The sequence below is a fragment of the Perca flavescens genome, chromosome 19 (assembly GCF_004354835.1).
Source record: "Perca flavescens isolate YP-PL-M2 chromosome 19, PFLA_1.0, whole genome shotgun sequence".
NCBI classification, from domain to species: Eukaryota; Metazoa; Chordata; class Actinopteri; order Perciformes; family Percidae; genus Perca; species Perca flavescens.
The window spans coordinates 10,156,523-10,228,611 of NC_041349.1; the positions used below are offsets into that span (position 1 = coordinate 10,156,523).

The window sequence follows — 72,089 nt, forward strand, 5'->3', positions numbered from 1 at the left end:
TACTTTAGTTACTCTGCTACATTCATCTGTTACAGCTTTAGTTACTTTAGTTACTCCGCTACATTCATCTGTTACAGCTTTAGTTACTAGTTACTTTAGTTACTCTGCTACATTCATCTGTTACAGCTTTAGTTACTTTAGTTACTCCGCTACATTCATCTGTTACAGCTTTAGTTACTAGTTACTTTAGTTACTCCGCTACATTCATCTGTTACAGCTTTAGTTACAAGTTACTTTAGTTACTCTGCTACATTCATCTGTTACAGCTTTAGTTACTTTAGTTACTCCGCTACATTCATCTCTTACAGCTTTAGTTACTAGTTACTTTAGTTACTCCGCTACAGTCGTCTGTTACAGCTTTAGTTGCTAGTTACTTTAGTTACTCCGCTACATTCATCTGTTACAGCTTTAGTTGCTAGTTACTTTAGTTACTCCGCTACATTCATCTGTTCCAGCTTTAGTTACTAGTTACTTTAGTTACTCCGCTACATTCATCTGTTACAGCTTTAGTTACTTTAGTTACTCCGCTACATTCATCTGTTACAGCTTTAGTTACTAGTTACTTTAGTTACTCCGCTACATTCATCTGTTACAGCTTTAGTTACAAGTTACTTTAGTTACTCCGCTACATTCATCTGTTACAGCTTTAGTTACTTTAGTTACTCCGCTACATTCATCTGTTACAGCTTTAGTTACTAGTTACTTTAGTTACTCCGCTACAGTCGTCTGTTACAGCTTTAGTTGCTAGTTACTTTAGTTACTCCGCTACATTCATCTGTTACAGCTTTAGTTACTAGTTACTTTAGTTACTCCGCTACATTCATCTGTTACAGCTTTAGTTACTAGTTACTTTAGTTACTCCGCTACATTCATCTGTTACAGCTTTAGTTGCTAGTTACTTTAGTTACTCCGCTACATTCATCTGTTACAGCTTTAGTTGCTAGTTACTTTAGTTACTCCGCTACATTCATCTGTTACAGCTTTAGTTACTAGTTACTTTAGTTACTCTGCTACATTCATCTGTTACAGCTTTAGTTACTTTAGTTACTCCGCTACATTCATCTGTTACAGCTTTAGTTACTAGTTACTTTAGTTACTCCACTACATTCATCTGTTACAGCTTTAGTTACAAGTTACTTTAGTTACTCCCCTACATTCATCTGTTACAGCTTTAGTTACTAGTTACTTTAGTTACTCCGCTACATTCATCTGTTACAGCTTTAGTTACTAGTTACTTTAGTTACTCTGCTACATTCATCTGTTACAGCTTTAGTTACTTTAGTTACTCCACTACATTCATCTGTTACAGCTTTAGTTACTAGTTACTTTAGTTACTCTGCTACATTCATCTGTTACAGCTTTAGTTACTTTAGTTACTCCGCTACATTCATCTGTTACAGCTTTAGTTACTAGTTACTTTAGTTACTCCGCTACATTCATCTGTTACAGCTTTAGTTACTGGTTACTTTAGTTACTCCGCTACATTCATCTGTTACAGCTTTAGTTACTAGTTACTTTAGTTACTCCACTACATTCGTCTGTTACAGCTTTAGTTACAAGTTACTTTAGTTACTCCCCTACATTCATCTGTTACAGCTTTAGTTGCTAGTTACTTTAGTTACTCCGCTACATTCATCTGTTACAGCTTTAGTTACTAGTTACTTTAGTTACTCTGCTACATTCATCTATTACAGCTTTAGTTACTTTAGTTACTCCGCTACATTCATCTGTTCCAGCTTTAGTTACTAGTTACTTTAGTTACTCTACTACATTCATCTGTTACAGCTTTAGTTACTAGTTACTTTAGTTACTCCGCTACATTCGTCTGTTACAGCTTTAGTTACTAGTTACTTTAGTTACTCCGCTACATTCATCTTTTACAGCTTTCGAGTGTGTAATTTTGTGTTGTTCATACTATACAATGCTTTATTGTTTGTCTTTGTTGAATAATACAGAAGACAAAGAGCTTAAAAAAATAATCGAATATCGAATCACAATCGCAATATTTGGGGAAAAAATCGCAATTAGATTATTTTCAAAAATCGTTCAACCCTACCTTGGATGTCTTATTTCATGATACAAAGTTTCTAGCTATCGATGCTGGGCCTTGGTGTGGACATGGTGGGGCCGCAAAGCCAAATATGGCTAAAAATGCATGCACAGTAAGAAAGATCTCTGATGTCTAGGGGTGGGGAAAATAATTGATTCTTAGATGCATTGCGATTCTCTAGAGAATTCTTTTTTTTTTTTTTTTAATGTGTTGATTTTTATTTAAAAGTTACCGTTTCCAGACAAGTACAAATCCAAAAACCGAGTGACTGAAAGAGGATGGGATAATGGACAACAACGTAGACTTTAGGCAAGAGTGCAGAAAAAAACACATGACTGAGCCTCTGACATGGAAGATTACTGTGAGAGTAGGTGACTTTCACAAGCATCTAAGCTTTGTCTAGGAAGTGATTAGCAATCTCAGATTTATATGTATTATTTTTATATCGCGCATGTAAATGTACATAACAATGTACATAACAATGTACATAACAATGCTGATGTCACTGGTCCCCCCAAATCTTTTTGTCTTTTGATATATATATATATATATATATATATATATATATATATATATATATATATATGTGTGTGTGTGTGTGTGTATATACATACATACGTGTGTGTATATGTTTTTTCTTTTTTGTGTGGTAGATTTCTGTAATATAACTACTTTATGATCTCTTGCAGGATCAGCCACCATCGCCATACCCTACTGTACAACTCGACGCTGTCGCTGACTGGAGGACTGTGCTCACTCGAAGGGTCCCTGCAGTGGTCAAACTGGATGGACAGTCAGTCTGCATGGCGCTCGGTTTGGAGGAAGGTGTTATTGCTGCTTTTTGTGCTTACTTCATCTACAATGGGGTATATCCATCTCGCCTGAAGAACACCCTGATTTTCATTCAGCGATATGTTCTAAAAATGTCTGAGGTTGGTGACAAGCCTCTACCTGTTAGTGTGACCAGGGTAATCAACATTTTAGCTTGATCAACAACAGCAATGCGTACACATTCAGCTGTCCTAAATGCTCTCGAAGAGCCTTCACATTGGTGAAGTTAATCCAGCACATCGGACTTGTTCATGCACATGAGCCACATTTTACCATAACGTGTGGCCTTAACAACTGTCAATCAACATTTTCTAAATATGAGTCCTTCCGAAGACATATTTGATGGATTTTCATGCTTTGGATACATATTGTGTCGATGATAAACTGTTTGTTAGTATGCGGCATTTATGTTAAGCTGTGTTGGAAGGGTTGTAGAGCGTTGTGGATGAGCTCAAAGCTTGTTTTTTAATCCAGAACACCTCAAGTGTCATGTAGTTCATCCTTCAAGTTACTCATGATTTATTGTTTTTATAATGTATTTTACTTTGGTGTGGTGTGCTAAAGTGTTTTGCTTGGTCTTTGATAAAATACTATTATGTTTTTCTGCACTATAGTGTTGTTCTTATTACAGTCCCTCCAGAAAAACGCGATTATGCGATTGCATAATTCAATGCATAATCAGCCAAAGTCCTCATATTTATGCGGGGGGGGGCGCATTTTTTCAAATACGCTGCACTTTTGCCGCATAAATTGCCGACTTCGGCGCAAAGTATGCGTTGCATGCATGATTTCATAATCCCCGCATTTTCGTTGCAAAAAGTCACATATATCTTAACAGAAAGTTGAAAAAAATTTGCGTTTGCGTCACACAAGAGCAGCCATTTTCCCCTGTTGCCATGGGAACGTTATGAAGTGACGTAATTACGCGACGTGAACATCATCGAAAAGCCTATGGGAAAAGCAGGTGTTGGAGGTTGAATTTGACATGTACTTTGAGTCTCTTAAATTGGTATCAGAAAGCTATCTTAATATCTGATGTCTATTCAAATTTCTTTCTTTAAGTGCTCCTGATGTCTATATTATTAACAATTTTTGAAAGTGTCTCTTTTGTATCTTTTATTTCCCTCTGTTTAGACTATTACTTTTTTTTTTTACTTTAATATTATATTATTTGCATATATTTTTGTATCTTATTTGTTTACTTATTGCAATGACTGAATATCTGTAAACTATTTGTGGAAATTAAGAAAAAGCAGGGTGTTGGGGGAATCACTTTTTCTTCTCTTTTTCATCAAACCACAGTTTTTGCAAGTTCCCGCAATTTCATTGCATAAAATTGCATAAATATCATATAGCATATTCCATCGCATATTTTAAGAAAACGTGCCGCATAATCAAGGATTTTTTGCCCGCAACAATCACAAAAAAACTGTTTTTCTGGAAGGACTGGTAGTAGTGATGTTCATGAAATTGAAAGAAGGAAAAGATAAATGGTGCCATTGTATTTATTCCCTGCCATGCAGCTGTTCTCTAATATCGCCGACTGTTCCTCTGTTTTTGGAGTGGCAGTATGAAGTTGTCAGTTGGTTCTTAAAAAAATGTATTCCATTTTTTTTAAATGGTTTTTATATTGGACATGACATCCTAAAACATTGTGGCATTTTTTTTTTGTGATGTTACATTGTCTGCTTGTGAGATTCATTATTATTGAATCTGATTTAAACTGTTTTCCATTTTAAGGACTAAAATAAATGTCTAAAATTCAGTTAGTTGTTGTTTGCCTTTTATTTATTTCACTTCTTAAGGAATAAAAAGGAACTTTTTTGCCACCTAAAGGTAACAAATGGCTTTGTCACTGGGGCGGTACCTTAATGGGACAAAATTCTACCTTTTCCAGAGGTACTTTATTGTACCTTTTGTTTAAGGTACATTATTGATCCTCAAAGGTACAGTATTGTCCCTTAGAAGGTACAAACAGGTAAGTTACAAATTTGCTCCTCTTCCTCAAGGTACAATAATGTACCTAATGAGAGTGTAGTTAAACTGAATGAAACCGGTTCATCATGTTGAATTTTTGTTTGTAGGATTTAAATTGATTATTGAACTTAAAAGCTGAACTGCTCGACATACTGTCAGCATCTGATCTTTGTGGCCTTCAGACTTCTAACAAACACCTTCTGTCTCAAGAGATCTTCCATAATTCAGATTTTAATTCTTAAACACAAAGTCATCAATTAGAGATGAACTCAGTTCACTCAAAAACATCCTCTAGATAAACTGCCGAACAATCAACTCTGATGAACTCTTTTTGGTTGAAACCAAAGTCAAGAAAAACGACAACGTAGACCTTTATTTTTCTTTCATCATTGTGTTTTCAATAATTTGATCCATGAGTTGTTTTACTATATAAAACACTAAAGAGAGACATAGTTTGCAAAATATTGTAATCAGACTCTTTCTAAAAGCCATTGTTATGCTAACAGCTACATAAAGATGATATATAAATCTCTATTACATTCTCAATAAAGCCCTGAATCAACCAGCGTAGCAACTACCAGCTAGCATTAAAGTTAAATACATTTAAATAAAACTAAGTCCATGTTTCTGAAACATGTGAATGGCTTTATACACCCACAGCAGCAGCAACATGTTCTGATCACAACTGGATCAAGTTTAACAGATTATTAGTACAAAATATTTCATCAGAGTTAATCATTAATACATGGCCTACTGTAAGAAGGATAACCTTCTGTGTAAAGAATAACACAGAAATATAACCGCTGAATCGGACATGATTAAAAATGGTAATACAAAGTTTCAGTTTCAATTACACAACAGAATAAAAAGCTGTAGTTTGGTTGAGTCTGCAGCTTCAGATCACAGAGGATCAAGAAACATCAGGGTTAGAGAAGTCATTGTACTTCATATGGTCCTTATACCTTTGTTTTTGAAACTGAATTCTGATTGGCTGGAAGATGTGGATTAATTTTCAGTAATCATAACTTGACCTGTGTTACACATGTAATGCGGAAGTATTGAACTTTGAGTGAGAAGAGCATCGATGAGGCTTAAAGGTGTAATATGTAATATATTTACTGTATCACATCCATTACTGACAGCAATATGTCATCAGATATTAAGGAAACATGCTAAGTTTAAATACTATCCATGGAAGCAGCAAACAAATGAACGGGATCAACGGAGATAGATTCTACCTGACCTAAAAAACTTCAGTGGGCCTCATTCACCAACCGTTCTTACGAAGAAATGTGTTCTTAAACCCCTCTTACGCACTTTTTACGAAGATTCTGGCATTCACTAATTTTTTTCTTAACTTTTCTTAATTTGTTCTTAGCTAAGAACAAAATCTACAAACACTGAAAAGCACTCTTACGCACATTTGAGTGATGACAATTTGCTCCAAATAATTGGTTACTGCATTTTATTTAATTCTACAGTCGTTTACAATTATAGTATTGTACTGTAATGTATTTCTGATCATTTGTTGAAACAAAAATCATATGTAAAAAAACACTAACACTGCAATTTACATCAGCAATTAAACCGATTAAATCCTGCGTTATTTGGTGATTGATCGCTATTTATAGAGCCGAAATGCATACAATACTTTGTTACTGTACTTAAGTACATTTTTCACGTATCTGTACTTTTCTTAAGTAGACTCAATAGTGCATAGCCTACTTTTGACTTTTACTTTGTTATATTTTGCAGCAATTATCTATACTTTCTACCAGAGGTGTGGACTCGAGTCATGTGACTTGGACTCGAGTCAGACTCGAGTCATGAATTTGATGACTTCAGACTCGACTCGACAAAATGTACAAAGACTTGCAACTCGACTTGGACTTTAACATCAATGACTCGTGACTTCACTTGGACTTGCGCCTTTTGACTCGAGAAGACTTGCTACTTCCCATGAAAACTGGGGAAACAAATGTTCACACGGCCGCGCCGCTCTCAGTTTATCTGCATCTGTGAAAAAAATGTGAAATGTGCACCACCTGTATGCATGCAGAGAGCACACGCGCTGCCTGCACAACATCCAATCACTGTAGTCCCACGTTGTTTTGATTCGACAGCATCTAAGCAGGCACATTGCAAGACAACCAATGAAGCGCAACAACGCGCCAGTTGGCAAAATGATACCGAAGATAGTTTCGTTTGGCTATAAAAATTACGAGGTAGTCGACAAAAAACGAGTTGCAATTTGCAAAACATGCGGGTCGAAGATTACAGACGGAGCTGCCACAACGTCCAACTTTGTTCGACACCTGAAGTTGCACAAAGAAAGGTAAGTTTTGAACGAATGCTAAGCACCTTATCGGATGTACCGTAACTTACTAGCTGCTGCGTATTTACTGTATCAACGAGACAGTAAACGCACGTCTCCCTTGCTGGTTCATGCTTACAAAAATAGGGATTTTTGAACCCGGATTATATGAGGTACATGAGTGTAGCTGCTAGCTGCCGTCCGGAGAGTGTATTCAGCCAGGCATCTGTGATAATCATCCCAATAAAAATCCACGGAGCGCCCGGTGGGTTGGTGGATATCCTGCATAGGACAGATCATGCCTTTGCAGCGAAAGGTTTAGATTATTTCCCCCTCAAAATAGGTAATTGAGCACTGTAGTGGTTATGACCATATCAGTGACTATGTAACTACATGGAAACGGGATAAACGATGTCTGTGGCTTGCACAGTAATAGCGTTACTGAAGCCTAGCTGTTGCATCGCGCGGTCTCCTGGGAATTCAGTTGTAGCAGAAAAAGGTAAACAGTAATTTGCAGATTGGAGCGTAGTGTGTGTGTGTGAAGAGTGAAAAACTGAGTTGTTTATAAGGGAAGAAGCTTGGAGTATGAAGAATATAGCAGATATACAACACAATGAAGAGCCTTTTGCGTTTGATGGTCATCCTTATTTATTCGAACCAGAGTATACAGACGAAGAACTAGCCTCAAGAGTTGGAAAGAACGAGACTGACAGACAGAGGGGAAACAGGCAGATGAACTTGCTGCTCCAAGCACAAGCTAAAGGTAGCCTTCAGTAACTGGGGGACATAGCCACACCACCGGGCGCTCCGTGGATTTTTTTTGGGATGATTATCACAGATGCCTGGCTGAATACACTCACCGGACGGCAGCTAGCAGCTAACGGCTAACAGCTATCTGGCTGTACACACTCACCGGAGGGCAGCTAGCAGCTAACAGCTACTACAGCACTATTGTTTTTTTTAGGGGGGAATACACTTCAAGACATGACATGACCTGTCCTCTGGAGGACATAGCCACACCACCAGCGCTCCGTGGATTGTTATTGGGATGATTATCACAGAAGCCTGTCTGAATACACTCACCAAACGGCAGCTAACGGCTATTAGGGCAAGCTAGCTACTGGCAGGATCGAGACAGGGACCAGGGTAGGTGAATTTAAACAATGTCTGAGTTGAAAACGCATCTTGTTGACACTTAAGGGCCCTGTTCATGTGGCACAGACATATTAATTGCATTTTGTGTCTGTTAAGAGGCACAAAGGCACTCTAAAACTTGCCCCGAGCACTGCCGTTTTAGCTCAGGGGACGCTTGTAGTACGTAGCTGCAGCTTCTCTGTGTTACCTGCACTGATTTGGGTCGGGGTTTTTTCTATCGAAAGTACTCGCGTAGCTATAGCGATCAAGATTAACGTAAAAATTGGCCGGAATTCTCCTTTAACAAAAAAGTGTGAAATAACTGAAAACATGTCTTATATTTTAGATTCTTCAAAGTAGCCACCCTTTGCTTTTTTTGATAACTCTGCAAACCCTTGGTGTTCTCTCAATGAGCTTCATGAGGTAGTCACCTGAAATGGTTTTACCTTCACAGGTGTGCTTTGTCAGGGTTCATTAGTGGAAGTTTTTCCCTTATTAATAAAAAAAAGGAGAAACTCATTGAATGAGAAGGTGTGTCCAAACTTTTGGCCTGTACTGTACATGATTTGTATAAATTTTATTTCTGTGGTAAGAGGACTTGAAATGACTCAAAATTAAAATGGTAAGACTTTTGACTCGACTCGGGACTTGCCTCATCTTTGACTCGACTTGACTCGGGACTCGAGGGCAAAGACTTGAGACTTACTTGTGACTTGCATAACAATGACTTTGTCCCACCTCTGCTTTCTACTCCACTACATTTCTAACGTTCAGTTACATTTTCTGATCAGTTTCCCCCCCTGCCAAAACGTCTTCCTGACCATCACACGTTTGTCTCACCAGTGAAGTTTGGTTTCCATAGATACTGTATATATGCGGCACCGCCGATCCAAGGCGGCTCCGGTGCTCAGGAGCCCGCGCGCAGCGCCGCTGACCCTCGGTAATACAGCCTATGGTAAAAATGAAAATGAAAATGTTTGTTTTTTATTATTCCCATTATTTAAATTATAGTTGCCATCTATTTCTCTCCACAGCGTCATTTACTCCTCCGCCAGGCTTCGTAAGACGTGTTCATATCTTATTTATTTCGCTGGACCTGTTCACATCTCCCCATTTGCGCTGCTTCACACACTTTATATGCTTACTTGCATGGTTAAAGAAAATAAAACCGTCTTAAAAGACATCCATGAATAAAAGCAACCATATTCCGATTCTAACAACACATTTCCGTTTTATGCTGGTTAGGATAGGAACTTCTTTTAAAAGCCAAGCCTTGTTTGTGGTAGTGGACACCTTCTACTTTTACTAAAGTAAATATGTCTGTTATTATTTGTACTTTTATTTAAGTACTGAGATTCAGTACTTGCTCCACCGCGGCTCCGACAACCATCTCTAACGCAGTCTCCCAGGAGGTGCACAGGAAGTGTCAGGTCCTTATATGGGTATTTGCGGGGCGTTTTCTTATGCTAGGAACAACTGGCACGCGCTTTCAGTTACGAAGACGTGGGATTCATCAATCCTAAGAACACAGGTGCGAACAAATCTGCTGTTTAAGAACACGTCATGAATCCGATTTAGACTTTTCTTAGAAACTTTCTTAAGAACATATTTAAGAGAAAACTTAGTAAGATATTGGTGAATGAGGCCCAATGTTTCTAATACGTCTAGACCATAGGCGAAGCGTGCTGAAGCACCCCTAAAAATCATCTCAGCACCCCTGAAAATAAAGTCCTTATTGTGATAAGGTGAAATCGTTTAGTGCTCAAACTAGTGGTGTTTTTTGGCACGGGCGAACCGGGAAGCCACTTAACTTAAAATATATATATAAATAATCCTCTGCGCCGCGAAGCTTATATCTGTTTTCTATCATTTCACTGTGTGAGGAATTGGCAGATCAGCGCCCCCAGCAGCTGCAGGCGCCCTGCTTGCTGAGAGAGGTCAACACCCCCCACTTTCTCAATGAAATGGACTAGTCCGTAACAGTGCGTCGCGGCGTCAAAGATAAACACAAAGTGGAAGGAGAACTAGGAAGTACACAGAGACGGAGCAAGACCAAGACGAGTCTAAACCTTTCTTTATGTTAATGGTCTAAACACCAAAATGAAACAAAGTTACCCAAGCAGCTCAAATAAAAGAAAAAAGCGAAAAGAAATGTTTTTGGCAGTAGCAGGACCTTCATCAGCTCCCGTGGCCGATGCTAGTGGTAGAAAGAAAGAAAAAAAAGAAAAAAAAAGTAGTCAAAAAATGTTTGCATTTTAGAATCTTAGGAAATGGACAGCGGCCGGCACGAACACACACGCCATAATAAAGCCGTGAAGTAGTCTATCTTTCAACTCAGGACAGCGCCACTTCTCACAAATACAGATAGGACTGGAGATGAAAAGTTGAACTGACACGCAACCGCGATCAGCTTCGTGGGAAATTAAGAATCAATGCCACAGACATAACCAATCACACTATGACAGACGCTCCACTTAGCACCAACAACTGCAATGTTTAATTTTAAATGAATGTTAAAATGAACTGGCAGTCTGGCACAAGTGGGTGCTCCGTATTTTCCGTCGGTGCTCAAGCTCCGGAGCACCCACGGTATCGGCGCCTATGGTGTCCGCAGCAGTGGCAAGTACGCACAGTGGTGTCGGTGACTCAGGAGGAGAGGGACAGAGATGAGGGCGTGAGGCTACAACCTGCGGTAGGCTAAGCAAAACTCCCCTTAAAACACTTAACCAATTGATAAAACTGAGTGGTGGACAAATTGTTGATGATAGCACTACAACAATAAAAAAGTAGGAATGCTTTAGTGTATGATTGCATTAGTAGCCTATATAAACGTTGCACATCATGCAAACGTTCTTAACGAGAATTGTAGCTTTCCTATCTGCATTGGCAGACAAAACTCATGATAGACGTCTTCAAGTTATAGCACAGGACCTCTTGAAAAGATAATCATAAAACAAGCTATAATATATATATATATATATATATATATATATATATATATATATATATATATATATATATATATATATATATATATATATATATATATAGCTTGTTTTACTCATTCATATCAGAACTGAAACACTGGAACAACAAACCCTGACTCACAGTTTCCCCATAGATGGGTATACGTTTCTTTGTTTAAAGAAAACAGCCAGGTTCAGGTGAGAAAGTATAAGATTAGCCTTTAACATTATCCCACTGCACTGGACAGCAACCCCATATTCACATATGTTATAAATAGGTGAATGTATTACCTTTGGTAGCCTACACATACATTCTCTGTTGATTAGTTGATTACATTTGCCTTCTGGTTGACAGCACAAATGAGTGAGGAGAATAGAGAGGGAGAAGGGCAGAGAGAGCAAGATGAACAAGGTGAGAAAATGGCTAGGTAGCCTATAAGACATGTATATGGTAGGACTACTGTGTTTTATTTTCTCTTTTATTTGAAGATTATTTTCTAGTTGATTACAACATGTTTTGTATGTGATTGTCAGTGATATGACAGAGGGAGGGAGATAGAGAGAGAGAGAGAGAGAGAGAGAGAGAGAGAGAGAGAGGAGGATGGAGAGAGAGAGAGAAGGATGGAGAGAGAGTGGACAAAGAGAGGGACCTGGAAGAACCAGGTGAGAAAGTAGACATATATTATACGGGCAAAAACACTTAAAATATTCCATTCACATTATATTTACATATGCATTTCATGGAGGACTAGGCTCTTAAGAAAAAGAGATGTTGTGTTTTCTCCATCTGGTTTAGAGGCATTATTAGATTAGATGAAAAAGTTGAAAATTAACAGCAGAAAAAAACATGAATAATCTTGTCTAAAAATATGTTATGGCTTATTTTACCATTCAAGGTATGTGAAGGGGCGTAGCTCCAAATTCTGGGCCCCTCCCTGCAGCCAAAGCTATGAATACTAGCATATTTTTGGGCCCTCCTCACATGAGGGCACTCTCAATCTGTCTATTTCTTTCCGAAAACTCACCAGAAGTCATGATTTAAGGGTTTTAAAAAAAAAAAAATCTTATGGGGGCATGCCACTGAACCCCCCTAGCTTAACTGCTATAAACTTTTCATCAGGGGCTGAGCACCCCCAAAGGTCAGATCCTAGAATCGCCCCTGGTCTAGACTACTGCAACAACCCTCCTGATTGGCCTGCCTACATGGGCCATCCGACCTCTGCAGCTCATTCAGAACGCAGCAGCTCGACTTGTCTTCAACCTCCCCAAGTTCTCTCACACTACACCGCTCCTCCGCTCTCTTCACTGGCTACCAATTGCTGCCCGCATCCGCTTCAAGACACTAGTACTTACATACAGGGCCACGAACGGATCAGCCCCAGCTTACATCCAGGACATGGTCAAACCATACACCCCAACCCGCTCACTTCGCTCTGCATCAGCCAAACTGCTTGCTGCCCCTGAACGAGGACCCCTGAACCATGAACGAGGACGAGCAAGTTAGGACAAAGATTTCTGGAAACTTGCTGTTGAACAAGTTTCAGCCTGCATCTCAGTCAGCAACACATTCCCAACATACTGAGCTACAAATGAAACACTGTTGTTGATATGTATCTTTGTGAGGCAACAATGTTATAAAGTAAATGTTTAAATCATATCTCAGATATTTCAGCAGCAACATTATTTTTTTCTGACTCTTTTGGATTACAAATATTTTACAGTGAAGGTAACGATCAAACAAAAACTGAAATACTACCTAAAAGAAAAGAAGAAAACACAAGCTGTGGTCATTTTTATTTATTTTTTATTTAAGAAAAGGTCTCCATGTTTTATTCTTTGATTATTTAAAAGCTGCAAAACTCTTCACTCACGCATTATTTACACTGATATTAGTAATTTCTGCTTTAATAACAATTTAGACTGAAACATGTAGTTACATGAATATATGAATATTTAAAACATAATAATATACATTTTATATCACAAATAGTTTTTTGACACTAAGAACAGACAGAGGAGAGACTCTAGGAGTCTGATTTAGTTTTTATGACTGTGACTTTATGCTCTGATGACTCATTTAAAGAGGCTTCTCCAGACTGGGTGCTGTTAGTCCTGATGGCTCCTTTCTCTGATAAACTCGACATCTGTACGGCTGAATATATGTTTCTTTTCTTATTAATACATTTAAAACAAAGATTGAAGACAAAGAGGCATTTCAGGTAGAGAATCAGTAGAACTGCTGCTGCTGTCACTGCTGCCAGTCCAGCGTAGAGGATCCCGATGTTTCCCCGACTCTCTGGTTCTGGTCTCACTGTTGGTCTCTGAGGTTTGGGCTCATCAGAAGCTGCTGTAAAGAACAGAAAATATAATGTGGCTGATTGACAGGAAGGAAACCTGTTTTAGTGAAAATTACTATATAATCTGCATCTTTCATTTTGAAGTACAAACACAAAAACTCCAGTTCTTCTGAATCAACTTACCAGAAACATTGAGCCAACATTTACCAGAGTTACTCTCATAACTTGTGAGCACATCACACAGGTACAGTCCCGAGTCTTCAGTCCTGAGTCTGGACACATGAAGTCTGAGTCGTCCTTCTCTGAGGACGTCTTTGTCCCACTGGACTCGTCCTGCAAACTGTTCATCCTGAGACTCTGGGACCTCAACTCCGTCATGGAGATGAAACAGGACTGAGGGTCTGAGATCAGTTAACAGTTCACAGAAGATATTCAGAGAGTTGGAGGAAGTGTGAGGGTTGGTTGTGAAGGTCCACTCCAGTGTGATGTGGTGGTTCTCCTCTGCCTGATAGGAGGTCTGGGTCACATTCACTACTAATGTTCCTGTTGAGGAGACAGAGAGGGAAAGTGAGGAGCAGACACACTGACAACTTTAAACTCCATCTCCACATGTTTCTGTGGACACTTTAGTGATTCTTTGTTTAGTGTTAGTGGAGAATAAAGTGAAGCTGTAAACTAACCAGAGACACAGGAGGTCAGGATGATGAGCAGCAGGATGCTGCAGATCATCTTCTCCCTGTGAGAGGAGACAGAGGTGAAGAGTTCACTTATTAGAGAGAAGACATGTAGCCTACAGTTTGTTTACTCAGTTTGTTTACTCAGTGTGTTTACTCAGTGTGTTTACTCAGTGAGTTTACTCAGCTGATCCTGTTCCTCATCCTGCTTTTTACACATGAATAACATCAGTTTATTGCAGATAAATCAATATCAGTGAATCTGATGGCTGATAAGCAGAGCTGTATAGTAATGAAGTAGAACTACTTCACTACTTAAGTACTAAAAGGCTGTATCTGTACTCTACTGGAGTATTATTTTTTTCTCCTATCTGTTGTGGTTTTGGACATTTCTGTTGCCTGTTATTATTTCTGTATGTTTCCTGTTGTGTTTATTGTATTCTGTGTTCTGTGTATATCTTGTTGTGTTCCCTGTTCTGGTTCCTGTTTTATTTTGATCATGTCTCTTTTTACTTCCTGTGTTTTCCCGCCTGTGTGATTGTCTGTTCCCCAGCCCTTGTGTCACCTGTCTTGTGTTTTCTCCTTACCTAGTTTATTTAGCCCCTGTGTTTCCTTTGTCTGTTGTCAGATTGTTTTGTGTCAGTTTGTGTGCATGCCTGTGCCTATCGTGTCTTCCCCATCCGTTCTTGTCAGTCTCTGTGCTCCCTGCATTTCCCTTGTTTTTTGGATAACTTTTGTCTTCTTTTGGAATAGTTTTTTTTACCTGCTCCCCCCAGGATTCCCTTGGTTCCTTTTTGTGTTTTGATTAATAAATTCTCGTACCCTAACCTTCCTGCCTGCCTCTCCCTGCATTTGGGTCCTTTATTTCCCCCCATCGCAACAACTTCCACTTTTACTTGAGTACATATTTTCGATGAATGAAATACTTTTACTCTGATAGATTTTTTTTTTATGTGTTGCATCATTACTCGTTACTGTTGTGAATTCCTCACGCTACGGAGACTGTGTAGGTTAGTGTGTGTACGTTAGTTACGTACACTAATTACATAATTTACGTAAGAAATCCCAGAGATCGCGTCATCTTTCTTTTCATTACGGTTGCCCGTTCAGAAGTCAGAGACGATGTAAGTTTGTACTCTTTCTATTTAGCTATTGTTGCAGCAGATGAAGCTATTCCTGAGTGGTTTCAGTCTACAGTGAGTACTGAATGTTAACCGTTTGACCCTGTAATGTGAAGCTGCTAGTTTACAGTATTTGTATTTTGCTAGCTTGCTAACTTTCCTGTACATCACACACGTTACTAGCTAGTGTGTGATACCTTTTTTGGAGCTTTAATCGTTACTGTTCTGGAGAGGATGTTCATTTTACTTGCACAGTGTGATAATTGTACGTTTTATTTCAGTATTTTATCATATTTGTTAATTCCTTTGGCTACAGCCTTAGGCTAAACATTTGACATAATGTAAAAAATATGATATTCAAACTTTTGACTTCTTTTTTGAATAATACAATTATTGTACTTTTACTTTCAGTACTTGAGTAGTACATTTTTAAATAAACTACTTGCAATACTTAAGTACAAAAAATGTTGACTACTTTAGTACTTCTACTTAAGTGTGGTGCTTAAAGAGCACTTCTAATTCTACTCAAGTCCCTTTTTTGATAGAGCACTTGTACTTTTACTCACGTCTGTGTCTCTAGTACGTTATACACCTCTGCTGATAAGTAGTAAGCGCTGACAGGTTGATTTTTTTAACTGTCAAATATGCTGCTCGGTTATCATCATGGCCACACAAAAAAGAAAGAATTCTAGGAAGGCATGTCAGTGTACACTTTCACAGTTTCAAGATTTCACATAACCCATAATAACCCTTCTACTTGATTTCTCTGGTGAAACTAAAAATTTTCTGAAATGCAGGTTGAATTTGACCCAGAACAACAGAATGTGCAGTAAATGGTTTCCAACTGTAGCCTAAAAAAAAATAATCTAAATCTAGAAAATATTTTACATGTTTAAATATTTTGTGCCACTTTAGGAAAAGGCATCACATTTCATACTAAAATAAAGTCTATCAACTAGACAGAAAACCACTTGCCGAACTAGAAACACGTAGACTGAGTAAACATTCCACCCTGTTCAGTTTCTCTTTCAGTTATGTCAACTAAACATGTTGAATACAATACATAATAACATCAAATTAACATAAGGGTTAGAGAATAATCACTTCTAATTAACCAACTACCTTTTACACAAAACATAATTTTAACACTAATTGAAAATGAAATATATTAGGCCAATAAATAACATTTGATTGTGAAAAAGGATAATGAGACTTCCTATATATAAAGCCTACTAAGCAGGTAGTACAGCTCATAAAGTGCTGTAATTACCGGGGGAGGTTTGAAAACAGACACATCCTGAGAAGAAGGCAGAAACACTGTTAGAGTCCTTTTCTTTAAAACATTTTATGACTCAAACTAAAATAAGAACCCAAGATTAAAACCATAGACTGTAGCAAATATAAAGAACAATTCTTTATATTGGCTAAAGTCTACGGTTTGTTACATCAAGTTAGGGTTAGTGTATAGGTGTTTTATTATACATGTTGGCATGTTAGACTCATGTTTGAGCTGCAGTAACAGAGCAGTGACTTAACACTGCAGGCACTGATTAGAAAACTGATTCAAATTAGCTCCAAAAATTGCCTATACTGTGATGTACAAAAGAAAATATAAAAATTCACACAACCAACCTCATGCTGTCATATTGAAACAACTCTTTACTAAATGTTCCAGCTGCTGTTTAAAGTCACATAGAGCAGCTTTTTATGTGGATCAGGTTTCAGGATGATCTGTCTTCAATGAATCAAATGTGTGTTAAACTGTTGTTGTTGAATTGTCTCTTTACTGAGAGAACCGACCACATTATTATCTGATAACTTCTGGTCTAATCCACCAACCCTCACATACTAAATCTGTACAACAGGATTCATATCATGACAACACCAACATCAACACATTCACACATTACCTTGTGTGTCTTCAGTCATTTAAGATCCAAACCAGGAGACCAGAGGACAGAGGTCCTGTTTGTTTGAGTCTGATCCCTTTTCTGTAACACCAAGCTAGTATAAAGTCATGACCTAAACCACAAACCACCCAACTGTGCAGCTTGTGTTTGTATGAAGAGATGACAGCAAACACAGACAGTAGAACATCGAGCAGTAGTGTTTATTTAGGACTTGAGCACCTACAGGGCGTCAACGAGACTCTGCCTCCTCAAGAGCACACGTAGAGCAGCAACTTACTTCTCTTTACATTACATTACATGTCTATATATGTTAGAGGTAGCACGCCTCTGGAGCAACTAGGGTTTAAGTGTCTTGCTCAGGGACACATTTGTTGATGTATCGTTGTGGGAAATGAACCCAGGTCTCCCAAACCAAAGGTATGTGTCATATCCACGGCACCATCACCACCCACTCTCTCTTTTGGATTGTTCCACAGAGGTAAAACTGATTTTATTGTTTAGCGTTGAGGGAAGTGCAAGTTTAGCGATACTTGGCTTGAAAAAAACTGAATTTAGGGCTCAGTTGATGTTGTGATAAAAGGTCTTAAATGTCATTCATAATGGTCTTAAAAAATTATAAAGTCTTAGATTGGACTTGGTGAAACCTGCAGAAACTCTGGGAGGGGCCCATAGAGAATACATTTCTACAGAATGTTGTCCTACGTCCCAGCTGACAGAATAAAGTGGCCTTTTATTTTGTTTTCATTTTTTGATAAAGAAATTAAATGAAAATATTAATTTGAAAATGTAGTGAATATTTTGCAAATGGAAACAAACAAAGCTAAATACTTATCTACTTTAGTAATTTATATTTTAAGTCGTTGTTGTTCCTGATCAGCTACACAACAGCCTGTACCCTGCCCAACATATTTAATATTTACAAATTATGAGACTGAAAGATTAACATAGAAATATAATCGAAGAAATGGACATGATTAAAGACTAAGTTCAGAATCAGGAAAGGCTTTATTGCGAGGTAAGTAACATAAGATAATTGTCTTGGGGGACAGTTCATACATAAACATATAAAATGACCAATACATGTAAAAGAAACAATAACAGAACCAAACAATATTACAGTTAACAATAAGAAAAGAAGGCTGAATGGTTTAGTGCAGGATGTGAACAGATGTTGAGGGAATGTGCAATAGTTCAGGAGAGATAGTTAATGCATTGGACAGGTTATAGTCCAGGATGTACGTTAATGTAACGTATAACATCTAGGAGTGGGGGGGGGTCTCAGCAGAGACGGTATGCTGCTGCCACCTCCAAGTACAAGGGCAGAGTGCAGCGTACCGTCTCTAGACGCTGATGGAGGAGATGAAGATGGACTCGATGATGCCAGTGGAGAAGTTAACTCTCGTTGTCTTTGGCAGGTGAAGTTACAGTTTCAGTTACACAACACAAGACTCTTAACCAGAGTCTCAGGTGATAAAGGTCAATAAAAAGCTGCAGGCAGACATGGAGCATTTCTTCTTCTAGTGAAGAGCTCCCTCTGCTGGAAGTAATAGACAATAATAAAACAGTACCAGTACATTTCAGTTTAAAGTGCACATTACAAAAAGAAAAGGTTAAAGCTCTATGTGTTAAAGTAAAAGCTATATATAGAGTCAGGTAGAAGTTTAAATGAAAAAGGTTTTAAAAATTGCACATATGAGCTGTAGCCAGTGTGGAATACGAGGCGAGTATTTCAATATTCAGATCTGTCTAACAAGTTACAGACAATAGCTAGCATAACCAGTCTATGTTCAGTACCAAATGTCCCTGTTAGAGTGAGGTGAAGCACAAACGTTTCAGCTTAATGTCTCTCCTCTGTTTTCATTCCAGTCAGAGCATGTGAATGCAGTGCCCACTGTTCATCAATATAATGCACTGTAACTCTGAGGTAATTATGGTTACCCGGTGATGTCCAGTAGTCCCTAGTGAGAGTAACACGTTGTAAAATTGTCGCTTTTGCGGTCATCTCCTTTTCATACAACTGGTGTATTCTTCTTGTGATGTTGCGTCTTGTAAAATCTCATACCTGCCGTCATCTGTTGTGATTCTCAGAATGTTTCTCAGACCGACGTCCTCCACAACACTGATCGGCCTGCACTCTGTAGCTATTATGGCATTTGTTAGCTTCTCTTGCCTTTGTTTATCTCTACTTCTCCCACACGCGGCACTGACGTAGTCTGCCAACGCGCCACTGTTTGTTTCGTTGAATGATTTGCTGGTATCAATGGTGGTTATTGCACTTAGGTGATATTTCAGACTGGAAGTACTCCGGTGATAAGAAAATTCAACTCTGGAAGAACTTTAAAATGAAAATGGCCATGTAAAAGTTCCTTCAGTCTTCAGTCCTGAGTCTGGACACATGAAGTCAGATTCGTCCTTCTCTGAGGACGTCTTTGTCCCACTGGACTCAGACTGAACAGCCTGTTTGATTTGATTGGTTGTAGTTTTTACAGAATTAGGCTACAGCAGTTGTGCCTGACGTGACAGATGATGTCTCTTTTTTTATACTCCATTTTCAGAGACCATAAGTTCTTATTAGCTGTCGGGGTATCACATTGCCAGACATATCATGTGTACTGAAACTTGGATGAGAGCATGAAGCAAAACGAAACGAAAACAAGTGGTTTGTCAACCACAGGAAACCGCGATGCGTGATGCATATGAAGATAAACGCAAAATATCTTTAGAACAGTATGTGTCTGGGAAAATGCTACTGTTGTTTTTGTGGAGCTCAGGTTGAACTTCCAAAATTCAGAGAAGAAGAAGAAGCAGGAATATGTCTCCATATTGTTCTGTGTGCTTTCTTTATTTGCTGTAATTTACCAAATTTGATTCGCTTAATTTCCTTTTTCTGTTGTAATAAAGCACCAAGTCATATCTCAGATGTTTTAGCAGCAGCATTATTTTTCTCTGACTCTTCTGGATTACAAATATTTTACATTGAACCTGAAGATGAAGCAAGAACTGAAACACTACCTAAAAGAAAACACACAAACTGTGGTCATTTTTATTCTTTTTTATTTAAGAAAGGTCTCCAAGTTGTATTCCTTCATTATTTAAAAGCTGCAAAACCCTTCACTCAATGAAAGCATTATTTACACTGATATCAGTCATTTCTGCTTAAATAACTACATTTAGACTGAAACATGTAGTTACATGAACAATATTTATTAACAGATTTAAAACAAGGATTGAAGACAAAGAGGCGTTTGAGACAGAGAATCAGTAGAACTGCTGCTGCCACTCCTGCTGCTGCTGCATAATAAATAATAAAGCATAATAATATACATTTTCTATCACAAAAAGTTTTCTTGACACTAAGAACAGATGGAGGAGAGACTCTAGGATGGCCTAGGAGAAGCCACGGGTGGGCGTGGTCACTGGAGCTCCTGCCTTCACACCTGTGGCTCATCACACCACTCAGCACTCCTCTTCCTCATCAACTGTCAACTCCCCTTTATAAGCCAGGCCAACCTTCCAGTCCACGCCGGATCGGTGAATCAACTAGTATGAGAACACGCCAGCCAATCTCAACTTTTACTATTGTGGAATACCTGTTGCAACTTGCTTTTTCCTGTCTCACCTCAGACCATCTCGCCCTGAGCCTGGACCCAGATCTGCCAGCCCTGCAAGATCCAGAGCACTGGAGCCCGGACCCCATTCCCTCTCTCTGACTCAGCTGAATCTCCTGCTACTCAAACCACGTTCTGTTTGTTCATTTCAATAAAATCACCTTTATTGTAACTTCACTCTGGTCTGCGCTTGAGTTCTGGTCACGGGTCCTGACATTTATGACTGTGACTTTATGCTCTGATGACTCATTTAAAGAGGGTCCTGACTGAGTTAAACTGTTAGTCCTGATGGCTCGTTTCTCTGATAAACTCAACATCTTTACAGCTGAATATATGTTTCTTTTCTTATTAATATATTTTACACAAAGACAGAGAATCAGTAGAACTGCCCCTGCTGCTGCTGCCAGTCCAGCGTAGAGGATCCAGATGTTTCCCAGACTCTCTGGTTCTGGTCTCACTGTTGGTCTCTGAGGTTTTTGGCTCATCAGCAGCTGCTGTAAAGAACAGAAAATATAATGTGGCTGATTGACAGGAAGGAAACCTGTTTTAGTGAAAATGACTATATAATCTGAATCTTTCATTTTTTTTAAGTACAAACAGAAAACCTCCAGTTCTCCTGAATCAACTTACCAGTGACATTGAGCCAAAATCTACCAGAGTTCCTCCCATAATCTGTGTCCACATAACACTTGTACAGTCCCGAGTCTTCAGTCCTGAGTCTGGACACATGAAGTCTGATTCGTCCTTCTCTGAGGACGTCTTTGTCCCACTGGATTCGTCCTGCAAACTGTTCATCCTGAGACTCTGGGACCTCAACTCCGTCATGGAGATAAAACAGGACTGAGGGTCTGAGATCAGTTAACAGTTCACAGAAGATATTCAGAGAGTTGGAGGAAGTGTGAGGGTTGGTTGTGAAGGTCCACTCCAGTGTGATGTGGTGGTTCTCCTCTGCCTGATAGGAGGTCTGGGTCACATTCACTACTAATGTTCCTGTTGAGGAGACAGAGAGGGAAAGTGAGGAGCAGACACACTGACAACTTTAAACTCCATCTCCACATGTTTCTGTGGACACTTTAGTGATTCTTTGTTTAGTGTTAGTGGAGAATAAAGTGAAGCTGTAAACTAACCAGAGACACAGGAGGTCAGGATGATGAGCAGCAGGATGCTGCAGATCATCTTCTCCCTGTGAGAGGAGACAGAGGAGAAGAGTCACAAACACATGAGCTCAGAGTTCACTTATTACAGGACAGAGAGAGGACATATACAGTCTGTTTACTCAGCTGATCCTGTTCCTCATCCTGCTTTTTACACACGACTAACATCAGTTTATTGCAGATAAATCAATATCAGTGAATCTGTTGGCCGATAAGTAGTAAACGCTGCGCTGGCAGGTTGATTTTTTAACTGTAAAATATGCTGCTCGGTTATCATCATGGCCACACAAAAAAGAAAGATTTCTAGGAAGGCATGTCAGTGTACACTTTCGCAGTTTCAAGATTTCCCATAACCCATAATACCCTTATATTTGATTTCTCTGGTGAAACTAAAATCTTTTTTCCAAAATGCAGGTCGAATTTGACCCAGAACAACAGAATGTGCAGAAATGGTTTCCAACTGTAACCTACAAAAAAATCTAGATCTAGAAAATATTTGACATGTTTAAACATGGTGTGCCACTTTAGGAAAAGGCATCACATTTCATACTAAAATAAAGTTTATCAACTAGACAGAAAAACACTTCTTCACCTCTGAGCTGTGGCCGACCTAGAAACACGTAGACTGGTTAAACATTCCACCCTGTTCAGTTTCTCTTTCAGTTATGTTAACTAAACATGTTGAATACAATACATAATAACATCAAATGAACATAAGGGTTAGAGAATAATCACTTCTAATTAACCAACTATCTTTTACACAGAACATAATTTTAACACTAATTGAAAATTAAATATATTAGGCCAATAAATAACATTTGATTGTGAAAAAGGATAATGAGACTTCCTATATATAAAGCCTACTAAGCAGGTAGTACAGCTCATAAAGTGCTGTAATTACCGGGGGAGGTTTGAAAACAGACACATCCTGAGAAGAAGGCAGAAACACTCTTAGAGTCCTTCATTTTATGAATCAAACTAAACACCAACATCAACACATTCACACATTACCTTGTGTGTCTCCAGTCATTTAAGATCCAAACCAGGAGACCAGAGGACAGAGGTCCTGTTTGTGAGTCTGATCTCTTTTCTCTAACACCAAGCTAGTATAAAGTCATGAACTAAACCACAAACCACCCAACTGTGCAGCTTGTGTTTGTATGAAGAGATGACAGCAAACACAGACAGTAGAACATCGAGCAGTGGTTTTTATTTAGGACTTGAGCACATACAGGATGTCACGAGACTCCATCTTCTCAAGAACATGCAGAGCAGCAACGTACTTCTCTCTTTTGGATTGTTCCACAGACGTAAAACTGATTTTATTGTTTATTGTTGGGGAAGTGCAAATATAGCGATACTTGGCTTGAAAAAGCTGAATTTAGGGCTCAGTTGATGTTGTGATAAAGGTCTTAAATGTCATTCATAATGGTTTAAAAAATTTAAAAGTCTTAAATTGGACTTGGTGAAACCTGCAGAAACTCTGGGAGGGGCCCATAGAGAATACATTTCTACAGAATGTTGTGCTACATCCCAGCTGACAGGGCTGTGGGGGGCTTAGCAGTGGACCTTTATTTTGTTTTCATTATTTTGATAAAGAAATTAAATGATGAAAATATTGAAAATGTAGTGAATATATTGCAAATGGAAACAAACAAAGCTAAATACTTATCTACTTTAGTAATTTATATTTTAAGACTTTGTAGTTCCTGATCAGCTACACAACAGCCTGTACCCTGCCCAACATATATAATATAATATATAAAAGCTGTATATAAAGTCTGGTAGAAGTTTAAATGAAAAAGGTTTTAAAAATGTCACCTATGAGCTGTAGCCAGTGTGGAATACGAGGCGAGTATTTCAATATTCAGATCTGTCTAACAAGTTACAGACACAAATGATGGAGGAAACACTGGTCACTCAGTCACTTACTGAGGAATATAAAGGAAAGATGTATTTCAATCCACTTTTCAGTTGGTTTGTGTTTGTTTTGCTGATGTGTGTGTGAAGCATCAGAGTTGTAACCTGACAGACAATGGGGAACTAGTATTTTCTGGGGCTCTGTGGTATGTAACTGGATTCTACCAGTTTAGTCTCATTAGAGTTGTTGATTAAACTGTTTCCACTGATCCACCTGCTGAACTGTAACTTTTCTCTGAGTAGGAATCTTGATTTCTAGACAGAAAGAGTCTGAAAAAACAGAAACAAAATTCAAGATTCTCGTGAATCAACTTACCAGTGACATGGAGCCAACATTTACCAGAGCTCCTCCCATAACTTGTGAACACTTTACACTCATACAGTCCCGAGTCTTCAGTCCTGAGTCTGGACACATGAAGTCTGAGTTGTCCTTCTCTGAGGACGTCTTTGTCCCACTGGACTCGTCCTGCAAACTGTTCATCCTGAGACTCTGGGACCTCAACTCCTTCATGGAGATGAAACAGGACTGAGGGTCTGAGATCAGTTAACAGTTCACAGAAGATATTCAGAGAGTTGGAGGAAGTGTGAGGGTTGGTTGTGAAGGTCCACTCCAGTGTGATGTGGTGGTTCTCCTCTGCCTGATAGGAGGTCTGGGTCACATTCACTACTAATGTTCCTGTTGAGGAGACAGAGAGGGAAAGTGAGGAGCAGACACACTGACAACTTTAAACTCCATCTCCACATGTTTCTGTGGACACTTTAGTGATTCTTTGTTTAGTGTTAGTGGAGAATAAAGTGAAGCTGTAAACTAACCAGAGACACAGGAGGTCAGGATGATGAGCAGCAGGATGCTGCAGATCATCTTCTCCCTGTGAGAGGAGACAGAGGTGAAGAGTCACAAACACGTGAGCTCAGAGTTCACAATCTCCAAATCAGAAGCAGCTTCTTCAGTCTCATGTTAGATAAACACACATACAATATCAAATATCAAAGCAGTAACACAAACAACCTCATGTTCATGTCAATCAGCATCTCTCCAGAACAATGTGTCATATGAAGTGAAACTGTAGCCCTATAGTATGTACATGTACAGCGGGCTACATGTAAGAACGATCGTTAAGGTGCACTGTGCCAAGGCTTCTGACATCGGGCTTATTTATACTGCACCAGACAGTAGGAGTACCCCGTCCATCTCGCAGGCGCTGTGCTGTTGGGCGGAGCTCTGAGTGACTGATTTGGTTCCAGTTTTCTTTGCACATATGCTATCGCCTCTTCTACCGTCAGTAAGAAATCTATGAGCAGGAAGTTAGGACCGTATGATCTGGTTGTGAAACAGTCCTCATCCAGTCACACCACCACCACCGCCACTGCTGCTGGAGTCCAGCCGCTGTTAACGCTCAGAAACTCTGCCTGGACTGGACGTCTATCCCGTTTTTATCCACTTTGGACGGTTTTTAGTTATCGGATGTGAACTTTAATTGGTTTTTAAGGACTTGTCGTCTGCTGGTGTAGCACTCTTACCGATCGGGATTAGTTTGATCTTGAGATTTTAATGATCGTGCTGTTTTTAGGAGTTCTTACCATTTCAGCTGTAGGCTCTGTGTGGCAGAACATGTGCCGTTCCCTAAAAGAAGAAAGTCAGCTTTAGTCTTCACCTTCCAGCTGTGTATATATTATATATATTTTTATCTATTTTGATATGCTGATGCTGTGTGTGGGACAGAAGAGACTCAGGGTGAGGTGTTAAACACAGCTGATGCTGTCCTCCTGATCATTTGATAAACTTTTGATAAACTCTGCTTTCTAAACTCTCTCAGATATCCCAAACAGAAGCTGCAGGAACAAACTGATTGATTTGTTCAAACGGCGTTCAAAGTGTATTAATTATACTCGATGACCTATTGGATTCTGATATAAAAGGCAGTTTTGTTCTGTTATTGCAACATTATTACATTATAAATAACAATAATAGTTATTAATAGTTAGTAGCCTAGTTATATGAAGTATAATGTCCAGGTGAATAAATGGGAATAATGTAGACATGGTTCATGTTGTCTCGAGACAGTTTAAACCCTTTAGTAGTGTGAGCTGATCCAGATAATAACTGATGGATTTATGACCCGGATTCATCTGCTGCTGTTAGAACTCTGAATATGTTTATTATTGAAAACTCTGAAGACTTAAAAAGGAAACAAGTCAGACTGGTGAAGCTGTGTTTCTGAGTTGCGCACTTTATAAAAACTCACTTCCGCCTTTTCTCCTGATATCATCCGAACTAATATCCAGAAGAAGCTTAAACAAAGTGAACACTTTGTTCTGTCATTAATCAACTATAGACTTCTGGAAAATCAGAACAAGTCTGAAAATATAAAAAAAATCATACATAAAAATAGTTCAATAAAGAAAAAAATATAAAACGTATTCAACTGATTTGACTCGGTTTTCTAATCTAATTAATAAATGGCAACAATGTCTGCTAAATGATTAAATTATCATTTAAACGGAGAATCAGCTGCTTCTCTGAAGAAGTAAGTTACTTATTTAATCTTCATCAGCTCAGCTGGTGACTCATGAGGAAGACCTGCAGCCATGTTGTTACTTTGTCCAGATGTGAGGTGGAGTAACATCAGGGTGTGGTGATGAAGTGGAGCCGCTGTAAAGCAGCATTATCCCGGCAGACAGGGAGGAGAGGAGTCGCCCACTTACCTTATTATTATCATTATTATTATTATTATTACGGATGGTCCGGTGAATGAAAGAACAACACACAGCACAGCAACACGATCCCTTGTTTCCTTTTGAGTCTGACTTCCTCAGCGACAGCTTTCCCTTTTAATTTTTTGGCTTTTCTTCATTAGACGCTCACTGATCCCCCATATTTCTGAAAATCCTAGACATGGTTGTGACCTGCACTTCGTTAGTGCTTTCTGATCAGCCTGTTTCCCTCCGTGGGTGCTCACCAGCGCACGCCCTTTAAAAATAAATAAATAAATAGCGTAAGTAGTCAAAAAAATCCATTTCAGAACCTTAGGAAGTGGACAGCGGCCGACACGAACACACACGCCTATTAACTGGATAATAAAGCCGTAAAGTAGGCTATCTTTCAACTCAGGACAGCGCCACTTCTCACACACACAGATAGGATTGGAGATGAGAAGTTGAACTGACAGTAACCGTGATCAGCTTCGTGGGTGCTCGAGCTCCGGAGTACCGGCCCGGTACCGGCGCCTATCAGCCTGTTTGGGTTGAAATCAGAGGCTGCTGCGGCCCGCCGTCCGGGCTGAGCAGAGGGAGGCTGCTCAGTCTGACCACCCCAGGGCCCCGGATGGGGTTGATAACAACTTCCAATGTCTAACTATTATCAGACCACCGGCCTTCACGGCCTCCAAACACTACCGGCCCACCGGGAAAAGTCCCGACTCTCCCGAATGCCACTCCGCTACTGAAGGCAACAAACTGTTGGAGCTGCACTTCTTTGTTGCGCTCTTCCTGTTTCTCTATGAGGAAACCAGTGGTGTAGTCTAGTGATATACGCAGTATACCCACTAAGAAAGCTCCAGGATGTCCATATACCCACTTAAAAATGCCCAATGACACGCAACAACATCGCCTACTTTCCATTATATTTTGGATACATTTTGAATTGTCATCTGTGTTTTTCTTCTTCATATAGGCTAAATAAAGGTATTTCTACCGTAAATTGGTGTATAAAAGCATCTGAATGCAGGAAATCGAGTCTTTGACGCTCAAAATAACGCTGGGGGAGGACACCCAGACCCCCTAGTTTTTGTTTTCAGGACAAAGTGTAAAAGTACAATTTTGAGGTATTTACTTGACTTCCTGTCTCAGAGGGAAATCTACTTTACTTTCCTGTTTTTTTCCTGCAATTTATTCTGAATATAAAAACGTATACAAAACGTAAGAGTTGTTTGGTTATTTAACCACATAAAACCAAATTGTTTTGCCTATAACTTTTGAACATTATTTAGCCTGACATGGATTCCTTAAATCTTTGGATTATCGGATCATTCATAAAAGATTGATTTGAATCAGAAAATCAATGTGTTAACCCCCAGCCTCATTAATGAGTTGTATTAATGAGGTTAATGAGATCATATTAATGTAAAAATTGTTATTAATTAAGTTGGCATATATATTTTTTTCATTTTATATTAAATGTCACTTGATCTGAGTAATCTATGGAAGTTGGTTTCTTAGTAAAACTTCAGCAGCTTTTGGAAAATAAGTTGTTCTACAGCGCCACCATCTGGCCAAGCTGTGTAACTTCTGTTATATGACTGCTGTTAAAACCATCTGATGTGAGACAGATATTTACCGCTTTATTTAGTCTCAGTTCTACATTTGCTGAATTGGTATGAATGTGTTTTATGAGCTGGTCCAACACTACTGAGTTGATGCACCTGATATCAGATACAAACACTGGTTTTCTGTCTTCATGCAGCTGCAGAACACACACCAGGAGGCCCAAAAGTCACATCACATCATTGGAACAAAGTTACAACTTCTCTCAGAGCTGCAAAGTTCTCCTAGTCTCTGCTGTGATATTTCTAGTAGATGCAGCTGTAAGATGTCCAGCAGCAATGTTTCTATATTACGTTCTGTTTGTGGCGTTGCTTTGTTTGCTCTTCCTTTAGTCTCATGTCTCCTCCAGCAGAACAAGTCAGATCCAGAACTGGTCCAGATGTGAGGAGACATTTGGCAGCTTCACTTCTTACGTTCTGGGTCCAAACTGTTTGAAGGAAGAAACATAACATCAGTTACACATCTCCACTGATCAATGTATATTTATTTTAAGTACTTTAATTACATGTAGCTGATACATACTTACTTTAACTTAAGTAAGAATGCAGGACTTTGACTTGTAGTGGAGTGTTTTCACAGTGTGGTATTGGTGCTTTTTAAGGCCCGACACAACATGGACCAACCAGGACCAGGTCTGGTATATGTGCTGACAGGGCGATTGGGAAATGAGACCCAGGTGATCAGGATGAGGAGAGTCTGAGGACATCTGGTGGACAATCTTGTTATTCTTCTGCTAAACCCTTCTGAAGCACTTTGTTCTTAAAAATAAAAAGTAACTATTGTTTTTTATAATGTAAAATATACCTTAGTATTTATTATTTACTGTGAATGTATTGTGAGACTGTTTCCATATATATAACATCTGAACATTTAAATTATAAATTGAACCACTCAGTGCCGGTTGGGGATGTGATGAACAGTGGATATAACAGTCACAATAAAGATAATGGAACAGTGACTACAACAGTAGTCGTAGTAGTTCATGTCATAGCAGGGCACATCAGAGCGTGGGTGGATGCAGTGGACGCAGCACGACGCAGCCGGACACAGCAGGGCATCGCAGCACGTAGCAGGGTGTAGCAGGACCACAGGGACAGCTGTACCCAGGACCCAGATCTTGGTGCCATGGAAATATTCTGGGTGAAAAAGAAACAAATGGACTCCAGGGTTTGCAGTTTATTCTTAAATATGGTGACAATTTGAATGCATATGAATCAGAATCAGAAAAGGGTTTGTCTTTGCCTCGGTGAAAGGTGCATACATAAACAAACATATTAAACATGAATACAAAACAAAATATATATATATATATATCGAAGTAACTTGTTGCATAAGAACAAATAATTCGAACCAAATACAAAAAAATCTTATGTAACATTAAGATTGGGGCAAGTGTAACACTAATTTTCTCCCCTAACAATTTGACCAGACATCCCATAAAAATAATGAGAACATTGTTTTCCTCCATAATTATTTCTGTATATCAGTTCAGTAATTAGACTTTTATATCATGAATGTGTTTCAGTCATCAACTTTTACAGCTTGTTTGTCTTCATTTTGCTGATTTTTATGTGTGGGAAACATCAACATCGCTATGGTTACCTGCTGTTTTATTACCTACCAATGAGAAACTAGTATTTTCTTTGTTTCTGTGATATAAACAGTTAATTGTAACAGTTTTGCCTCAGTTGTTAATGATTAAACTATAAACCATCATCTGCTGGTCCTATATTCACCGGATGGGAATCTGGTTCTTTCTGCAGAACGTTTCTGAACAAACAGAAACAACCAACCAGCAGAGCTGCTGCTGTCAGTCCACAGTAGAGACCGATCCTTCCCCGACTCTCTGGTTGTGGTGGACTTGTTGTGTTTGGTGTCTCAGGTTCAGGCCGATCCTTCGCTGCTGTAAAGAGACCAAACACATCTGTTACATTCATGTGAAAGAAAACATTTCACGAGTCGACCGTTTTGTGGGATTTGTTTTAATGCTAATCGAATGTGACCTGTTTTAGTGCAAACCGCTAATTAGTGACCAGTTGAACGATGAATGCCGTGCATGAGCTATGTTACTGATTACTGGTTGCACAGCGTTCGTCGGTCGACTGGTCGTAACTGTTTTCCCAATATGGCGCCTGCCTGTATACATGAACGGTACTGTCTTCCTAAACTATCTTTTTAATAAAATGTCTGTAGTTTCTTCAGTTTACAAGTAGGGACCCTCATCATGCTACCGTGCAAGTGTGGTGCTATTTTGAGCCTTGTTAGTGGTGTAGAAATAATGATTTCTTTTTACTTTACCAGTACCCCGACGACTAGCGATTTTAAGCTAAAACTGGTCACATTCGATTAGCATGAAAACTAATCGCAGAGAATTGTCGACTCGGTACACATGTTTTATTAACACCTAGGTTGATTTTGTGCTGGAATTGTCCTTGAGCAAAAGACTTTTATTATAGCCGTTGTATGTGGTTATTATAATCACAGCTATGAACCAATCAGATTGCTTAATTTAAGCTACCCTTTTTTTTATAATGAATCAACTTACCAGTGACATTGAGCCAACATCTACCAGAGTTACTCCCATAACTTGAGAGCACATCACACAGGTACAGTCCTGAATCATTAGTCCTGAGTCTGGACACATGAAGTCTGAGTCGTCCTTCTCGGAGGACATCTTTGTCCCACTGGACTCGTCCTGCAAACTGTTCATCCTGAGACTCTGGGACCTCAACTCCTTCATGGAGATGAAACAGGACTAGATTCTTGAGATCAGTTAACAGTTCACAGAAGATATTAAGAGAGTTGGAGGAAGTGTGAGGGTTGGTTGTGAAGGTCCACTCCAGTGTGATGTGGTGGTTCTCCTCTGCCTGATAGGAGGTCTGGGTCACATTCACTACTAATGTTCCTGTTGAGGAGACAGAGAGGGAAAGTGAGGAGCAGACACACTGACAACTTTAAACTCCATCTCCACATGTTTCTGTGGACACTTTAGTGATTCTTTGTTTAGTGTTAGTGGAGAATAAAGTGAAGCTGTAAACTAACCAGAGACACAGGAGGTCAGGATGATGAGCAGCAGGATGCTGCAGATCATCTTCTCCCTGTGAGAGGAGACAGAGGTGAAGAGTCACAAACACGTGAGCTCAGAGTTCACTTCTTACAGGACAGAGAGAGGACATATACAGACTGGTTATACTTCTTCCTCTGTGTTATATATTACACATGACTGATCAGAGGACTGACAATAAGCAGGTACAGTGATGTATTTCTGTCACAAGATGGTGCCAGTTAGTAGAGATTTTCAACTGAGGAAGAAGAAGGAAGTATGAGTCTACTATGAACTGAGATGAACTGTGAGATAAAGCAGAGGGCGGTGACTAAAAGCTGCAGTTTAACCGTTTCTAACGGTCTTCAACAGGATCCTTGTTATCATTCCAAACTATAATGTTGTGCTCGTTCTCCAATGACTGTTGAATTGTTTTAATTCGGCCTTTGTTAATCTGTGACAGTGTAGCCAAACGATGTATAGGTTATATACCTGTGATCATCATAACGTTCATAGTAATATAGCCTATATATATATATATATATATATATATATATATATATATATATATATATATATATATATATATATATATATATATATATATAGGCTATAAAAAAAAAACATGCATACACAAAAAAGGTCACTTTCTATTGAGGAAGAAAAAGGGCAGGTGATCAAGCCGCTTTTGATGTCTGTGTGCACGTGCCTGACTATAGAAGCTTATAGGTCTAAATACCTAATATATAGGCCTCTCCCGAAAATGTTGAGTTTCTGGTGAATTGTTATGCCAATATTCTACCTTTTTCTGAAGCAATTAGTGCTGGAAATATCTTTATGTAAAAGTTAACATAGATTACAATACAAATATGAAAATATAATGGAATATTTAGCAGTAAGGCTCTCAGGCATTCTGTATTGCTTTCAACTATTTCTTCTCCTGTAGATCAACTTCTCTAATTCTGAGTCAGCACACATGTAGCCTAGGCAGGACTTACTCTTCCTTCCTCTTTTGTGTTTTGTTGGGGAAGTAACATCCTTAAATATGCACATGACAATTATTCACCTCAATGATGCATTCTTTAATTGTAATTGATTAATAAACCCCTGGACTTTAATATTTCAGATGTCAGGATTGTGAGGCTCGGACCCAAAAATGCAGAGTAAAGGATTTTATTAACAAAAGACAAATGAAGAACAAATGAAGGTGTCCTGAGGCAGGAACGGAAGCAGTCCGAACCAAGACTAAGCCAAAACTACAAACCACTAAAACCAGAAGGAATAAACCAGCAGGAATGAGCGATGCAGGGAATGAAAGGGAGGGAAGAATTTAGCACAAAGAAAAATACACGTGGTATACACGTGGTTCTACGCTGCTATACGTCAGCGGTGGAACACCGAAATAAATAATCATAATGTAATCAGTGTATGTCCGACCACGGAAACACTGACAGACACAGCAAACCAGTTTGTAAAACTAGTTCTCAACATGTAGCCTGCAGAGTAGCGGAGTGAGGAGGCTAGGTCTAAACACGCAGCTTCAAGCTTTCTACATGTAGCAAATATTCACTAGAAGAAGATCACACATACCTGAAACTCATTCAATCGACTTTTGAAAACGGCTCAGTAGTATTCATCTTGCTGTTAGAATCGACTAGAAGATTTGCAAAAATGTTTGCTTTCTTTGTTTTTAGTATGGGAAGTGAGTGAAGCAGAAACGAATGAATGAATGAATGAGGAACTGGGATCTGACACACTGACACACTGACTGACACACACACACACACACACACACACACACACACACACACACACACACACACACACACACACACACACACACACACACACACACACACACACACACACACACACACACACACACACACACACACACACACACACACACACACACACACACACACACAGTGTAGGCTACATATCAACGTGTATCCAGGACTTCACATGGGGGACCCCCTAAAATCAAAAAACAGGCTTTAGAATAATAATCCGAGCCTGTCAGTGGCAACAACAGCACATTTTGTGGACAGAATTCGGCGATGTCCATTTGCCCTTTATGATTACATTGCAGTCCTTTTGCGGCTGAAAGTTGCAGCAATTTCAAAGATTTCCATCTGTCACTAATTAAGGCTACACCCGAAAACATGGGAGAAGAGGGTCCAGGTTGAAAAAAAGAAGAAGAAATGCAGATTAATACGAAGTTTTTCTCACTCAGATTCTCCTTAATTTCTCCGCAGCTCTCTCATCTTCAGACCTTCAACGCACACCGATAATTCTAAAGCGATGACCCATCTTCATCAATCTCACCACACCTGTCAACATGCATGACCATCGCCGTCTTGGCTGACCTGTCCGCTACCAGAACCTCCGCCTCTGGGATGCACGTCATGGGCAGCGTCTCTCCGGCCGATGACAGGGAGGTGGAGAGCGTGGCTGTGCCTCGTCCTCCGTTAGAACATCGGGGGAAAAGCGTCAAAAACGCAAAAAAAGCGACAAAAACGTCCGGAAAATAAGCGTAAAAACCCCTCTGAAATGTTAAAAAACAGTAGCTATTAAAATGTCCCAAATGTGTAATGGGTGTGACGTCATGGCCCTGTTGAGGGCGGAGGTTATTTAGGGACACCGGTAATTTGCGCTCTCTCTCTCTCTCTTTGTCTCTATCGATCCGCAAAGTCAGTAAGTGCAACGGGGTGTACATGTGCGACGGCCAAACATTTTGCCTTGTGGTAGGTGCCGTTTTCATTTAAACCTCTACAGCATAAGAAGTGTAAGAAAAGTTGTTTAATTAGGAAATGCATTTGTTTTCATAGAGTGCAGAAGACTGCAGTGACAGAATACAGGTTGCCATAGGCTATAGGTGCGCTGTAAAACAAATCCAGTCAGCTGTTCAGATGAGCCCAAACTTGGAGCGGAGATAATGATTGTAAGTTATGAACCGTGAAATCTATTAAATATAGTAGAATATAACTGAGATGTTCAGTGTGTTTTTGTTTTTCCTTTCTAGTACCGGTCAAAACGACATTAAAACATACTGCTGGTCTGAATGAAACGTAAATGACTTAAAGGTACGGCAGACTGTCCGACGATTTTATGAATTGTTTATATTGTGTCCTAAAATATGCTGAAAAATGGACTAATATTGTCTTGATTTGTTATAGGTCTGTTTTCGAATGCAATATTGTATGTCATTGTTTTTCCCCACCCTTATTTATAGTAACGGGCATTTATTAGTACAATTGGTTTTCTTTCTTAGTTGGGTTTGTTCGTTTTATTTCATTTTTATTATTATTATTATTATTATTCTTAAAGGGTAAAGTGCAATATCACTGACGGGCGCTGTGCACTTCTAAAGCTGGTTATATTCTCAGATATAGCTTTGGAGGCCCCTTATTGTCTATTAGTGTGATTTGAGGTGTTGTTTTTTATTACTCCTTGCATGGAATTAATGTTTTAAAGTGTGTAGTGCTAATTTGTTCTTTTGCTATTTCATTGTGTATATTGGGCCCTGAGGCATATCAATAGCTTCTATTATTCCTGTGCATTATTTGCTATATAAGTGATTGTGTTGATGCTATTGCACTTTCCCTGTTAAAGTTGTTATTGTGTAGTTTTAGGCTGGCCTTATTGGCCTTTTCCTCTTAGTGTTCTTTATCTATATCAACTTTGTGAATAAACTCCATTCATATTTTGTAATTGGCCTCTCGTCCTGGTTTGTTCTGGACACTTACCTGTTTCATCACTACACATGAACCACTTAATGTGATGATATTAATGCAGCAACATGAGCCAACATATTCAGAAACTATTCTGCATATTTATTACATATTTATTCTGCATATATTTATTTAATTCACTTTTACAAACTATTTTTTTTAAATCTCTACAAACTGACTTTAACACTGTATCGACAGGAACTGAAAGACAGTGAGGGGAAAGCATTTTATTCATCAGGTCAAAAAGTTAATTTATGTTTATTAAAAGGAAAATATTGTTTTGTACATTTTGGAGACACACCATGAAAAACTAAGACAGCAGAGACTTAATTTAACATTACATGAAGCCCTAAATGGATCATTTTATATTAAATGTCACCAGAGGTGTCAAAAGTATTCACATTCATTACTCAAGTAGAAGTATAGATACTAGGGTTTGAAAAGACTTTTGTAGAAGTTGAAGTATCAACTCAAGCTATTTACTTAAGTAAAAGTGTAAAAGTACTGGTTTCAAAACTACTTAAAGTATAAAAGTAAAAGTAATGTAAGGCAGAGATCTTCAACCAGGGGTCCTCAAAGTCATTGCAGGGGGGCCTCCAAATTATTGTACATTTTTGAGTCTTTTTATTATCTTTGTCTTTTAAAATTAAAATGCCTTAACATAATTGCAACATATTATTAGCAAATATAAATTGATGATAGGCTTACTGGCCTATAGGTAAGGTAGTCCCTAAAATATCAGCCCACAGATACAGTTAATCCTAGATTTACTGTGCCACATACAGTATGTACCATTAAAATATGATTTATAAAATCATGCCAACAATTAATATTTTAATAGCTTATGAAAAAAGGGTATGTAAGAAGGCTTTAGGTTGCGCTAACAGTTATTGTAGGCCCAGTTTAATATGCAACTTAATTTCATACAATATGTAGTAGGGGGTCCCTGCTACATCTCACTTTAAGTAAAGGGGTCCTTGCCATTAAGGACAACAGCTTAACCCCAAAACATTAGGACAAAATCATATGACTATAATAATGTTATATTAAAATCATACCTGCAAACTCAGAAGGGCTGAAAAATTTGACACATCTCTGTGTCTGTGTTTTTCAGACAATGGCAGCTACAGTCTGGTGTTACAATCCTCTCCAGTGAAATACAGACACACTTTTACACCGTTTAGCTCTCAGCATTTTAACCGTGTTTACTCCAGCTGCTAGCTAACCGTAGGCTAACGGAGGAGCACTGCCCCCCCTGGTAGCTGAAACGGGTAATTGCATTGTTTCAAAAATGAGTGGAATAATTACTTCTGACATAACCAGATATTTTATAAATACTTTAAAAACACAAAACAACTAAATGGGGATAGGTAATACATCTGATTTCATATAGACCTACTGCTTTAGTAAAAATTATATTTTTTCAGGGCTCTGCCTCTCACCTGAGACCATTGTTGACGCATATGCAGGACGCAAAAAACAATAATTTGTTGCACTAGTCGGGACATCTTACCGTGCCAACGTTACAATAAACGTTGCCTAAATGCCATGTATATAAATTTGCTGTCAGCTTACCAATTGAATGCGCGTTTTGTGTAGATTTGGACTTTGATACGTTTTATTCCACTTTGTTTAAACGGCGAAGTTCACCTCGTTCACCTGTTTGGAGCTGACTGGTGAATGGGACGCTTGTATAAGACCAGTCGCCAGACCTCAGTCTTAAGGGGGGCATATGAAATACATGGGAGGGCACAATTATTATTAGCATACAGTATGTATATTTATAATAATCATATACTCTTGTTATACTATTCGCACGTAATCATCACGTTAAACATAACCAACAACAATATGACCAGGTAGCCTATATAGCCTACAACACATTACATAGAAGCAATGTTATGAATATCCATAAAACACTTGACTATACAACATATTAGATGCAACACCAGAAATCATCTCTCAAACATTGCATTTTAAAGCAGTCAACAGAAGGATATGCATTGCTATGCATGTGCCATGAGACACACACGCACGCACGCACACACACACACACACACACACACACACACACGCACAGAGACTTTGAACCTACCGGTACTTTGAGTGGAGGCAGCCTGTCCTCTCTCCAGTCCCTCCTGTCATTTGAAGCTGCATGCTTATTTAAGCCCTTGTCTGTAAATCTTAAACCCCTTAAAGTATATTTTTAATCGAATTTTTTTTCACCTGGGTTGTAACAATTTAAAACCTCGAGCTCAATTTAGTTAAAAAAAGAAGTCCATAACGCATATAATTCTTGAGCGACAGATGCAAAAAATCCACAACAATCTCAGTCCCCACAGGTCACAGACACAGCCGCTCTGCTGCTGCGCAGGCTGTACGCTTCTCTGTTCACAACGCTGCCTGTTCTGCTTAACGTGAAAAAGCTTAACGTGGTTTAGTGTACCTCAACAACGATCACCAAATTTATCATGGCCATATCTTGTAATGAACACTTACGCCTGTCAAAAGAACTTGACAGGCTATGGCGAGGAAAAAGCGAGGAAAAAGCTTGTACCGAAACAATGATTACCAAATTTCTCTCATATTGCTCCTCATAACCACTGAAAACTGTCAAAAAATCTAACCAGAAATGTGGTGATGATTGATCGTTGTTTAGGTATATTAAACCACGTTAAGCTTTTTCATGTTAGGACTTATAAAGCCCATGAGAACCGTTGGGAGTCAACAAACAGCTGCTCCGCTGCCCTGCTGAAAATGTGAAGCAGAAACGCTAAATGTCAGATAACGTCCATAATAATTGGACTTTGGGTTCTATTTTTTTGACAGTTTTCCGTGGTTATGAGGAGCAATATTAGAGAGAAATTTGGTAATCATTGGTCATTGTTTACGTACATTAAACCTGACCTGCGCGAAAGAGAAAAAAACGTATGCGTCATTGTACCCAGAACTTCTGGAAATGTACCTCCGAATGCGTCTCTGTCCCCAGCACATTTCAAACCAAACTGACGCCCGTGGGCACGGCTGTGTTGGAGCACAATAGACAGACGGTGGCAGAATGCCCCGACACTTAAATTCAACTAACATGTAGGTTAACAGTGAACAATCAGTGCTGGACCTCCAGTCTGTTGAGATCCCTCTCCAAACGCAGAAACCAAGCGCAATCGCACCATAAAACGTTAAAACACGTTAAGAAAAAAGATCAGTATTTTGCCGTAATCCAAGGACATGAAAAAAAGTAATCCACAGCGATCAGTAGATTCACAAACAGAGTCCCGGTGTATCCAGCAAGGCCTATACAAGCGTCCCATTCACCAGTCAGCTCCAAACAGGTGAACGAGTCCAAATCAAAGTCCAAATCTACACAAAACGCGCATTCAATTGGTAAGCTGACAGCAAATTTATATACATGGCATTTAGGCAACGTGTATTGTAACGTTGGCACGGTAAGATGTCCCGACTAGTGCAACAAATTATTGTTTTTTGCGTCCTGCATATGCGTCGACAATGGTCTCAGGTGAGAGGCAGAGCCCTGAAAAAATATTATTTTTACTAAAGCAGTAGGTCTATATGAAATCAGATGTATTACCTATCCCCATTTAGTTGTTTTGTGTTTTTAAAGTATTTATAAAATATCTGGTTATGTCAGAAGTAATTATTCCACTCATTTTTGAAGCAATGCAATTACCCGTTTCAGCTACCAGGGGGGGCAGTGCTCCTCCGTTAGCCTAGCGTTAGCTAGCAGCTGGAGTAAACACGGTTAAAATGCTGAGAGCTAAACGGTGTAAAAGTGTGTCTGTATTTCACTGGAGAGGATTGTAACACCAGACTGTAGCTGCCATTGTCTGAAAAACACAGACAGAGATGTGTCAAATTTTTCAGCCCTTCTGAGTTTGCAGGTATGATTTTAATATAACATTATTATAGTCATATGATTTTGTCCTAACGTTTTGGGGTTAAGCTGTTGTCCTTAATGGCAAGGACCCCTTTACTTAAAGTGAGATGTAGCAGGGACCCCCTACTACATATTGTATGAAATTAAGTTGCATATTAAACTGGGCCTACAATAACTGTTAGCGCAACCTAAAGCCTTCTTACATACCCTTTTTTCATAAGCTATTAAAATATTAATTGTTGGCATGATTTTATAAATCATATGGTACATACTGTATGTGACATACTGTATGTGGCACAGTAAATCTAGGATTAACTGTATCTGTGGGCTGATATCTTAGGGACTACCTTACCTATAGGCCAGTAAGCTTATCATCAGTGGGAATTTATATTTGCTAATAATATGTTGGAATTATGTTAAGGCATTTTCATTTTAAAAGACAAAGATAATAAAAAGACTCAAAAATGTACAATAATTTGGAGGGCCCCTGCAATGACTTTGAGGACCCCTGGTTGAAGATCTCTGCCTTACATTACTTTTACTTTTATACTTTAAGTAGTTTTGAAACCAGTACTTTTACACTTTTACTTAAGTAAAAAGCTTGAGTTGATACTTCAACTTCTACAAAAGTCTTTTCAAACCCTAGTATCTATACTTCTACTTGAGTAATGAATGTGAATACTTTTGACACCTCTGGTGACATTTAATATAAAATGATCCATTTAGGGCTTCATGAAATGTTAAATTAAGTCTCTGCTGTCTTAGTTTTTTATGGTGTGTCTCCAAAATGTACAAAACAATATTTTCCTTTTAATAAACATAAATTAACTTTTTGACCTGATGAATGAAATGCTTTCCCCTCACTGTCTTTCAGTTCCTGTCGATACAGTGTTAAAGTCAGTTTGTAGAGATTTAAAAAAATAGTTTGAAAAAGTGAATTAAATAAATATATGCAGAATATATGCAGAATAAATATGTAATAAATATGCAGAATAGTTTCTGAATATGTTGGCTCATGTTGCTGCATTAATATCATCACATTAAGTGGTTCATGTGTAGTGATGAAACAGGTAAGTGTCCAGAACAAACCAGGACGAGAGGCCAATTACAAAATATGAATTGAGTTTATTCACAAAGTTGATATAGATAAAGAACACTAAGAGGAAAAGGCCAATAAGGCCAGCCTAAAACTACACAATAACAACTTTAACAGGGAAAGTGCAATAGCATCAACACAATCACTTATATAGCAAATAATGCACAGGAATAATAGAAGCTATTGATATGCCTCAGGGCCCAATATACACAATGAAATAGCAAAAGAACAAATTAGCACTACACACTTTAAAACATTAATTCCATGAAAGGAGTAATAAAAAACAACACCTCAAATCACACTAATAGACAATAAGGGGCCTCCAAAGCTATATCTGAGAATATAACCAGCTTTAGAATTGCACAGCGCCCGTCAGTGATATTGCACTTTACCCTTTAAGAATAATAATAATAATAATAATAAAAATGAAATAAAACGAACAAACCCAACTAAGAAAGAAAACCAAATGTACTAATAAATGCCCGTTACTATAAATAAGGGTGGGGAAAAACAATGACATACAATATTGCATTCGAAAACAGACCTATAACAAATCAAGACAATATTAGTCCATTTTTCAGCATATTTTAGGACACAATATAAATAATAAATAATTTATAAAATCGTCGGACAGTCTGCCGTACCTTTAAGTCATTTACGTTTCATTCAGATCAGCAGTATGTTTTAATGTCGTTTTGACCGGTACTAGAAAGGAAAAACAAAAACACACTGAACATCTCAGTTATATTCTACTATATTTAATAGATTTCACGGTTCATAACTTACAATCATTATCTCCGCTCCAAGAACAGCTGACTGGATTTGTTTTACAGCGCACCTATAGCCTATGGCAACCTGTATTCTGTCACTGCAGTCTTCTGCACTCTATGAAAACAAATGCATTTCCTAATTAAACAACTTTTCTTACACTTCTTATGCTGTAGAGGTTTAAATGAAAACGGCACCTACCACAAGGCAAAATGTTTGGCCGTCGCACATGTACACCCCGTTGCACTTCCTGACTTTGCGGATCGATAGAGAGAGACGCTGCCCATGACGTGCATCCCAGTCTTGAATCCATTATTACTGTCTCGGACCTTTTAGGATTCTTCTGGGACTCCATTAAATAGTTTTTTTATAGACGTTTCTGCTTCACTCACTTCCCATACTAAAAACAAAGAAAGCAAACATTTTTGCAAATCTTCTAGTCGATTCTAACAGCAAGATGAATACTACTGAGCCGTTTTCAAAAGTCGATTGAATGAGTTTCAGGTATGTGTGATCTTCTTCTAGTGAATATTTGCTACATGTAGAAAGCTTGAAGCTGCGTGTTTAGACCTAGCCTCCTCACTCCGCTACTCTGCAGGCTACATGTTGAGAACTAGTTTTACAAACTGGTTTGCTGTGTCTGTCAGTGTTTCCGTGGTCGGACATACACTGATTACATTATGATTATTTATTTCGGTGTTCCACCGCCGACGTATAGCAGCGTAGAACCACGTGTATACCACGTGTATTTTTCTTTGTGCTAAATTCTTCCCTCCCTTTCATTCCCTGCGTCGCTCATTCCTGCTGGTTTATTCCTTCTGGTTTTAGTGGTTTGTAGTTTTGGCTTAGTCTTGGTTCGGACTGCTTCCGTTCCTGCCTCAGGACACCTTCATTTGTTCTTCATTTGTCTTTTGTTAATAAAATCCTTTACTCTGCATTTTTGGGTCCGAGCCTCACAATCCTGACATCTGAAATATTAAAGTCCAGGGGTTTATTAATCAATTACAATTAATGAATGCATCATTGAGGTGAATAATTGTCATGTGCATATTTAAGGATGTTACTTCCCCAACAAAACACAAAAGAGGAAGGAAGAGTAAGTCCTGCCTAGGCTACACGTGTGCTGACTCAGAATTAGAGAAGTTGATCTACAGGGGAAGAAATAGTTGAAAGCAATACAGAATGCCTGAGAGCCTTAAATATTCCATTATATTTTCATATTTGTATTGTAATCTATGTTAACTTTTACATAAAGATATTTCCAGCACTAATTGCTTCAGAAAAAGGTAGAATAGGGGCATAACAATTCACCAGAAACTCAACATTTTTGGGGGAGGCCTATATATTAGGTATTTAGACCTATAAGCTGCTATAGTCAGGCACGTGCACACAGACATCAAAAGCGGCTTGATCACCTGCCCTTTTTCTTCCTCAATAGAAAGTGACCTTTTTTGTGCATGCATGTTTTTTTTTTATAGCTTATATATATATATATATATATATATAGGCTATATTACTATGAACGTTATGATGATCACAGGTATATAACCTATACATCGTTTGGCTACACTGTCACAGATTAACGAAGGCCGAATTAAAACAATTCAACAGTCATTGGAGAACGAGCACAACGTTATAGTTTGGAATGATAACAAGGATCCTGTTGAAGACCGTTAGAAACGGTTAAACTGCAGCTTTTAGTCACCGCCCTCTGCTTTATCTCACAGTTCATCTCAGTTCATAGTAGACTCATACTTCCTTCTTCTTCCTCAGTTGAAAATCTCTACTAACTGGCACCATCTTGTGACAGAAATACATCACTGTAGCTGCTTATAGTCAGTCCTCTGATCAGTCATGTGTAATAAGTAACCCAGAAGAAGAAGTATAGACAGACTGTATCTGTCCTCTCTCTGTCCTGTAATAAGTGAACTCTGAGCTCATGTGTTTGTGACTCTTCACCTCTGTCTCCTCTCACAGGGAGAAGATGATCTGCAGCATCCTGCTGCTCATCATCCTGACCTCCTGTGTCTCTGGTTAGTTTACAGCTTCACTTTATTCTCCACTAACACTAAACAAAGAATCACTAAAGTGTCCACAGAAACATGTGGAGATGGAGTTTAAAGTTGTCAGTGTGTCTGCTCCTCACTTTCCCTCTCTGTCTCCTCAACAGGAACATTAGTAGTGAATGTGACCCAGACCTCCTATCAGGCAGAGGAGAACCACCACATCACACTGGAGTGGACCTTCACAACCAACCCTCACACTTCCTCCAACTCTCTGAATATCTTCTGTGAACTGTTCACTGATCTCAGACCCTCAGTCCTGTTTCATCTCCATGAAGGAGTTGAGGTCCCAGAGTCTCAGGATGAACAGTTTGCAGGACGAGTCCAGTGGGACAAAGACGTCCTCAGAGAAGGACGACTCAGACTTCATGTGTCCAGACTCAGGACTAATGATTCAGGACTGTACCTGTGTGATGTGCTCACAAGTTATGGGATTAACTCTGGTAAATGTTGGCTCAACGTCACTGGTAAGTTGATTCATTTTAAAATGCTCATTATAAAAAAGGCTTGAATACAGCAATCTGATTGGTTCATAGCCGTGATATAATAACCACATACAATGACTATAATCGGACTCTTTTGCACATTAAGTATCACTCCGCGTCTGAGAAAAACGTTGACTGATGGCTGGTGCCTCAGAGGGAAGCACTGCCAGGACACAGAGCTGGCTTCAAATCAAACTCTATATTTATATCTATATCTATATTTATTTATTTCAGAGCTTTACCTTGCTGTCAGACAGCACTTTAAAACAGGGAACTGAAGCTGTTATCTCTGCTCTCTTCAAAGCTGCCAGACTCCTTTCACAAAAACAGTCATTTTACCACCCAGAACACGGTAGTTGCTGCACTACCACTGCCTCGAGCAGTTAGTTTGTGTTATTGTTTCCCTTTCTTCAGCGTTAAGCAAAAGAAAGTGTGCTAGCTGCTAGTGAAGGCTAGCATTACTGTTCCATATCAACAGCCTCAGTATGTGTGAGGTGGGCAGCCAGCCCAGGAGAGCTTAGATTTTATTGTGAATGTGATTTTTTTTTTATGAATAAAAATCATTTAAATTGAAATGTGACTAACTTTCATAATGCCATACTTGATGACTGTTTTATAAAAGCAATAGCTCACTTCAGGCTCTGATATGTTGTGATTATATAACAGCTAAGAGGGGTTGTTGTCGGGCCAACAACGCCCCTATTCAGCAGCTTTTTAGATAAATAAGAACCTGAGAAGAAAAGTACTGTGGAAATCCGCGATCCTTACACTTCTTCTCTTTTAGTGAAATGTTTTCCTTCACATGAATGAAACAGATGTGTTTGGTCTCTTTACAGCAGCGAGGGATCGGCCTGAACCTGAGACACCAAACACAACAAGTCCACCAAACACAACAAGTCCACCACAACCAGAGAGTCGGGGAAGGATCAGTCTCTACTGTGTAGTGGGACTGACAGCAGCAGCTCTGCTGGCTGGTTGTTTCTGTTTGTTCAGAAAGAGAAGAATGCAGAGAGAACCAGATTCCCATTTAGCGAGAATTAGCTGTTTATATCACAGACACAAAGAAAATACTAGTTTCTCATTGGCAGGTAATATAACAGCAGGTAACCATATTAATGTTGATGTTTCACACACATGAAAATCAGTAAAATGAACACAAACAAGCTGTAAAAGGTGATGACTGAAACACATTCATGATATAAACGTCTAATTACAGAACTGATATACAAAAATAATTATGGAGGAAAACAATGCTCTCATTATTTTTAAGGGATGTCTGGTCAAACTGTTAGAGGAGACCGGCACAATCGTAACATATTTTACATTTTCCTTCATAACTCACAGACGACTTGAAATACTATATGTTCTCTAATTAATGATAATATTAATACATTTAGAGTAATAAGGATAAGACTATAATACATGCAAACATCAGCTTTGCTGGCTGGTTGTTTCTGGTTTTTCAGCCTTTTGTCTACAAATCAAGATTTCTACTCAGAGAAAAGTTACAGATCAGCATCGGAGGAAACTTTAATCAGAAAAAACTGTTAGAGACAGATCTGAAATGTGCTGTGTTCATTTTATTGAAATACCTAGTATACAACACAGGCTGTAGCTTATATGTGCAATTTCTTCATTTAAAGCTTTTAAAGTTTTAATAACAAAACATATCCACTTGTTTTTATATCCTGTCTATCATGTAGTTGACTCCTAGTAGTAGTTAAAGGTTAGCTGGTGGATCAGTAGATCAGTAGAAACTTGAATCAGACAAAACTGTTAGAATTCAATGTTATGCCACAGAGACAGAAAATACTAGTTTCTCACAAACTGAAAGTTGATTGAAACAAGTCTTCCCTTTATATTCCTCAGGGAGTGGACATGAATCATATTACACAACTGATTAATAATGGAGGAAATATGTTCCTGTTTATTATTTGGTCAAACTGTCACTTATCAGATGGATCTGAAATGTGCTGTATTCACTTTATTGAAATACCTGCGATAAGATGCAGGATGTAGCTAATATGTGCAATCTTTTCATTTAAAGCTTTAAAGTTTTCATAAAAAATACATCCATTTGTTTTTATGTCATGTAGTTGACTCCTGCTGGATGAAGCCTTCATAGAGCTTTAACCTTTTCTTTTGGAATGTGCACTTTAATGTACTGTTACTGTTGTATTATGGTCTGTTACTTCTTGTCTCTCACACTGAAATGTTTCCCATGTATTTCATTTCATCACTTTAACAAATGAAGACGTTCAACCTAAGGAATCTTTTGATAATTTTCATAAATAACTAAATAAAGTTAATTTAAATTTTGCTGGCTGTGATATCTGAAAATGTTGCAGCTCTAAATTATCATATTAAACTTCTGAGGATTTGTTGAATTGGAACCACGAATGGGAGAAAGTAAACATGTCATTTTTAAAATCTACTTTTCCTTTTTTTGTAGACTCACATTCACTGACTGATTCCACTTATTTAAACATTTAGAGGTTTATATATATGAAAACAGTCACACAATACATTCACAGTAAATAATAGCAAGGGATATTTTGCATTATAGAAAACACATCTGTCTAAAACACAGATGCTAAAGACTAGTTCAGTCTCTCTCTCTCTCTCTCTCTCTCTCTCTCTCTCTCTCTCTCTCTCTCTGGAAGTATGTTAAAGTGTGGCTGGCCCTCCGACCTCCAGGTTAACAATACAAAGATTTGAAATGAGTGGTGATGTTAGTTCTACCAGCCTTTACAAGCAGGTCGTAATAAAAAGAAATCCATATTTTGCATCCCCATGCTGTATAGGCAAGTTTAACAAATGTAGGGCATCTTTCTCCACTAAGCAGAGTTGTAATTTAACAAAGTACAAATACTTTGTTACCGTACTTAAGTAGACTTTTTATGTATCTGTACTTCGTTATTTATATTTCTGGAAACTTTCACTTTTACTTGATTACATTTCCCCCAAGTGTCTTCGTTACTTGCAGCCAGGCCTGTCAGAGAAGGAGAGGAGCCGTCTGTCAGCAGAGGTCCCTGTGAGAGGAGACAGAGGACAAGAGTCCTATTATCAGAGAGAACATCTGCAGTCTGTCTTCATTCAGTCATTACAACAGCTGGTCCTGTCCTTCATCCTCATTATTAGTAGGGCTGGGGTTAACACATTGATTTTCTGATTCAAATCAATCTTTTATGAATGATCCGATATTGATTCATAAATCCAGAGATGGATCTTTTAAGAGGCTCCTTTTGAAACCTAGACTGAAGATATTTGTCTCTAGTGAAACTAGAAGGTTTAAGGAATCCATGTCAGGCTAAATAAAGCTCAAAAGATAGGCAAAAAAACAGATGTATGTCTTTAGGTATATGTCTCTCTCTGCACTAAAGAAAGTTGTCCAATGTTTCTGTCTCTATGTAACTGATTTGTTCTTCTTAATGTTTAATAATGCAGCAGGTTAGAGGGTTCCTTGTGCAATCTACAGTGATTGTTCTCTGAAAGTCTTTCATATCAAATAAAATTAGTTTATAACTGAAATACTCCTGATCGAATCAATATCAGATCAGAACATTGAGAATAAGAATCAATACCCAGCCCAAGTTATTACAAATGCACCTCTGCAATGATACCAATCAGAACATCTGGACTTGTAGTTTTTAGCTCTGGACATATGGAACATTTCAGTCTTCAGGGTTTCTGTCACATGGTGTTACTCTGAGAGAAGGGAAAACATATTGTTGTATGTATATATATATATATATATATATATATATATATATATATATATATATATATATATATATATATATCAGTGTATCTGTTGGCTGATCAGTAACAAACTGGCATCAAAGAAATGCTCTCATTTAGAAACATTTAGACAGTTTACTGTTAGGTGGTTTAATAACAAAACAACTCTTGTGTTTGGCATACGTTTTTATATTCAGAATAAACTGCACAGAAAAAGTAAAAACAGGAAAGTCAAGTAGATTTCCCTCTAAGACAGGAAGTCAAGTAAATACCTCAAAATTACACTTTTACACTTTGTCCTGAAAACAAAAACTATTGCCCGAGAGAATAAATCCAGGATAAAAACACGTTGTCCTGTTATTTATTATCTACTGGAAAATCATAAGAAGTTTTAAGATCAAATACTTCAAATATCATAGTGGGGGGTCTGGCTGTCCTCCCCCAGCGTTATTTTGAGCGTCAAAGACTTCAGTTTCATCATTCTGATACACTGTTATGCACCATTTTACAGTGTAAATTCCTTTATTTAGCCTATATGAAGAAGAAAAACACAGGTAACAATTCAAAATGTATCACAAATAGAATGGAAAGTAGGCTATGTTGTAGCGTGTCATTGGGCATTTTTAAGTGTGTATTGTATATGGACATCCTGGAGCTCTCTTAGTGGGTATACTGCGTACATCACGTAGACTACACCACTGGTTTCCTCATAGAGAAACAGGAAGAGCGCAACAAAGAAGTGCAGCTCCAACAGTTTGTTGCCTTCAGTAGCGGAGTGGCATTCGGGAGAGTCGGGACTTTTCCCGGTGGGCCGGTAGTGTTTGGAGGCCGTGAAGGCCGGTGGTCTGATAATAGTTAGACATTGGAAGTTGTTATCAACCCCATCCGGCGGCCTGGTGTGGTCAGACTGGGCAGCCTCCCTCTGCTCAGCCCGGACGGCGGGCCGCAGCAGCCTCTGATTTCAACCCAAACAGGCTGATAGGCGCCGGTACCGGGCCGGTACTCCGGAGCTCGAGCACCCACGAAGCTGATCACGGTTACTGTCAGTTCAACTTCTCATCTCCAATCCTATCTGTGTGTGTGAGAAGTGGCGCTGTCCTGAGATGATAGATAGGCTACTTTACGCCTTTATTATCCAGTTAATAGGCGTGTGGGTTTCGTGTCGGCCGCTGTCCACTTCCTAAGGTTCTGAAATTCATTTTTTGAAAGGCTACTTATTTATTTTGATATTTATTTTGTTTTTAAAGGGCGTGCGCCGGTGCACCCACGGAGGAAAACAGGCTGATCAGAAAGCACTAACGAAGTGCAGGTAACCATGTCTAGGATTTTCAGAAATATAGGGGTAGATTTCCCGGTAGATTTTTTGGTCCCGCTCCAACAGTTTGTTGTATTTAAATCAAGTTTTTTTTTATTGATTTATTTCCCTCCAATAAAATACCAAGACGTGTTAGACAGTCCACATTGTCTGCTTTGACCAGAAGCAGCTTTAGGAGAGTATAATAATAATAATAATAATAATAATAATAATGATAATAATAAGGTAAGTGGGCGACTCCTCTCCTCCCTGTCTGCCGGGATAATGCTGCTTTACAGCGGCTCCACTTCATCACCACACCCTGATGTTACTCCACCTCACATCTGGACAAAGTAACAACATGGCTGCAGGTCTTCCTCATGAGTCACCAGCTGAGCTGATGAAGATTAAATAAGTAACCTACTTCTTCAGAGAAGCAGCTGATTCTCCGTTTAAATGATAATTTAATCATTTAGCAGACGTTGTTGCCATTTATTAATTAGATTAGAAAACCGAGTCAAATCAGTTGAATACGTTTATTTTTTTCTTTATTGAACTATTTTTATGTATGATTTTTTTTTATATTTTCAGACTTGTTCTGATTTTCCAGTAGTCTATAGTTGATTATTGAAAGAACAAAGAGTTCACTGTGTTTATCTTCTTCTGGATATTAGTTCGGATGATATCAGGAGAAAAGGCGGAAGTGAGTTTTTATAAAGTGCGCAACACAGAAACACAGCTTCACCTCTGTCTCCTCAACAGGAACATTAGTAGTGAATGTGACCCAGACCTCCTATCAGGCAGAGGAGAACCACCACATCACACTGGAGTGGACCTTCACAACCAACCCTCACACTTCCTACAACTCTCTTTCTATCGACTGTAATAAGTTCACTCATTTCAGACCCTCAGTCCTGTTTCATCTCCGTAAAGGAGTTGAGGTCCCAGAGTTTCAGGATGAACAGTTTGCAGGACGAGTCCAGTGGGACAAAGACGTCCTCAGAGAAGGACGACTCAGACTTCATGTGTCCAGACTCAGGACTGAAGACTCTGGACAGTATGTGTGTAGAGTACACACAAGTTATGGGAGTAGCTCTGGTAAATGTTGGCTCAATGTCACTAGTAAGTTGATTCACAAGAACTTCCATAACAGGTTCAATTCAGCAACTTTTTGTTTTGGATGAATAAAAACCTGATAATTTAAAAGTAAAAAAAAATCCACCATCCTTACACTTCCTTTTCTTTTAGTGAAATGTTTTTTCTTCACATGAATGAAACAGATGTGTTTGGTCTCTTTACAGCAGCGAGGTATCGGCCTGAACCTGAGACACCAAACACAACAAGTCCACCAAACACAACAAGTCCACCAAACACAACAAGTCCACCAAACACAACAAGTCCACCAAACACAACAAGTCCACCACAACCAGAGAGTCGGGGAAGGATCGGTCTCTACTGTGGACTGACAGCAGCTCTGCTGGGTTTTTTTTCTGTTTTTTCAGACTCTTTCTGTCTAGAAATCAAGATTCCTACTCAGAGAAAAGTTACAGTTCAGCAGGTGGATCAGTGGAAACAGTTTAATCAACAACTCTAATGAGACTAAACAGGTAGAATCCAGTTACATACCACAGAGCCCCAGAAAATACTAGTTCCCCATTGTCTGTCAGGTTACAACTCAGATGCTTCACACACACATCAGCAAAACAAACACAAACCAACTGAAAAGTGGATTGAAACCCATCTTTCCTTTATATTCCTCAGTAAGTGACTGAGTGACCAGTGTTTTCTCCATCATTTATGTCTGTAACTTGTTAGACAGATCTGAATATTGAAATACTCGCCTCGTACTCCACACAGGCTACAGCTCATATGTGCAATTTTTAAAACCTTTTTCATTTAAACTTCTACCAGACTTTGTAAACAGTGTTTACTTTAACACATAGAGCCTTACCCTTTTCTTTTTGTAATGTGCACTTTAAACTGAAATGTACTGGTACTGTTGTATTATTGTCTGTTACTTCCAGCAGAGGGAGCTCTTCACTAGAAGAAGAAATGCTCCATGTCTGCCTGCGGATTTTTATTGACCTTTATCACCTGAGACTCTGGTTAAGAGTCTTGTGTTGTGTAACTGAAACTGTAACTTCACCTGCCAAAGACAAGGAGAGTTAACTTCTCCTCTGGCATCATCTCCTCCATCTTCATCTCCTCCATCAGCATCTAGAGACGGTACGCTGCACTCTGCCGTTGTCCTTGGAGGTGGCAGCAGCATACCGTCTCTGCTGAGAAGGGGATTGGCTCCCCCCCCTCCTAGATGTTATACGTTACATTAACGTACATCCTGGACTATAACCTGTCCATTGCATTAACTATCTCTCCTGAACTATTGCACATTCCCTCAACATCTGTTCACATCCTGCACTAAACCATTCAGCCTTCTTTTCTTATTGTTAACTGTAATATTGTTTGGTTCTGTTATTGTTTCTTTTACATGTATTGGTCATTTTTTTATGTTTATGTATGCACTGTCCCCCAAGACATTTATCTTATGTTACTTACCTAGCAATACATCCTTTCCTGATTCTGAACTTAGTCTTTCCGTTTTTAATTATGTCCATTTCAGCTTTTATATTTCTATGTTATTCTTTCAGTCTCATAATTTGTAAATATTAAATATGTTGGGTAGGGTATAGGCTGTTAGAATTGATTCAGCTTATCAGGAAGTCTTCGAAATAAATTACAAATGTATATAATGTAGTATCTAGCTTTGTTGGTTTCCATTTACAATATTTTCACTATATTTTCAATATTTTCATCATGTAATTTCTTTATTAAAAAAAATAATGAAAAAAAAAAATAAAGGTCCACTTTGTAATTAAAGGGTTTTAACCATAGATTGTATATCAAACTAGCAAAACCAAAATAATGGCTGTCCTTAGCACATCCTACTTCTGTGTTTCTAATTAGTTTCATTAAGCCGTGCCAGAGTATCTTTGTCTGTACTGTCTTGCCCGGTGCTGTGTTTCCTCTCTGGTCCTTGGCCCCAAAGATTGTGCACATCTCTGGAAGGCATCAATGTTAGCTTTTACGTTGAGCTGTAGCTGCTGTGTGTTTTACCCTTGTCTTGTTAAGACCTTTTGTCACAACATCAACTGAGCCCTAAATTCTTTTTTTTCAAGCCAAGTATTGCTAAACTTGCAATTCCCCAACGCTAAACAATAAAATCAGTTTTACTTCTGTGGAACAATCCAAAAGAGAGAAGTAAGTTGCTGCTCTGCGTGTTCTTGAGGTGGCAGAGTCTCTGTGACATCCTGTATGTGCTCAAGTCCTATATAAACACCACTGCTCAGTGTTCTACTCTTTGTTTGCTGGCATCTCTTAATACAAACACATGCTGTTTGTGGTTTAGTTCATGACTTTATACTAGCTTGGTGTTAGAGAAAAGAGATCAGACTCACAAACTGGACCTCTGTCCTCTGGTCTCCTGGTTTGGATCTTAAATGACTGGAGACACACAAGGTAATGTGTGAATGTGTTGATGTTGGTGTTTAGTTATATTCATAAAATGTTTTAAAGAAAAGTACTCTAAGAGTGTTTCTGCCTTCTTCTCAGGATGTGTCTGTTTTAAAACCTCCCCCGGTAATTACAGCACTTTATGAGCTGTACTACCTGCTTAGTAGGCTTTATATATAGGAAGTCTCATTATCCTTTTTCACAATCAAATGTTATTTATTGGCCTAATGTATTTAATTTTCAGTTAGTGTTAAAATTACTAACTGATTGACTCCCTGACGAAGGCTTGTATGCCGAAACGCGCCGGAGTACTTTAAGATTTATGATGACTAAGCCATAAATAAAGGCTTTGTATTTTATAAAAGAGAGTGCCTTGGAGTTTCCTTTTTGGTTTCTACATTATGTTTGTCCCATCCAAAGAGCACCTCAAGCAAATGTTTTGAGTCCTGGAAGCGCTCCGCTACAGACATTTGATAGTGTTAAAATTATGTTGTGTAAAAGATAGTTGGTTAATTAGAAGCGATTATTCTCTAACCCTTATGTTCTTTTGATGTTATTATGTATTAGATTCAACATGTTTAGTTAACATAACTGAAAGGAGAAAATAAGAGAAAAGAAACAGAACAGGGTGGAAGGTACGAGGGGGCTGAGAGTTATGTTATTAGCCTATGTATTAATCCTGTGGCCTGTATGTTTTTTGGTCACAATAATTTGGACTGTTCTCTGTGGAAGAGAAATAAAGAAGACAAAACAACCAGACTGTTGGGTTATGAGTTCCTGTATTTTGTGGTGTGAGTTTGTGTTTCTTAGTCTGGCTATCACCAGACCAAGCTCAGTCTTTTAACATTGAACTGCAGGGGGTAATCAAATAACCAGCAGATCGGGCTGGGTTTACTCAGTCTACGTGTTTCTAGTTCTGCCACAGCTCAGAGGTGAAGAAGTGGTTTTCTGTCTAGTTGATAGACTTTATTTTAGTATTAAATGTGATTCCTTATCGTAAAGTGGCACAAAATGTTTAATTGTGTAAAATATTTTCTAGATTTAGATTTTTTTGTAGGTTACAGTTGGAAACCATTTCTGCACGTTCTGTTGTTCTGGGTCAAATTCGACCTGCATTTAGAAAATATTATTTTAGTTTCATCAGCGAAATCAAATAGAAGGGTTATTATGGGTTATGGGAAATCTTGAAACTGAAAAGTTGTACACTGACATGCCTTCCTAGAATTCTTTCTTTTTTTTGTGGCCATGATGATAACCGCGCAGCACATTTGACAGTTAAAAAAATCATACTGTAGGCTACATGTCCTCTCTCTGTCCTGTAATAAGTGAACTCTGAGCTCATGTGTTTGTGACTCTTCACCTCTGTCTCCTCTCACAGGGAGAAGATGATCTGCAGCATCCTGCTGCTCATCATCCTGACCTCCTGTGTCTCTGGTTAGTTTACAGCTTCACTTTATTCTCCACTAACACTAAACAAAGAATCACTAAAGTGTCCACAGAAACATGTGGAGATGGAGTTTAAAGGTGTCAGTGTGTCTGCTCCTCACTTTTCCTCGTAGGCGTCGATTTCGGTGGGGACGGTGGGTAAGCGCACCTATCAGATTTCGTCATGAGTCATATCGTCCCCACCACTTTTTGTGAAAACCTTGAGCTCAATTTAGTTAAAAAAATGAAGTTCATAACAAATATAATTCTTGAGCGACAGATGCCAACAAATCCACAAAAATCTCTTTCCCCACAGGGCAGCACAGACACAGCTGTTCTGCTGCTGCGCTGGCTACACGCTTCTCTGTTCACAACACGGCAACAACTGTAACCCTGGGATACGGTGTAGGTTGGGGAGGGGTGGGTGGCACGTGATTTTTGAAAACTTAAGGCTTTCTTCTTCATAAAACGTGTCGGATATCGTCACATTTTTGTATACATTTTTATTCATTTACATTGGTAAGCTACAGGACAGCGTCTTTCAAAAATGACCTGGGTGAAAGAGAAAAAAAATAATGAATGCATCATTGTACCCAGTACTTCTGAAAATGCACTTCCGAATGTGTTTCTGTCCCCAACACACTTCAAATCAAAGTGTCTCTCTGTCTCCTCAACAGGAACATTAGTAGTGAATGTGGCCCAGACCTCCTATCAGGCAGAGGAGAACCAGCACATCACACTGGAGTGGACCTTCACAACCAACCCTCACACTTCCTCCAACTCTCTTTATATCTACTGTGTACTGTTAAAAAATCTCAGGCCTTCAGTCCTGTTTTATCTCCATGAAGGAGTTGAGGCTCCAGAGTTTCAACATGAACAGTTTGCAGGACGAGTCCAGTGGGACAAAGACGTCCTCAGAGAAGGACGACTCAGACTTCATGTGTCCAGACTCAGGACTGAAGACTCGGGCCAGTATGAGTGTAAAGTGCACACAAGTAACGAGAGGAGCTCTGGTAGATGTTGGCTCCATGTTACTGGTAAGTTGATGCAGAACTTTCTTTCATTTTCAATTCAGCAGCTTTTTAGATATATAACAGGAAAACTTTGAACTTCCACAATCCTTACACTTCTGTGTAATGTTTTTCTTTCACATGAATGAAACAGATGTGTTTGGTCTCTTTACAGCAGCGAGGGATCGGCCTGAACCTGAGACACCAAACACAAGTCCACCACAACCAGAGAGTCGGGATATGTTCCTATTCTGCTATTTAATAATCATACTTGTAATGTCTGTACTCTGTCTGTATCTCCCGTGGTGTTTTTTGTTTCCAGCTGTTGCATAAAACAAAAGTTCAGCAGGTGAATCAGTGGATACAGTTAACATCTGTAATGAGACAAAACTGTTAGAGATCATGTTTATAGCAAAGAAACTCCCACACAAACTGTAATAGTTGATAAAAAACACATATTTCCTTTCTTTTGTTCATAATTTTGTCAAACTGTCACTATTAAATAGATCTGAAATGTGCACCTTTATTTATTTATTTATATATATATATATATATATATATATATATATATATATATATATATATATATATATATATATATATATATACACATGAACTAGTCAGATTTATGATTAAGTTACACATGCCGTCCAGCCTTAGCAGCTTTACTCTTTAGCATCCGTGTGCTTTAGTTAATTTTATTCAAATATATATATATATATATATATATATATATATATATATATATATATATATATATATATATATATATATATATATATATATATATATATATATATATATGATACATATACCTTTTGTTAAGCTCTGAGACCTTTCATATTATTTTAAATCCTGTCTATGATGAAGTCTTCACTTTAAAGTGCACTTTACAAACAGAAAAAGGTTAAAGCTCGATGTGTTAAAGTAAAAGCTGTATATACATTCTGAACAGAAGGTCAGAGAGATTTCATGAAACACTTCCTGTGTGTGACTAAAGTGTTAAAAGAAATGTCCAGGTTCTGTTTTAGTATGGTCTGTTACTTCCTGTCTCTCTGTCATTGTAAAGCTGTGAGGAGTTAACTCTGGTGTTGATGAAGAAGAGGAGCAGCAGAGGGAGCTCTTCACTAAGAATAAATGCTCCGTGTCTGTCTGCATGTGATCATTGAGACGATCAGGATCTTTAAACAGAGAGATCTGATGTCATCTGACAGGTTTCAAATGTTTGCTTCATCTGACGTATAATATGATTCATTTTTCACACCAAAATGTTTCCTTTGTATTTCAATACCTCACTTTAAAAACTGTAGATGTTCAACTTGAGGAGTCCGCAATAACTGGAAGATTTGGACTAAATAAAGTTAGTTTAAATGTTCTTTTTTTGACTGTGATATCTGAAAAAAGCTCTAACTGATCGTGTTGAACGTCTGAATGATTTGTTGAATTGGAACCACGAATGGGACAAAGAAATCAGGTCAGTTTTTACATCTACTTTTTATTCTACTTCAAGACTCACATTCCCTTAGTGATGCAACTTATAATTTAACATTCAGAGATCATTAATATGAAAATAAAGCTGCACACAAACAGCTGAAGATGTCAGAAGGACAAAACATAGCAAGGTATATTTTCACATTATAGAAAACAATATCAATAATGAAGCTTTTAAAGTAATAGAGAGTATAGAGAGAGATGACTATTGTGATCAACTCACAAAGTGATTCAAGCTGTTACAGTAATTGGGGGACAAACTATAAAGCATGTGGTTTGGACCATTGTGCTGCTGAGCATCTTAATATGCCAGCCCAAGGATTGCTCCTCTTCTTATTATTTGTTTGACTGGATTTATGATTCATGGGCTACTACCAGACTCAGTGCTGTTAGTATTGTTGGTACCAGTTATTAAGGATAAGGTTAGATAATTACAGGCCCATAGTGATAGTCAGCATAATGTCTAAAGTCCTGGAAAGAATTCTGCTCGAGAAATGAACTGACATCATTAACTCCACTGACAACCAGTTTGGCTTTAAATCAAATCATGGCACAGACTTGTTTATAAATGCATTAAAGGAAATTGTGAACAGATATGAAGCACAAAATTCTTTTCTTTCTCGTTTTGTTGATGCCTCAAAATCCTTTAATAGAGGTAATCACAGAAAGCTGTTTGTTAAAACGACTGAAAGAGGGTGTGAGGATGTTGACTTACTGGTATGCACACCAGACGATGCAGCTAAAATAGGGCCAGAGTGTGTTAGCCCCGTCTGGGGTAAGCAATGGTGTCAGACAAGGTGGCATTTGGTCCCCTGTTCTTTTAAAGCTTTATATTGGTGAGTTGTCCAAACCGTTGATTGCCTATAACAGAAAGTGTGGACACAAATTATGGGAGTAACTCTCTGGTATATGATGGCTCACCAGTGACGGAATGGTATAAAAAAGGGCTTGGCATTTTCAAACCAAACCAGCCTCACCCAAACATTGAGATAAAAAGCCAAAATAAATCATACAGAGAATGCAAAAATGTAGAACATACACTGAAAGGACAGGCTTTACTATCGCTACAGTCGGTGACATATGCCAATAACAATTTGTCGGCAGATCTACGACATGATATGCTCCACTAAAGGCACATTCTGCACTAATACAACGGCTCTACGTTTAAGAACAGCACATAATACAACAGCTCCACAAAAACATGGAAAGAGCCATGCTCAGCCTCTGGGTAGTACACTGAGTGTCAATAACTTAGCTTTGAAATTAGTAACTCTGCCCACCGAGATAAACCCTCCCACGCAGCTCGCTGCACTACAATCTTGAATATTTTTGGCTGCATGCATAAAATAACATTCAATTCAATTGTATTTATAGTATCAAATCATAACAATATAGCGAATAAAATCTTGAGACACTTTACAGATAGAGTAGGTCTAGACCACACTCTATAATTTACAGGCCCCAACAATTCCAACAATTACAGTATTTCCCTCAAGAGCAAGCAGTGCGACAGTGGCGAGGAAAAACTCCCTCTTGGGAAGAAACCTCGGACACACCCAGGCTCTTGGTAGGCGGTGTCTGACGGGCCGGTTGGGGATATGATGAGCAGTGGCGATAATAGTCAAATTAATAATGGAACAGTGACTTCTAATGGTAGTTGTAGTAGTTCATGTCATATCAGGGCGCTGCAGGGCGTTACAGGATGTAGCGTGGCCCAGCAGAGCATGGATGGATGTAAAAGGAAGCAGCAGGGTTCAGCAGGAAGCAGCAGGGTTCAGCAGGAAGCAGCAGGGTTCAGCAGGAAGCAGCAGGGTTCAGCAGGAAGCAGCATGACATTGCAGAGCAGCTCAGTGTGTCAAAGGAAGGAAGGAAGTCCCCCGGCAGTCTAGAACTATAACAGCGTAACTAAGAGAGACAGGACATAAGGAGAGGTAGCCTGTTCGGGCTTTGAACTCTCCCCTGCCGGATCGGGCTGTGCTGGCCTGCCTCCCTCTACTTTTGTTATATGTTATTAATCTAACAATTATGAAGAGAAGCAGGTGGGCCAGTTAGGTGGACACTGCAACTCCTCACTCCCTAACTATAAGCTTTATCAAATAGGAGAGTTTTAAGTTCAACTTTAAGTTCAGTTTATCAAAATAAACCAAAGACAGATTATTGTTATTATGAGTAGTGGCCCATAGAGGGCAGCCCTTCTGGCATTGGCCGAAATTCCAGATGGCCAGTCCGTCACTGTGGCTCAATGTCACTGGTAAATTAATTCAGGATAATTTTGAAAAATGAAAGATGCAAATAATTTAGTCATTCTTTTTCACTAAAAACTGGTTTCCTCCCTGTCAATCTGTTCGTAGGCGTAATTTACAGGGGGATGGGGGTTACAACCCCCCAATAATCAAAACTGGCCGGTCCAAACCCCCCCAAAAATAAATCTATTTTAATTTCCTTTACATAAATAAAGACATTTGCAACATAACTGTACTAAAAAATGTACTAAAATGCAGAAAATTAAGTGATTTGTTTGACTCTCAAAATTGAAAAAAAATTCGATTAAAAATATACTTTAAGGGGTTTAAGATTTACAGACAAGGGCTTAAATAAGCATGCAGCTTCAAATGACAGGAGGGACTGGAGAGAGGACAGGCTGCCTCCACTCAAAGTACCGGTAGGTTCAAAGTCTCTGTGCGTGCGTGCGCGTGTGTGTGTGTGTGTGTGTGTGTGTCTGCCTGCGACTGTGTGCCTTGGTGAGAGAAAGCTTCATGTTCCACGATGAAGACATTCCCGTCAGAAGCATGCGGCTGTGTTGCATTAATATCTGCCCTGCTGTTGTAAACATCATATATAGGCACACTGTTTATAAACTGTAGGGTTATGGCAGCAGATTATTACTTGTTTTGTTGTATTTTCATGTTAATGTTCTTTGTAAACTAAGTCGATTTGATTTGTTGGAGCTTTTCCACCCGTTGATTTTCTGTGAACAATAACACATTGGAAGTAAATCCTAATTTAATGTGGAGACATAATAAAATATTTGTGCATGTATGACTCTAATCAACAAGATGACTCCTCGTGTTGTCAGATTTCAGATTTAAATGCTGATCAGTGCCTTCTGCTAAAGGAAACTTTTAGCATCAATAAGGACAAAAGCCCCTGACCACGCATCTGTATTTAACTAGATTGGAGTGAGAATGTGTTGCAGGGAGACCCAACGGACCGCTGCAGGACATGAAGAGACATGATGGTCCCACTGGAGTTTCAGCACATTCAGGTATATTACTGTTCTCTTTTTCTTTTCTTTTTTTCATAGGCCTAATTACTGCTGCATAGTTAGAGTATCTGCCTCTCCGTCCCTCTTCTCAGACACACCCCCACTTCCCTCTGCAGCTCAGTGAAGAGTTATTGTTCTTCTCCACCTGTCCCAACTCTCTGGCTACCTGACAGGTATTTGCCTCTGACAAAAACTGAGGTATTTGCCTCTCTGGCAGCGACTGGATGAGTTTCAGGTAAGTGTGATCTTCTTAGTGAATATTTGCTACATGTAGCTATAAAGCGTAAAGCTGCGTGTTTAGACCTCCATCACTCCGCTACTCTGCTGCTGCCCGGAGCTCAGAGGTGTTACATGGCTGCAGGCTACATGTTGAGAACTAGTTTTACAAACTGGCTTGCTGTCTCTGTCAGTGACTACGTTTACAAGCTGTCAATTTTCGGGTTATGGTCGGGTTAAGGTCACTATTCGGGTTTCTGAAACATTCGGAATAACCCGTTTACATGCGTGAGCAGAGAGAGTTACTCCTGTATACATGGAATTTGTAATCAATTGACAATATCCCGATGTAAACGGCGACGCACGGTTAGAGTCTGGACGTACGGACAAACCCTGCTTCGCGTAACTTTTGGGTCACCTTCTTATAAATCTCACTATCTCGGTACTTTCTGCCGTCAACAAAAGACATTATAAAGCTCCGGTTTTCACCACACTAATAAAGAAATGGGTGTCCTCCTGGCTCAAAAAGTGTGGTCAGAGAGTGTCTGATAAGGGGAGAACTTCCACTCTCGGGAAAATTCCGGGTTGGTACAATGGGGCTAATAGTGAACAGGCTCTCCATAGACAGGCTCTGGTGGTGCTATGCTGCGTCTCGCCATGTTTACTACTTCTTGTTGACTTCCGGTATACTGCGCGCAGGTTTTCTGGCGCATACAAGAAGTTCCTCTACTCAAAAGACCAAGATTCCTTGCGAATAGAACATGCGCAGAACACAAATCAATGTTCCTTTTGATGGGGATATGCCGATACGCGTTTACATGACCAAAATTGCGGGTTAGAAAAGGGGTAACCCAGGGATCATTTTCGGGTTTTTAATAACAGGAATATGAGCATATTCGTGTTTTTGCCGGTGTTTACATGGCCGTGCGCGACCGGTTTATTGCTAATATTACAGTTTTGAACGGGTGGTTGGCTGCTTGTAATCGTAGTCAGTGTTTCCGTGGTCGGACATACACCGATTACATTACTTGGTCGTTTAGTTTTTATAGAAATCAAACCCATCTGGTTCCTGTTCTGATATCAGCGGTCACTAAGACACTGGCTGGGTTTTCATTATAATGATGGCTGGGGGAAATATCCGAGGTGGGGCTGGGCCATATTCAGTCAGTGTCAGTAACCTCACAAACCAGTGCTCTGTGATTTTAATCTTGAGTTTTTCATGTCCCCAAAAAAGTATTATTCAAATTCTTATAAGTAAATAAGTAGACGTTGGGCCTTGCCGTTCTTGCCAATAAATTGTGGTATGTAAAATAAAACCTATAACATTACATAACCTTTCCACAATTCTAAAATCTTAATGTTTTTCAAAAAAGAAGTTTCTGATACTGTTAAAGTTTAAATTGGCGATATCTGTGAGAGTAGGTCCATTTTCATTTGTAAACAATTGAGAAACAAATAAATGTTTCCATCTGTAACTTTCAATTTTTTTAGGAAATATACAAAGAATAAACAAATATGACAGCACTTACCACTATAAAGCATTTGATTGTGTATGCTGTTCAAATAGGATCCTATGAAAGAAAACATTTAGAATCAGTGAACCAAGCACATGGACTCAATAATTAAAAGACCACACAAAATAAAGCACACAACAAAGACACAAAGGTGGGCTAAAAATCCAGTTTGAGTCCGACCTTAAAAACGCTGCTTCATTTATATGAAAACTTAATGATTTATGGAGGGCTTATTTAGTGTGCAGGAGTGGAGAGAGATTTAGGAAAATGACATGGTTATAAAATAAAAAATAAAAAAAAATAAGTTCCCATACACTGTTTAGTTACACTGTACATTTTCATGTCAGCAGCACCCTCCCATTTTCATGTCACACACACACACACACACACACACACACACACACACACACACACACACACACACACACACACACACACACACACACACACACACACACACACACACACACACTAACTTTAGCTACAACACTCGTTCGTTCTTACCCGACGTTACATTGAACTTGTAAGCCTGTGGTCTTGGCTAGCTAACCTTAGCTATTAGCAAACCAACATATAACGTTATGCCCAAACAACTCGACGGACCCTTTTTTTTTGTTACATAAAACGTAACAAAAAAAACGTTACAACAGCATCAATGTAATCTAAATGTTGCGAACTAAACCCGACCACTTAACACTCATTCTTATGAGGCGGACTGGCTCCACTTCACCGGCTGCCATTAACATTACGTTAGCTACATTGAAATACCGTTGTTAGGAGCAGGACCGTCAGGGGGAGAAACACAATTATTAATGCTAAACTAAGTAGTTACTAGTTAGTGATGGTATTAGCTAACTTAGTTACAAGAAAACCGATATATTTATAGAATGCACAAACAAGTGAACGGACTTTTGTAACCGTTACATGCAGTACAAAAACATTATGAACATGAACAAAATCATTTTGATTGATGTTAACTTACTTTTTCGTGAAGAAGACAACATATGGCTGCTGTAGAATTAATCCCGCACGCAGCCAACACATGCTCAACATTCTTCTTCACATTGTTCTTGTTTTGGCGATGTCCTTGTTGAAACAGTTTGCCTGTGCTGGCAGCATAGACTGTATATAAACGGTTGGTGTCAGTGCCCGGAAAGTGCCACCTACACTTCCTGGCGCCATTTGATTCAAATATACCATTTCCGGTAGTGACCAAACTTAATTCGATCATTTAAAATTTTCAATTCAATCAATTTCAATCAACGCAAAAGGAATCTATACAAAAACATCTGAAGTCTACAAGATTGAACCATGTTCTTGAAAGGAATATAAATGAATTGCGTAGCATATTCTAAATTCATTTTTGTAAATTCAAAGACCTGCTATTTCCCATTTTTTCAGTGTAGCCTACTTTGATATGCTAATAAAAGTACACTTATATTTAGTGCACTTTGTTTACAGTGTACTAAGATTACACTACTGATGAAGTGAAATTAGTGTACACTTTCAAAAATTATACTAATTCTGTATTAAAAAGAAGTGTACTTACTATAAGTGTACACTAAGTTACCACTATACATTTTTGTATTTTAACATATTTTATGAAAGTACTCTGATATGCCACTAAAAATACACTTATTTTAGAGTGTACTGTATAAAGTGTACAGAAGTCACACTTCTAATGAAGTGAGATCATAGTACACTTTAAAAAAGTATACTAACAATTAATTTCCAAAAAAATATACTTCCCATAAGTACACTGAATTGCCACTCTAAGTATGTCAAATTTAATACACTTAAAAAAAATAAACTTCTATACAATTTAAAATACATTAACAAAAAAGTACACTTTCAAAAAGTACATTTAAAAAATAATTTGATTACTGGTAAATTAGTATACTTACTTTTTGGACTCTGAAGTTGAACTTAATTACATCTATTTTGAAGTATACTTTTAAAAAGTACATATTAAATACTCTTTAAATAAAGCACAACAAGTAGAAGCATACTTGTTTTATACTTCATGTACTTCATTCATATTTCTAATACACTAAAGTATACTACTTTTTTACCTGGGAATGTAAATTCAAATCTGCTTAAAAAAATAAACCTATGTTTATTAAGCATGTTTGTTTTGTCCATATGTGATCGTGCTGTGTTCCCCAGGTCTCAGTTGCTAAAATGATTTTTTTTTTTTTTTTTTTGCCCCCCTGGCTCGAATGTCAAACTCCGCCTATGCTGTAGTGTTAACTATAAGTCCCGTGCGGCGATGTTCCAGTACCCTCTAACGTCCGTTTTCGGAGCATCAGAGAGAAGCGCAGGCATTTAAGTTGCACCTAAATAAGGCACCAAAATCTGCGTTGTTATTCGGTCTGGTAGATAACGGTCGTTAAGGCACCGGTGGCGTATTAGCACCGGGTCTGTGCAGGTTTGATGGATCGCGTACAAACCAATAGGGTGTCAGAATGGCTATGTTTATACTTCTCATCCAACCACAATCACATTCACTCTTTCCGGATGGAGCGACATGGATAGGGTTTTTCGAGTGTGTGTGTTTGAACGATGACGAGCCGGAATGAAAACAAGCCGAACTGAAATATGAGTAACGAGGCAATTTTTAAAATGTAAGGAGTAGAAAGAGGTGTTGTTCACCATCATGCAACCCTAGGCCCATATAACAATGCACACATCATTACATTCTTGGACAACTTACGTGACATGCTCACTAATGTTCAGAGACCAGAGCAGACACGTCATTATATGGGACAATGTTAGTTTCCATAGGGCTGCTTTGGTCCACAACTGGTTTACAGATCACCCACTCTTCATTGTACTCAACCTCCCTGCATACTTTTACCATTCTTGAATCCAATTTTTAGAGTTCTTCTCTGCCTGGTGCTGGAAGGTCTATGACCGTCATCCCCATCAACGCAGCCCTTTTACATGTGGGGATATTGACCAGGCATCATGTCAGGGCTGGATACGGCATTCCAGAAGATATTTTCCCCGGTGCAAAATAGGAATGATACATGCGTCGGTGTACAATGGCAATTGCGCTGGGTGCAAGATAGGGCCCAATATATTAATGCAAGTTAATACACAAATAGAAGTGATTATTTTCTCTGAAATCACGGACTAATTTGAATCACAAATATTTTACATTGAAGCTAAAAAAAAAAGAAGGAAATCATTCTTTTACATTTTGTCTTGAAAACCAAGAACTGAAACACTACCTGAGAGAAAACACACAAGCTGTGGTCATTTTTCATATTTGTTTAAGAAACATCAACAAGTTTCATTCCTTGTTTCTTTAAAAGCTGCCAAACATTTCACTCAATGAAAACATTATTAACACTGATATTAGTTATTTCTGATGGAATTACTTAATTATTTGATAGAGCACATTAATGAACATCAAGATGTAAACATGCTGGAGTTAGCATTAATGATAATTTACATGAGTAGCCTAGTGTATTAGACAGGTAACACAAGTAAGATATGACATAATATATTGATGCAAGTAAATGCACAACTAGAAGAGGACAAAAACATTATGTAACATGTCAACTTCATTTAAAATCAAACCTGTAGAACATGAACATCATTTAAAATATAAAAATATAACACATTTTATATCCCAAATAGTTTTCTGACACTAAGAAGAGACGGAGGAGAGACTCTAGGAGTCTGATTTAGTTTTTATAACTATAACTTTATGCTCTGATGACTCATTTAAAGAGGGTCCTCCAGACTGAGTCCCGTTAGTTCTGATGGCTCGTTTCTCTGATGAACTCGACATCTGTAAACTGTAGGTGATTTTTTTATTATCCGTAGACTTGGTAAAACAAAGACTGAAGACTAAGAAGAGAGCCAGCAGAGCTGCTGCCAGTCCACAGTAGAGACCGATCCTTCCCCGACTCTCTGGTTGTGGTGGACTTGTTGTGTTTGGTGGACTTGTTGTGTTTGGTGTCTCAGGTTCAGGCCGATCCCTCGCTGCTGTAAAGAGACCAAAGACATATGTTTCATTCATGTGAAGGAAAACATTTCATTTAACTTTTATAAACAAAGGAATTGTACAGATTTCCTCTTAGCTGTGATATAATCACATACAACTGAAGAAGACTGAAGTGAGCTGTTGAAACTTAGTCACCTTCCAATTTAATTTAAATAGACTTTAAAAAATAATCATGTTCACAATAAAGTGGGCCCTCCTTGGCTGGTTTCCCACACATACTGAGGTGGTTGCTATGTAACGCAGCCCAAGTAGCATTTAATAACAGCTAGCACATACTTTTAGCACAGAATTTCTTTTGCATAACACTAAAGAAAGACACACAATTAACAAACTAACCAATCGAGGCAGCCGCAGCGCAGCAACTTCCATTTTCTTTGAGGTAAAGTTATTGTTTTTATGAAGGGATTCTGGCAGCTCTGAAGTGTGCAGAGATAACAGCTTCTGTTCTCTGTTGAAAAGGGCTGTCTGACAGCAATGTTTAGGTGGAAGATATTCTAAATAAAGTGAACACTTAAAGAGATATTTGGCTGATTTGAAACCAACTCTGTGTCCTGGCAGTGTGGGCAGATGAAAGACTTCCCTCTGAGGCACCAGAACGTTTTTTTACGTGTAAAAGTAATTTGAATTACAGTCGTATGTGGTTATTATATCACAGCTATAAACCAATCAGATTGAGCTACATTTTTCATAATGAATCAATTTACCAGTGACATTGAGCCAACATCTACCAGAGTTACTCCCATAATCTGTGAGCACATCACACAGGTACAGTCCTGAATCATTAGTCCTGAGTCTGGACACATGAAGTCTGAGTTGTCCTTCTCTGAGGACGTATTTGTCCCACTGGACTCGTCCTGCAAACTGTTCATCCTGAGACTCTGGGACCTCAACTCCTTCATGGAGATGAAACAGGACTGAGGGTCTGAGGACAGTTAACAGTTCACAGAAGATATTCAGAGAGTTGGAGGAAGTGTGAGGGTTGGTTGTGAAGGTCCACTCCAGTGTGATGTGGTGGTTCTCCTCTGCCTGATAGGAGGTCTGGGTCACATTCACTACTAATGTTCCTGTTGAGGAGACAGAGAGGGAAAGTGAGGAGCAGACACACTGACAACTTTAAACTCCATCTCCACATGTTTCTGTGGACACTTTAGTGATTCTTTGTTTAGTGTTAGTGGAGAATAAAGTGAAGCTGTAAACTAACCAGAGACACAGGAGGTCAGGATGATGAGCAGCAGGATGCTGCAGATCATCTTCTCCCTGTGAGAGGAGACAGAGGTGAAGAGTCACAAACACATGAGCTCAGAGTTCACTTCTTACAGGACAGAGAGAGGACAGATACAGTCTGTCTATACTTCTTCTGTTTTACTTATTACACATGACTGATCAGAGGACTGACAATAAGCAGCTACAGTGATGTATTTCTGTCACAAAATGGCGCCAGTTAGTAGAGTTTTTTTAACTGAGGAAGAACAAGGAAGTATGAGTCTACTATTATGATCTGAGATGGACTGTGGAAGAAAAAGCAGAGGGCGGTGACTAAAAGCTGCAGTTAAAACAGTTCCCAACCTTCAGCTGGCAACTTGCCCTCATTTCCTTATTATCATAACTATGACGTTGTGCTCGGTCTCCAAAGATTGTTGTTTTAATTAGGCTTTTGTTAATCTGCGACAGTGTAGCCTATTAAAATTATGTGTAGGCTATATATCTTTGATAAATCTTTCAGTTATCTTCTGAAAACTATTATACTAGTATAGGTCTAATATATAATATATATATAGGCTATAATAGCAGCAGATGAATCAGGGTCATAAATACATCAGTTATTATCTGGATCAACAAACACTATACTGTGTTCAAACTGTCTGAGACAACACTGAAACATTTCTATAATATTCACATTTAATAACCTGTAGCGGTGATTTCTAGGACTTGAGGAGGTTCAGGGCTTAGCCCGGACCCATTTAAATAAACTGGCTTGCCCAGCTTGTCAATAACCAGTGTATGTTCATTTAGCTGACCAGTTTGTAGATGTTAGTTAGATGCATGACCTACCAATACCTACACTCTTCCATGAGTGGGGTCAAAAATGCGGTAAACTTAAGAAATTCTTAAGTCCAAAAACTACTTACTACTTAACAATACAATATCACACACACACACACACACACACACACACACACACACACACACACACACACAAGAGTATATTTACATAGTGTGCATGTCTAAGAGCAATACGGTCTCACAGCAGTTCGTGAAATGGTCACGTTATTTTTAATCTATTGATTTGTGTACACTGACACGATGATCTTGTTTATTTTGTGTTGCTGAGAGTGTCATTCATTCGTGTGGTCAGCACATCATGGGAAGCATCTACACGGAGGTTGGGTTTCGGAAAAGAAGCACGGGGAAAGGACACGCCACACACCGGGACCCGATCCCCGGTCTCTGGGACGCCGACGCACCACAACAAGGGGACGGTTGGGGTTTACGCCGGGACGCGAACTCCGGTCTCCTGGGTGAAAGTCCTGTGTTGTTTGACCCATCCACCACCCCAACCAACCATTTCACAAACTACTGAGAAGTGCTGTAAATGCTAGTAGGTTTAGAGCCGCTAAAAATAATAAATCATATTGAAATAATTTTTGCTCTACTGAAAGCGAATAAAATCTTGCAAAACGTGCTTGTCTTTATAGCTTGTAACTATTGTTACATTCCATAGACTAAACATTTAATTGATTCAAAATAACCATAAGTTGCAGCCATAATATTTACATGCCCCAGCTACTGACAGGAAATGTAAACCCGTTGTTGAGCACTGAAATACATTTTCAACTGGAAATGTCAAAGTGCCAACAGACCTTTCTGACATGTTGGTGGTTACCAGTTAGAAATTATATAACTAATCACATCACTGCCTCTTGAAAAAACTACTTACTACTTAACAATACTTCCAACTTAAACTTCCAAGTATTTGTATAACTTAACTCATGGTAAGGGAATTAAGGTAAAGTAAAGTAAACATGAAGGGATTTTGGTAAGCACTGTTTCGAATAAGAATACACTAATGCAGTTAGTAGCAGTGATCAGATCAGTGATTGGTAGAGAGTATTAAAAATAATGTTAACATTTAGTAAAAATAACCTTCAGGGTGGTGAGACTGCTGGCATTAGATGTGTGGATCAACAGTAAATGTATACCTGACAGTCACAGTTGATAAAAATCAAAGGCTCCTAGGGTTAACCTTTGAAATTCCATAGAAAATGGAAAAGTGTGGAACTTATACAAAACATGCACTTACTTAACTTATATAACAATTAGATACAAATCAAAATGGCCTCATGTCAAAGACAACCTATTTGAGGAAAACATAGAAGATTAAATGATACAAATTTAAAATTACAAAGATATTGCAAAAAAAAAACAACACTTCTAAAGGTTAAATGGCACCAACAATTGGCCTAATCATAACAGGCCTGGTAACCCAAAGGCCAAGGTTTTGTTCCCAGATTTTGCCTTTTTATCTTTTTCTGAAGCAATTTATGATGAAAATATCTTTATGTAAAGGGAAACATAGATTACAATACAAAAATAAAAAACATAATGGGATATATTGCAATAAGGCTCTCAGGCATTCTGTATTGCTTTCAACTATTTCTTCTCCTGTAGATCAACTTTTCTAATTCTATCTGAGTCAGCACACATGTAGCCTAGGCAGGACTTACTCTTCCCTCCTCTCTGCATATTTTGTTGGGGAAAGAAACTATAATAATTATAATAATAATAACCTCCTTAAATGTGCAAATACTTTAATTAATTTTAATTAATTAATAAACCCTTGAACTTTCATATTTCAGATGCTGTCAGGATTGTGAGGCTCAGATCCAAAAATGCAGAGTAAAGGATTTTATTAACAAAAGACTTACAAAGATGTCCTGAGGTAGGCATGGAGGCAGTCAAAAAGCTAGACAAACCAAAAACAAAAACCACTAGAAAACCAGAAGACATGAAAGAAATAAACCAGCAGGAATGAGAGACGCAGGGAAGGAGGGAAGACGATGAACTGACAAGAGACAAAGAAAGCACAGAGACTACATACACAAGGTATGAGGGTCAAACACATCTGGTTCGGGGCAGACAATCACAAAGGCGGAAAAACCCAAGGCAGGAAGTAAAACAAGACTCGACATGGGAGAGAGACTACAGCATACAGGAAACTGAAGCATAAAACATGCACAAGGATGCAGGGTAAAACACAACAGAGAACACAGGAGACAGTAAACAACAAGGACACGGAGAATGCATTAACACAATAAAACAGGAAAGACTAGAACAGAAAACCATAACCATGACAGACGTGTTGGAGCAAGATTTCTGCTCATGTTCAAAACTTTGTGCATATTCAAAATATAATTCATCCAATCTGCATTGTGATAGTTTGAGAAAAATGAAGTGATAATGGGCTATTACAAGAATAATGTCACTATATTTCAGAAAATAATCTATCTGCACCACAGTCTGCTGTGCATTATAGCTCTGCAGATATGGTAGATCTCAGACCTTCTGACAGACTCAGAGCCCTGTTGGAGACTCTGGTCTCTGAATGAGAGAAAGTTTAGAGAAGTGGTTGTATGCTTCTCCACATCGGCGGTGGAAAACCAAAATAAATAATCAGACACGGAACACAAAGGCGACACATCTGCCGCAGCATGCCCACAGCAGAGCGTCCATTATGTTGACCTGAAGAGGAACAGACCAGAGCGCTGCTCATCTCTGTTTTACAGAGAGAGTCAACACTAAGCGACGCACAGGTCTGAACTTCAGAGTCTGAACTTCTAACTATATCATTTTTTTTTTTTTTTTTTTAAATGCAAAGTTTAGTAGCCTACAATAACCAATTGGGACCTTAATATATCATCTAATAACAAAACAAGGCGCCTTTCACTTTCACTAACGTCACATCTGACTGTTGGTTGAAAACTCACGTAACTTATTGACTGTAAACAACGTATAACCTAGCATGATTAAAGAGCCCAAACCATCACGTCCCTGAGCATCTCTCTTCTCTACAGAGCGCACACTCATGTAACGGACGTAATGTTGGATGTTGCTGCAACATAGGCTGTTACTAGGCTCCATCGAGATGAACTGCACCTCGCCTGTAAAGTGGATGAGGTCAGGCGGCAGCAGCCGGGGGCGGTGACAAAACTCTGCAATCAAGTCGGACAGTTTCCAGCCGTTTCCAGCAGCCTTCACGCTGAACAGGAAGTCACACAAACACTGTGGTCTGATTCCGATTTAATAAAATGTTATCAGACCCATATATATCAGCTCCTACACAGTCTCCAGTTGATTTTATTATGACAGAGTAGCTGTCAAAATGCTCTACATGTGATCTGTTGCTGATTTTAATTAACAACCCACTGTAGATGATCCGTAATCTGAACGGATTTAGTCTCTCTGACTTCTAAACATCATATCAGCCACACAACATGTGGTTTGTACAGAATAAGCCTTTAAATCAGACAAAGCAGTTAAAATCCCTCCAATTCAAATCCATAAAAGGTTTGTAAAAAACGTCATCATGTTGAGTCGATTCTGAACCAATCAGCTGTTAGATCAGCTGAGAGGACGGCGTTTCCCAGCATGCCCTGGGGTCCGCCTGGGTCTTGCAGTCGGTGAAAAGCAACTGGAGCCGCCTTGATCTCGTGAGGTTGTCGTTGCCCACGTGTGCACGACGTCAGAGCAAGTCGAGATCAAGTCGGACACAAATGTAACCGGCATGCATTAGACAGGAGACCAGAGGACAGAGGTCCATCTTGTGTCTTCTCTGCAACAGACAGCCGGTAGAGAGTTAATGAGCACATCCAAACACCAACACCATGCAGCAGCTGTTTAAGGGGATAAAGGCGCGAGCGGGTAATGTGAGGCTGAGTGGCCAAGCAGTCCCAGGTGCTGACATTTCCATATTCTCATAACAAATCTCTGAGTCATCTAAACTGAAGTCAGCTACTGTTTTCAGTTTCTCTCCACCGACCACAGTGCATGATGGGAAAATCTGGACTCTCCACTAATTTATTAAAGTTTAATAGAAACTTTTCTTTATGTTTTAATGTACAGAGCAGTAGACTACCTCTCATCGTAAACCTCCTCACAGTCTGTTTCAGCTGACATTCAGGAGTCTTTGAGGAACTGGGAGCACATTTGGACTGTTGATTGGATTTCTCTCAGTTTGAGGACAGGGTCTTTAACTGATTGATAAGTCATTTCTATACGTTCACTACACAAAGTCAAACCAGATCCCTGTTAGCATGGGAAGAAGCCCCTTTCAGCACCCTGTGAAGCTCTAATAACATATATTATCTTTGTTGTTGATTAACTCTCTCTGAGTAAGTTTGTGTAAACTGTTTTTCACAGAGAAGAGTCATAACAATTTCTCTAATATAAATATGGATTCATTTACAGTATGAACTCTTTGTAACATTATGTGAACATTAATAACATCCATCAGTCGGCAGAGGAAAGGAGGACTTGGATAAGATCTGATAACTCATTCCAGGCCTGAACGCTCGTTCCTCTGAGAAACTCTACAGATCAGAGATATTATCAGTAGATTTAGTTAAAGCATGACTGAAGCAGATTTTTGGCAGGCCACATAGATGATAAGGGAGATAGGCCAGCATATATCTCGCAATCGTTGAAGAAAAACCTGCCAAGACAGGATTATCTGGTCTCATCTCACCAACGTCTGTGAACATTTGAATTATAAGTTGAATCACTCTGTGAATGTGAGTCTTTACAAACGAAAAGAAAAAGTAGATTTAAAAATGACTAGGGCTGTCAGCATTAACACGTTAATCGCGATGCTATTAAGGGTCAAGCATAACGCGTTAATTGTGTTTTAATCACATGCTGCCATTTATTAATTTCTTTTACACTTCACTCGGCTTCGAGTCGTGTTTAACAACGCCACTTAGCTGTTCTAAAATCACTAGAAGCTACGGCCTCTTGGGACTAGGCTACTATTTTGACCCTTTGCCGTACCTTTACTTATCATCAAGCTGCCATACTTCCTCATAACGCATCCTACTGCTGCAGGCATGATGGAGAAATGCAGCAGCAACACAATTCTGAATGGTGCTTTTTATTTTCCAAAACTCCCGGACGGCTCAGTAGACAAGTCGAAAGCCATATGAACATTGTGTAAAGCCGAATTAAAATACCACCGAAGCACGTCAAGCTTGA

General features: G+C 38.8%; 5 protein-coding genes across 7 annotated transcripts in view; 1 reads left to right on the forward strand and 4 right to left on the reverse strand.

The window, feature by feature from the left end:
- Positions 1-13,296: 13,296 nt before the first annotated feature.
- On the reverse strand, positions 13,297-17,332 carry LOC114545334 (uncharacterized). Its single transcript, XM_028563608.1, has 4 exons — positions 17,275-17,332; positions 14,250-14,305; positions 13,753-14,112; positions 13,297-13,619 (listed from the first exon to the last, which is right to left on the reverse strand). The coding sequence occupies exons 2-4, from the start codon at positions 14,296-14,298 to the stop codon at positions 13,297-13,299; spliced, it is 732 nt and encodes a 243-aa protein (XP_028419409.1). The 5' UTR covers positions 14,299-14,305; positions 17,275-17,332.
- A 2,985-nt stretch (positions 17,333-20,317) lies between these two features.
- Positions 20,318-22,103, reverse strand: LOC114545558 (butyrophilin-like protein 8). 2 transcript variants are annotated; one of them, XM_028563925.1, is made up of 3 exons: positions 22,010-22,103; positions 21,513-21,872; positions 20,318-21,373 (listed from the first exon to the last, which is right to left on the reverse strand). In XM_028563925.1, exons 1-3 carry the CDS (start codon positions 22,056-22,058, stop codon positions 21,231-21,233), a joined length of 552 nt encoding a protein of 183 aa, XP_028419726.1. In that variant the 5' UTR covers positions 22,059-22,103; the 3' UTR covers positions 20,318-21,230. The 2 variants fall into 2 exon arrangements, with proteins under 2 accessions (XP_028419726.1, XP_028419725.1); XM_028563924.1 differs by having other exon boundaries at positions 20,318-21,376.
- Positions 22,104-29,131: 7,028 nt separating this feature from the next.
- LOC114545543 (uncharacterized) lies at positions 29,132-33,073 on the reverse strand. 2 transcript variants are annotated; one of them, XM_028563900.1, is made up of 5 exons: positions 32,913-33,073; positions 31,322-31,377; positions 30,825-31,184; positions 30,073-30,182; positions 29,132-29,415 (listed from the first exon to the last, which is right to left on the reverse strand). In XM_028563900.1, exons 1-5 carry the CDS (start codon positions 32,921-32,923, stop codon positions 29,260-29,262), a joined length of 693 nt encoding a protein of 230 aa, XP_028419701.1. In that variant the 5' UTR covers positions 32,924-33,073; the 3' UTR covers positions 29,132-29,259. The 2 variants fall into 2 exon arrangements, with proteins under 2 accessions (XP_028419701.1, XP_028419699.1); XM_028563898.1 differs by having other exon boundaries at positions 30,016-30,182.
- Positions 33,074-41,140: 8,067 nt separating this feature from the next.
- LOC114545335 (uncharacterized) lies at positions 41,141-50,619 on the forward strand. The gene is made up of 6 exons (XM_028563610.1): positions 41,141-41,319; positions 42,793-42,848; positions 42,986-43,345; positions 44,200-44,241; positions 49,814-49,956; positions 50,554-50,619. The coding sequence occupies exons 1-6, from the start codon at positions 41,309-41,311 to the stop codon at positions 50,617-50,619; spliced, it is 678 nt and encodes a 225-aa protein (XP_028419411.1). The 5' UTR covers positions 41,141-41,308.
- A 13,889-nt stretch (positions 50,620-64,508) lies between these two features.
- Positions 64,509-72,089, reverse strand: part of LOC114545336 (uncharacterized) — a 17,202-nt gene continuing 9,621 nt past the window's right edge. The window contains exons 5-6 of the mRNA XM_028563611.1: positions 65,549-65,617; positions 64,509-64,825 (exon numbers count right to left, since the gene is read on the reverse strand). Of these exons, the coding sequence (XP_028419412.1) occupies positions 64,509-64,825; positions 65,549-65,617 (386 nt within the window). The remainder of the gene's footprint in view (positions 64,826-65,548; positions 65,618-72,089) is intronic.

Coding starts and splice junctions, on each gene's coding strand:
- LOC114545558 (XM_028563924.1), bottom strand. CDS start 22,058: ATGATCTGCAGCATCCTGCTGCTCATCATCCTGACCTCCTGTGTCTCT. Junction 21,873..22,009: donor CCTGACCTCCTGTGTCTCTG/GTTAGTTTACAG, acceptor TCTCCTCAACAG/GAACATTAGTAGTGAATGTG. Junction 21,377..21,512: donor ATTTTGGCTCAATGTCACTG/GTAAGTTGATTC, acceptor TGTTCTTTACAG/CAGCTGCTGATGAGCCAAAA.
- LOC114545335 (XM_028563610.1), top strand. Junction 42,849..42,985: donor CCTGACCTCCTGTGTCTCTG/GTTAGTTTACAG, acceptor TCTCCTCAACAG/GAACATTAGTAGTGAATGTG. Junction 43,346..44,199: donor ATGTTGGCTCAACGTCACTG/GTAAGTTGATTC, acceptor GTCTCTTTACAG/CAGCGAGGGATCGGCCTGAA.
- LOC114545334 (XM_028563608.1), bottom strand. CDS start 14,298: ATGATCTGCAGCATCCTGCTGCTCATCATCCTGACCTCCTGTGTCTCT. Junction 14,113..14,249: donor CCTGACCTCCTGTGTCTCTG/GTTAGTTTACAG, acceptor TCTCCTCAACAG/GAACATTAGTAGTGAATGTG. Junction 13,620..13,752: donor ATGTTGGCTCAATGTTTCTG/GTAAGTTGATTC, acceptor TGTTCTTTACAG/CAGCTTCTGATGAGCCCAAA.
- LOC114545543 (XM_028563898.1), bottom strand. Junction 31,185..31,321: donor CCTGACCTCCTGTGTCTCTG/GTTAGTTTACAG, acceptor TCTCCTCAACAG/GAACATTAGTAGTGAATGTG. Junction 30,183..30,824: donor ATGTTGGCTCAATGTCACTG/GTAAGTTGATTC, acceptor GTCTCTTTACAG/CAGCGAAGGATCGGCCTGAA.